This window comes from Mytilus trossulus, chromosome 8 (assembly GCF_036588685.1).
Source record: "Mytilus trossulus isolate FHL-02 chromosome 8, PNRI_Mtr1.1.1.hap1, whole genome shotgun sequence".
Taxonomy (NCBI): domain Eukaryota; kingdom Metazoa; phylum Mollusca; class Bivalvia; order Mytilida; family Mytilidae; genus Mytilus; species Mytilus trossulus.
In genome coordinates this window covers 64,810,625-64,882,713 of record NC_086380.1, presented here as the reverse complement: position 1 = coordinate 64,882,713, position 72,089 = coordinate 64,810,625, and the positions used below count along the sequence as shown (strand labels likewise).

At 32.3% G+C, this 72,089-nt stretch overlaps 2 protein-coding genes across 2 annotated transcripts; one reads left to right on the top strand and one right to left on the bottom strand.

Annotated features, from left to right (window-relative positions):
* The first annotated feature begins 21,659 nt into the window (after positions 1-21,659).
* LOC134682048 (uncharacterized) lies at positions 21,660-40,818 on the top strand. The gene is made up of 7 exons (XM_063541646.1): positions 21,660-21,728; positions 32,694-32,874; positions 33,860-34,177; positions 35,175-35,284; positions 36,939-37,119; positions 38,536-38,676; positions 39,306-40,818. Exons 2-7 carry the CDS (start codon positions 32,802-32,804, stop codon positions 39,410-39,412), a joined length of 930 nt encoding a protein of 309 aa, XP_063397716.1. The 5' UTR covers positions 21,660-21,728; positions 32,694-32,801; the 3' UTR covers positions 39,413-40,818.
* Positions 40,819-43,233: 2,415 nt separating this feature from the next.
* Positions 43,234-54,443, bottom strand: LOC134681261 (uncharacterized). The gene is made up of 6 exons (XM_063540804.1): positions 53,778-54,443; positions 52,881-52,967; positions 51,758-51,823; positions 46,512-48,261; positions 45,429-45,702; positions 43,234-44,063 (listed from the first exon to the last, which is right to left on the bottom strand). Exons 1-6 carry the CDS (start codon positions 54,208-54,210, stop codon positions 43,308-43,310), a joined length of 3,366 nt encoding a protein of 1,121 aa, XP_063396874.1. The 5' UTR covers positions 54,211-54,443; the 3' UTR covers positions 43,234-43,307.
* Between the last annotated feature and the right edge of the window lie 17,646 nt (positions 54,444-72,089).

Here is a 72,089-nt window from a genome sequence, read left to right as displayed (position 1 = left end):
TGAATGTGGTAGATAAGAGGATATCACATTTTGAAAATAATTTAGAAGTTAATAATAAAGTACATAATACACCTATTTCCAGAATAAGAAATAAACTTCAAATACTTTCAAAGCGGTTTGTGTTTATACCGGCCGACAAAGCAGCCAACAATGTGGTTGTGGTATTACGTAAATACTACACGGACGTTCTCAAAAATGAAATTTTAAATTCATCTACATTCAAGTCCATCCGCTTCACAGAGAGCCAACAAGCATATCACAGCCACATCAAAGCTTAATGCTTCTTCTGAGCATTTGAGGGTCCCTACTATGTATTGGCTACCTAAACTACACAAAAAACCATAGACATATCGTTTCATCTCGGCCTCTAGTAAGTGTTTTACAACTAAGCTCTAAACTAATTCATTATCTACTATTAAAGAGCTTATCATAAACTATTGTAATAAAATATATGAACACAGTGATATAGGGGGGGGGATCCACTTACATGTTAAACCCCGCCACATTATGTATGTATGTGCCTGTCCCAAGTCAGGAGCCTGTAATTCAGTGGTTGTTCTTTGTTTACGTGTTACATATTTGTTTTTCGTTCATTTTTTTACATAAATAAGGCCGTTAGTTTTCTCGTTTGAATTGTTTTACATTGTCTTATCGGGGCCTTTTATAGCTGACTATGCGGTATAGGCTTTGTTCATTGTTGAAGGCCGTACGGTGACCTATAATTGTTAATGTTTGTGTCATTTTGGTCTTTTGTGGATAGTTGTCTCATTGGCAATCATACCACAACTTCTTTTTTATATACTATGCAGCAATATTGCTTTACATAAAAAGAAAAGCAAATATGGTAAGTTTTGGTTGATGTGATCAATTGATTGTATTACACGACTCAGTCTGAGGTATGAAAACTACTGATATTTGTTGATGATTCAATATTTTGAATAAAAAAATGAACATGCATATTTGCGGATCCAGGGGTTGGAACCCCCCTTTTTTTGGACGATCAATTCATTTGAATGGGAGCATTCAGTTGAATCCCCTTTACTCTGGGTTTGGATCCCCCTTTTCTCTAATTTGAGAACCCCCTTTTTAAAATGACTGGATCCGCCCCTGCATGCTGGCACTATAAATTGATGCGAACAAAATTGTTTTCCAATATTGCTGTAACTTGTATAGTACAGTCCCTCTTCATCTAAAATTAAACTGAAGTACTGTGCAGCTATATAGATTCGCAGAAAGAAAGAGCAAATAATGTGCAGTTTAGATTGATGCAGTCAAAAGATTTACAGGTCCGTCCGAGGTATGAAAACTACTTGTAAACAGATATCACATTTGTGGATTGGGAAACAAGTTATTACATTTGGTTAATGAGGTCAGATAATTTTGTTATTTGATAACGAGCCATCTTGACTGCCGGAATGACAAATGTAAACCAATTCGAATAAAAATGCCCCCCGCCTAAATACTAACGGCCTAATTTATGTACAAAAAATGAAAGAAAAACGAATAATTTATGTAACTCATCAACAAAAGAAAATCACTAAAGAGATTTTACCCCAATTTCACGGTCTACTAAACATAGAAAATGATAGTGCGAGTGGGGCATTCGTGTACTATGGACACATTCTTTTTTTAATTATAGTTCATTTATATATTTCGGAGTTAAGTATAACGTCCATTATCACTGAACTAGTACACATTTTTATTTAGGAGCCAGCTGATGCATGCCTCCGGGTGGGATTTTCTCGCTCTGTTGAAGACCAATTGGTGGCCTTCGGCTATTGTCTGCTCTTTCGCCGGGTTGTTGTCTTTTTGACACATTCCCCATTTCGTTCTAAATGCTAGAATAAACATGTTGTGTGATTTTGTTTTTTAATTTGAACAAAATATATTGCATCATGCGTAGGCTTTTTTGTCTAAATCAATACGCCATGGAACACTACGAAACTATTTATGTAGACTTGCTATGTTCTTTCTGTTTGTGCCAGTGCACAAAATATACATATGATCAAGCTAAACATTGACACTAAAGGTCTATTATTCAACCAGACGATCAGATGATATCAATAAATTGTAACGTGTAACCAGGCGTTTATATCTCAAACGTCTGTTTCAGTAAATACTTGGATCCAAGTTGTCCACAAACAATATGGTAATACTAAAAACTACAACTATCTATATTATGCACAATGAACTAAAATATACACATTGACTCTTTGTCGACATAAAGTAAGAACTGACAATTATATATATACAAATATAATTATACAATAAACCAGCATGTACTCATGATGGGACGATGTGTCACTTAGAGACAGTAAAGCTGGACAGCTTGTCCTCCTAATAGGACAGTCTGTCAATACAAGACAGAGCGGTCTGGTACAACTTGTCCCCTCCGGATGGGACAACCTGTCACTACCAGACAGTGCGGGCTGGAACAACTTGTCCTCTGAGTGGGACAACCTGTCACTACCAGACAGTGCGGACTGATGCAGCCTGTCCTCCGAGTGGGACAGTCTGCCTTGTCAATCCGTTCAACTTGTACGTTTACTTTGTACCCGGTACAAAGTGTCCTTTGAATATTAAGGCTCTTACTAGCGCTTAATGTATCCAACGTACGCTCTGTTGACTTGCGACGGCTCATCGACAGCCAACCGACAGCCTCAAGTGCCGTTTCTCACTCTCTTATGTACCCCCAGGGCGACTTAGTAGGGTGCCCAATCAACAAATTTTATCGATTTGCCTTAACGGAATAACATACGGCTATATTTTATATCCTTGTAAAGAGGAGAACAAGCCTCATCGAAATAGCATTGTCGTCGTTGTCTGTCGTTGTCACGATTTTTTTTAATCAGGGTCAAAGGTCAAAGCAAAAAATCAAGAAAAATGCACATAGCTAGTTTCGCCTACATATATGCGTTTGGAGGAAAATAAATACAACTAATTTAGAGAAAAATATCTTATGTATCTATATTTAGAACTAATTTTATATTTTTATCGCCAAAAATGACTTTAAATTGACTTTTTTGCATAAAGGGTGCAAATTTGAAATTTTCGAATAGCTGTTCAATAACAGTGACCTTGACCTATTTCAATTTCTAAATTTGATTTTTTTGTATTAAATTCGCTACAAGTACGATCTAAAGATATTTTTTAGATCTTAACTTTAATCATTTGTCGAAAAAAAAATGTGATTTTAACGTCTTTTGATAGTAAGGTGTTCGTCAATTTCAAGGTAAAAATCAAATTTCTGTTATTGTGTGTTAAAGAGTATATATAAATGATTTGTTTCAAAATTAACATCACATTTGGTTGAATATAAAGCTCTGTGTATAGTTTTGCTTAACAGAAGTAAAAATTACTGCAAACAGAGAAAAAGGGGGAGGGAAAAAAGTTTTGAAAACAAAATAGGTATTAGAAACCCTATCCTACATATACAAATGACTAAATAAGCAACAATTGGCTATAATGTTTACAAGTATTCCAAAAATATAATGAGGGAGAGGGTTATGTTCAGTATTTATGTTTTTTACAAACAATTGCAAACAAAATAGGCGTGAGAAACCAAAGGAACATTAAAAACTTATAAACTGAAGATAGGCAGACTTCAGCATGGCAAAACACGAAAAAGAAAAACATATGCAAATAGAAAATTATGATCGAGGATAGTATTACCTACACTACATCCGATGGTCTCCTGTAGTTCTCGGGCCAACGTCAAAGAACATATAGCAGTTTTTTTATCATTTTTTTTTACATATCGTTCCCCACTAGATAGATTATTACTATATTTCCCACGATTTCAAAATTGAGAAGATGTTCTATGTATTGTTTAGAAAATATAATGGACTGCGTTATCTTCATTCAATTGCTAACAATGATTTATAAGACACATACAGAAAAATGAAATCTTACACATCGTCATCTTCGTCATCATCAATTTGTCTTACTACAACCACACGAGTATTTACATTTTGACATATGTCATTTGCCTGACATGGGCATACATCTATACATGATACATTTTGATCAATGCAAATGCAACCCTTTGAAAACACAGAATTCCCCTTACAAGTAGAAACTAAATCTTGCAGACATTTGGATGACATATGACCTCCGAGATAGAAAGGAACAAGTCATTGCCCATTTTGAAGAGGGGAATGCTAAGGTGTAGTTCTGCTACACGGGAAGACATAAAATTTACGTCTGGAGTGAAACTCTTATTACATATTGTTTAAAAGTAGATTCACAAGGTGGAAGTTTGACAAGGGAGAAATTTTAAATTGTAGCCAATTTTACGCTCAAATGGTTTAGGTCGCAGTGATCTATTTTTAGTTTGACTTGAGATCATTCAACCTGACAACAAGATCATCGATCTGCATCTAAAGGTTCACCGATGTCACAATAAGAAAGGTTTGACAAATGGGTAAAATCATCTGGGCTGTCCTTCAAGACTAAAACAACACAGTGCGCTTACTGATCCTAAACAGGGTCCAATACGTTGTATTGCATCATGTAACAGCACATGTGCTAGAAAGTTACAGATGGCAAACCCGAGACTTTTACATATTTCGTGGACAGGTTTACAGTAGTTGTTATTAATAGAATAAATTATTGTTTATGTAATTTATACGTGTTTCTCGTTTCTCGGTTTTATATCGATTAGACCGTTGTTTTTTTCCGTTTGAATGGTTTTACACTAGTAATGTTTGGGCTCTTTATAGCTTGTTGTTCGGTGTGAGCCAAGCTCCATGTTGAAGGCCGTACATTGACCTATAATGGTTTACTTTTTTAAATTGTTATGCACGGAGAGCTGTCTCATTGGCACTCGCAACACATCTTCCTATATTTATATAGATGCGAAAATCTTGTATTCAAGTAAAAGTGTCTGTTTGAAACCATAGCTCATGTGTATGCTGCGTGGAGTGGATGTAAAGAACGCATAAGATTATAACATCTGTATCTAGTAATTTGTTATTATCCTACCCTTGATTCCTTTCACACCTATATCTTTGTCTACATGAATAGCATGCATATGTAAAATCATGCGAGTATCTACTTCATCGGGCGTACAAAATAATTCTTAAAAACTAAATACTATTTCTGAGCTGATTTAGGGTCTAGGTCTGAAGCATCAGGCAATAAACTCAAATATTTCCGTGCTCCCATAGCCTCGATAAAGCTTTTGTTTGTGCTTATTACTCTATTATTAATAAGCAATTCAGTAAAAGAACCTTGACGTATAACACACTTATCCCATTGTATTTCAGAGGCGGATTTAGGGTGGGGGGCAGGAGGCCCGGCCCCCTCTTTTTGTGAAAAAAAATTAGTTGCTTATATATGGAATCACTGAAGCGTGACTGGAGCGGGCCCCCTCTTAGGTCAGTCAGTGGGCCCTCACTTATGAAAATTTCTGGATCCGCCACTGTATTTCATTCTTACTTCGCTTATGGTTTGAATAGCTTATAGTTTAACAGGACTGTAAATGTGTGTCATATTCCGGGTCTGAAACGTGATCGAAGGATTTGATTTTATATATTACAATAATATCAAAACTATCAATTAAAAAAAAACAATTAATGTCATGAAAACCAACAAAAAATATTTCCAATTACAAAACAACGATCTTCAAACTAACTGGACTATTCCAAATATACAATTGGACCATACGACAAGCAAAAAATGGAAATTAAATTAGTGAAAATTGTCCTAGTTAATGACCTGGTAGTGTAAGCTACAAAACGATTAACGGCACGAGGAAAGGCGTGTTTGAAACAAGGCAGAATTATCACTAAATTTGTGTTTTAAATTGCTATTTTCTTCTCACCGATTAACATTACACAAAAGATATTTGGCACACATATGAACCATGTGTTATTGATGTAATCAGAGTAAAAATTCCGTGAAAGTAACACGTAATAAATTTTCTTTTGTTCAAAATGTGGTAAATTTCAGCTAAAAAAATAGCCATACTAAAATCATGAAATACTTATTTTTAAATTATATAAATCTTTTCATCTTTAATTATATGATAAATTTCATGTTTAAGCTAAATGATGAGTATCATTTGAACAAATAAAATAGAAAGCAATAATTTTATTTTTCGTGTTGAAGATGGTCTGTATGATGAGGTATCTGTGGGTACCCTAAGAAACCACAAAATTTTGAAAAACGTGACCACGGGAGCATACGACGACATTCATGATTAAAAAATATAATTATTTTCCAATCGTTTGCATATAAATATCTATAGCCGTATGTTATCTGTTAACTTAAACTCGTTAACTAGACGTCTTTTTCGATACTGGGCACCCTACTAACTATACTATTTACTTGATAGGGGTGTTCTCTAAATGTTCCCGATATCGAACACAAGAATACCTCTCAAACACCCCCATACCGATGGACCGAACCACTGACTCTCCCGCCAAACGTCTAAATCTGTTTAACTCTTTCGCAAGCGTAAACCATGCATTAATACACCAAGATTCTACTTGATTATAACCTTAACGACCAATAAACATTACATAACCCACGCCTCCATCTACATGCGTCCCGCATGATACATTTAAAATTACAAAATTTAATACAACAATATTTATACATAATCCGAAATTTTATTAATTTACATTATGAGCCATACAAGTTGGTCTCTTACTATCGTGACGACCATTATCCTCTAATCTCCCGAGACACGTTTCCTTTTCATTTGGCGTTTTCCAGGGGCGGATCCTGGATTTTTGAAAGGGGGCGGAAATTTTGAATTTCGCCGAGCGGAGCGAGGCGAAAAATTTTGGTACCTTTTTATTCCTAAAAACATAAAATAAGGGTAATATGCACTATTTAAACGGTTCCTGGCTTGGGGCATGTATATTTTATAGTTGCTGTAAAGTGTAAGGGTTTGCCTTTTTTATGCTGTATCCTCCCTATTAATTCTCTATCATAAAATGATAGTATTGATCCAAAGCTATGTACTGATATATTTGATATAGGTAGGACTTGTCAGTAAAAAATAGACAAGGAAATTCGATTAAATTTACAATACGACCGACACGAGTTAAAAAAGACAAACAAGCAGTTTTTATCCAAATGTTTGATTGATATGTTTCACCCAACATAACTTAGAGAACCGTAGTGAGGGGTTCCAAATTCACCAAAGATTACGAAAGTGTATGAAATGACAACGAAGTTAGAATGAAGGTCGACAAATGGAGACCTAAAGGTTACACCCAACAGGCAGGTTACAGTCAGGTCTTGAAAAAGTATTCAATATATATAAGTCTGGCGAAACAGACATTCCAGTCAGACATGCAAACCCCGGCCACAAAAAAACTACGCCCGTTTTTATTCATCATGTTCATTTTATGCTAAATAATTTTGTTGCAAATTTTCGTTTTTAATAGCAAAAAAGTGGACAAGACTATTGTTTTCAATCCAGATACGGCCAGAATTTTTGTTTAAGGCAAGAATCAGAGTCAATATTTTCTTTCTCAAATATCTCAGACTGCCTCCTCAAATAAAATGGTTCGTACATGAGACTTGAAATTTTTCTAGAGCTTATTCTAAAATTGAGAAAGGAAATGGGGAATGGGGAATGTGTCAAAGAGACAACAACCCGACCATAGAAAAAACAACAGCAGAAGGTCACGAACAGGTCTTCATTGTAGCGAGAAATTCCCGCACCCGGAGGCGTCCTGCAGCTGGCCCCTAAACAAATATATACTAGTTCAGTGATAATGAACGCCATACTAATTTCCAAATAATTTATTGTACACAAGAAACAAAAAATAAAATAATACAAAACTAACAAAGGCCAGAGGCTCCTGACTTGGAACAGGCGCAAAAATGCGGCGAGATGACTGGGGATCATTATTTAACTTTGTTATTTATAAAATAAGCTTGGGCATTTGGGGTTAAACATGTTTTCGTAGGTAAATAATATTATGGAACTTTTTTTTTCATGAGAGTGTATTAATCTATAGAGTATAATATTTACTATTACTTTCTGTTTGGTGGAATAGTGACATAGAAGTCAATACTTTCTTGCTCAATCCTATGTCGCTTTGAAGGTTTCCTGATTGTTATGACATCCTCAGCCTAAGCAATGTGTATTACTGTAATTTGAATTTCAAAATGACCGTGTGCCGTTTTTTCAACGCACTGGTCAACTCAACCATAGCAAATCATATGACTTTGACAATCAGTAAATACCAGCGAAAAATATCTTTATAAGAAAAGAATTGTCGTATAAAAATTAAATACTCGGGAAATGGCAAAGTTCACGAAGTCTAGTCTGATTAACTTAATTTTACAAAAGCAAAAAAAAACCAAAAAAAAGTCCGAGCAAAGGGGGGGGGGGCGTACGCCCTCTACGCCCCCCCTGAATCCGCCACTGTTTTCTCCTAGTACACTGATTGCAACCAGCAACATACATCCTAACGTCGAATTGCAAACCAGGCCAATAGAAAGACTGACGTATTTTATCTATAGTTTTATGTATACCTACAGTGGAGATCACTTCTAACCTCTCATTAGAACTGTCAGAATAATCTGTCATAGAACTGTTCTAACCTGTCCTAGAACAGTTCTAGCTAGAACTGTTCTACCCTAGAACTGTTCTAGGTAGAACTGTCAGGATCAGTTCTAGGTAGAACTGACTAAATCAGTTCTAGGTAGAACTGTCAGGATCAGTTCTAGGGTAGAACTGTCTAAAACTGTTCTAGGTAGAACTGTCCAAATCAGTTCTAACCGTAGAACTGTCAGCAGAACTGACTAAATCAGTCAGGAATGTAGAACAGTTCTAAATGACGTCACTGCAGTAAGGGCACTTTAGAATTTAGAAGAAATAAATCACTTCCAATTACTTTGCTATTTAATAGCAGATTTTCTATATTTTTTTACTAATCAAACGTTACATGTACAAATATCGAAGTGAATTGAAGGTTATCCAACTCATCGGAGAAACATTTTTATAAGATTGCGTAATAGTTATACACCGAGGGAAAGGTATGTCTGGATAAGAAACCCCGTCGGCCGGAGGCCGTAGGGGTTTCTTATTTAGACATGCCGTATCCCGAGGTGCATAACTAACTTACACCACATTCTAAACTCTATATTGTTAACATTGATTATAAAATGAAAAAAAAACGATAGCACATATTTTATTGACAATATCAAACCATTATTTATAAGATTTTTTTGTTATTACATGAAAACCCATTAGTAACCTTTTTTGGTTATCTTCGTTCACACTTTGACAAGTGAGTATGTTTTACCAATGTCAAGGTTGTTTTGCATATTCCAAATAAATCCTTAGGGTGATATGGATCAGCAGGTCAAGGTTGACCGTATCGTGTATTCATATTAAAAACAAAAAATACGTCATGCTCCTTGTATGCAGTTGTCAATATGGAAGGGTATGAGACGGACGACATTTCTTAGCAAGCGTTGGATTTGGCAGATGAGACTAATTTAAAAGATGAAGGCAATATTATAACCCAAAGTACTTACCTGTATCAGTTTAATAAAGGTAATCATAACTATATTTTCTATCTTACGGTTTTATGGGGGGGAAAGCCCCCCTCCTCTTCTCGAGAAAGAATAAACATTTATATTCAGACCTACAAAGGGATGAGTGTGTCAGCAATAGAAACCCGACTTCCAGGCACGCTCAGCATACAAAGATACAGATTAAATATTTCGTAACTCTCTCTTTTGCGGAAGAGGGGCTGATCCAGCTGGGGTTCCCAACTGAAAAGAAAGGGGCGGGGGTTCAAATAAGTCAAATACATTGATCTTTTAAATCTGGTCCAACCCGCAGAGCCCCTTCCCCGGATCGGCCACTGGATAACAGGGGGGCGAGAGTTAGAATCCCCCCTTTTTATAATAGAAACATAATTATGACTGGGATAAAAAAAAAATACTTTCAGCAAAGGAGTAATTGAAGGATTTTTTTAATTTAAAATAAATGCTTAATTTTTTTTTCGCTATTGGAATTTCCTTAAATGTTTTTTTTATTTCTTGAAACAATTTGTAGTGAACATTGTACGTTATTTCTTGTGGTCATGCTATTTAAAGAATACTCAATTTCTATTGTTACGAATCACAATGGATTTTGTTTGCGGGATGTAGAAGCAGGGGTTTCCAGAAACCCCGCTTGTCACAGCCTGTGGTCAAAATCCATTGTTATTCGTAACAATAGATCTATTCAATTTACTCGTGTTTCAAAAATAGAAACTTTGAAGTATAACAATAGAGCTGGGGTGTAAATATATAGAAAACATCATTGTTTACGTTTCTTCGTTCCCCGTCTTTAACAGTCTCTTCATAAAACTATGCATTTGATTCATGGAAGTTTAATCTTAATTTACCTTGTTTACCTTGGATTTACATTCATGATTTAAGATTCTGTTTTGACAAATGTTCAAACGAAAATTGTACAGTGGATGAATAATGGGATATTTTAACGAAAAAAGTGTTGTTAAACGTAAAAAAACTATGTAGGCTACATTTGCATTATATCGTAAATAATCTGGGAGTGTGGAAGTTGGAACGTCAGAAAAATATGTACTCAATGTGAACATGAATGAAACATTTGCCACTGGACATAAGGCTACAAACAAAACCAATCATTTTCCTCCTTCAAATTATTCCAAGAAGAGAACTTCTCATAAAAATGTACATGTTATGTACTTTTCATTTTAAAATAAAGTATATGAATCAGTCTGAGTCATGTAGTGTTGAATGATGCCGTTAAATATTTTTGTTTAAAAAAAACCCATCATGAACTACACTGACTTAAAAAGTCACTTTTGTGACGATTCATTATTTAATAATTTAATTTTGGATGTAAAAGGAAAAAACAATTTAAGAGAAAAAGGGATTGGACCCCAGAAATGACTGAAATTGTTAAGGAGGGTAAATTCACTATTGGAAATGGAAAAATGAAGGTAATAAAGATAATAAATCTAGCATTAACTATATTCGAATGAAAGTGCAAAAGAAAAAACTTCGTTCTGCCCAAAGACGATTGGCTGCTGAGAAAAGAGAAAATACGTATACCAAAATTATGGAATTAAATGAGAGTAATGATAAACAATTTTTCGCATTAGTAAATAAGCAGAGAAACTCGAGGCCATCCAATACTTCAATTTTGAAGGTTAATAATAGACTGTATAATAATTCAGCCTCCATTCTGGGAGCTTGGGCTGAATACTTTGAAGATTTGGCCTCACCATCTGTGCAAGATAGATTCGATAGTAAATTTTTTAATTTGGTTAATAATGACATTGAAATATTAACTGATATTTTCTTAAGTACAAGAGAACCGATTCAGGAAGTGACTGAGTACGAATTGAATAAATGTATTTTATCTTTTAAAAATGGAAAAGCTCCAGATGTTGATAAATTCACCATAGAACACTTGAAATATGGAGGACAGACAGTTATAAATATACTAACCAAATTGATAAACTTAATTTTTAAAACTGTTGCTGTCCCAAAAAATTTAAAAATTGGGATAGGATGCCCTCTGTTTAAAAATGGAGGAAAACCAAAAGAAGATCCAAATTCATATAGACGTATAACTATAACTAGTGCTATTGGAAAAACTATAGAAAAGCTACATTTATCCCGTAACAAAAGCTCCATTAAAAATCAGCAAAGTAGATTACAAAAAGGGTTCACTGAAGGGGAATCCCCTACTGTAGCGGGGCTGGTTGTAACTGAACTAAGAATAGAAGCTAAAGAAAAACGTTTACCCATATATATTGGATTAACTGATGCTAAAAAAGCTTTTGATATAGTATGGCATGCAGGCCTTTTTAGAGAAATGCATAAAATGAACATATCTGGAGATAATTGGTTATTATTTAGGGCTTGGTATGAAGACTTAACTACAAAAGTAAAATGGGAAGGAAATTATTCAAGTGGGTTTAAAGAAAAACAAGGCGTTCGTCAAGGAGGAGTTTGGTCTCCAACTGCGTATAAAGTTTTTATCAACTCTTTGCTGAAAATTTATGAGGAAAACAAAATTGGATCGTACATAGGTTCAATATACTGTGGTGCTCCAACTGTAGCAGACGATGTTACATTGATAGCTAATGATCCATATGATCTACAAACTATGATTAATATTCAAATGGACCATGCAAATAAATTTAGATATACGATTAGTGAACAGAAATCTTGTGTATTGAAAATAGGAGACAAGTCAGAACATTCCTGGTATATGAATGACCAAAAGTTAAATACACCAATTAATGCTACCCACTTAGGAATAAAAAGGGACATAAATTCAAAATTTGGAGTTAAAGAAGTTGTACCAGATAGAATACAAACTGCTCGTAAAACAGTGTATGCATTGATGGGCGCTGGGCTCTATGGCCTGAATGGGATAAATCCGAAGGTCTCAGTTCATATGATAAAGTGCTTTGTCACTCCGAGACTACTGTACGGCCTGGATATTATTCGATTAACAAAAACTGATATAGCAAAACTATCTGTTTATTATATACAATTGTTGAAACAAATCCAGCATCTGCCGTCACGCACTGCGAATTCTGCTGTTTAAGTCTTGACTGGTCAGCTTCCTATAGAATCTGAAATTCACAAAAAAATGCTTTCCCTATTTCGTAACATTGCAGATAATCACGGGTCAGTTGAACGCAGTATCGCTCAAAGACAGCATGCTTTGAAAACAAGAGACTCTGAAAGCTGGTTTATTCAAATTATAAAATTAACAGAAATGTATGAATTACCATCCCCTATAGAGGTAATGGATTTAGTCCCAGAAAAGCATATTTGGAAAAAATTGGTTTATAACGCAGTGAATGACTATTGGAAAAACATTTTAATTCTTGAAGCTAGGACAAAAGTATCTATGAAAATGTTAAATGTTGATAACTTTAAAGTTGGTGTAGTTCATAATATCTGGGAGAGTTGTGGTTCAGAACTTTTATCCGTTAAAAGAGCATGTGTCAAAGCCAAAATAATAACTGGGACTTACACTCTTCAAGCTGATCGAGCAAAATTTAATGGAAATAGAACAAGTTCTTTATGCCCTCTGTGTTTTAAACAATCTGAAGACTTAATGCACTTTCTTATAAAATGTAACTCTTTGGAAGGAGTGAGAAGGAAATTCATTATGCTACTAAGAAATCTACTAAATGATAAGATAAATGCTCTTCTTGTGGATGACTTATTTAACTTTGAAGATAATCTATTACAATTAATAGTGGACTGTACAAAATTCCAGTTTTTAAAACAATTATGGACAACTATTGGAACCTGTCAAGCAGCTTATGTTTTGGTCTACATCAGAAGAGAACTAGTTTGTTACTATAAAGACTGTTCATATAGTTTTCCAAGTTAAAGAGACATATATAGTGAAATTTATTTTTTGAGTGTGGTATAGATGAATATGATAAGTTAAGATTTAAACTGATTGTTAAAGTTAAGTGGTCTTTTTAACGCTTTATGATCAGTAATAACTTTACATATTATTTTTAGATTTTAAATGTTTATTTGGCGCTAAGTCTTAAGTACAAATAACAATGTAATGGTTCATTACCTTAAGTCTATGAATAATCTTATTCTGTAATAAGGCTCTCTGATTAGGGTTATATACTATGTGTAAGTGTAAGGGTTAGGACTTACAGTTTGCATTTGATGAGTATGTTTAAGTATAAGGATTGTGAATTAGACATTTGCTGAGCTGAGCAAGTTTCACAGTCTATGTGAATGGTGGATAGATGTGATGTATATATATTCTATCGATGAGGAGAGAGACTCGAGTGAGATAAAGGACAAAATAACAATGGACGAATCTATCAAGTTTTAGATTTTAAAATATGACTGTATATACAGTTTGAATACTTTTAAATAAGTGTGGTGGCGGTGTATATAAGTGTATAAAGAAGATGTTTTAATCCAATAGTGAAAATAAGGGATTCTACACTTCAAGAGGATATTCCGACTGAAGTGGTTCATCTGATAAAGGTGGAAAGTACAGAATAGGTAACAGGTAAGGTAAATGTAACGGGTCTCTGATTGGCTGACATTATTTTGTTATCAGCCCATAGATAAAAGTTAGTCATGTGACTGTATCGTCATCAACGTTTTTTCATGGTTTGCCAAGGTTTAAATTGGAAGTTATAATTAAATTATAAGAAATGACTAATATTTTTTTCTGTCTATTTGCAATAACATAAAAAAATGTGGTGCATGCACACTGTTAAAAAAACCTGCTACCTGCGTTATTCAGTATGCACCAAATTTTTTATGTTATTTCTTCATAGACAGAAAAAATATTACAGTCATTTCTTTAATAAATAATAATATTATCGATACAGAGAGGAAATAAGGGCGCGCTTAAAATCTATTTTGAAATTTGGTATCGTCTTTATCATGCAGTATCTATCCTGACATAGAAATATTATTGGTTTACAATGAGGCCATACATGTATATATTTACATGATAAAGTATATATGTTCAGTTTTGGTTGATGCGGTCAAATAATGTTGTTATTAAAACAACTCAGTCTGATATATCGAAACTACTGAAATTTGTTAGCAATTCAATATCTTGAATATAAAGAGGACAAACTGTCATTTGAATTATACTATCCATCGTGATTGGTTGTTGTCTGCTCTTTGGTCGGGTTGTTGTCGCTTTGACACCTTTCGCCATTTCCTTTCTCAATTTTATAAGTGATTTACAATGCAGCTATATAATTATCTATATATTAAGATTTACATAATCATGATAATAAAGTGTAAATATGGTCAGTTTTGGTTGCTGCAGACACACAATTGTGTTATACCAGTCTGTCTTCGGTATGAAAACTACTGAAATTTGTTTATGATGCAATATTTTTATTAAAAAGAGGACACGCTGACACTGTTAATTAATGCAAAAGAAATAAGTGTTCCAATATTTCTATCATTTGTATTATACAATCAATTCTTATATAACAATATAACAGATTTACTATGCAACTAAAAGAGTTAACAGTACATAAAAAAGAGCAAATATGGTCAGTTTTGGCTGATGTAGTCATATATGGTCAGTTTTGGTTGATGCTGTCAAATATGGTCAGGTTTGATTGATGCAGACAAATAATTTCAGATATGAAATCTAACGATGTTTGTTTCTGATGCTATATTTTGAATAAAAGTAGGAAATACTGGCACTCTCAATCGATGAATTTTTTTTTTTGTGGTCTTTAATTTCCAATATTGCAGCTATTTATATACTACAGTCCCTCTTGACCTAAAATTATAACTGAAGTACTGTGCAGCTATATAGACTTGCATAAAAAAAGCAGATATGGTCAGTTTTAGTTGATGCGGTCAGTAGATTTTATTACACAACTCAGTCTAAAGTATGAAAACTACTGATATTTGTTTACGATTAAATACTTTGAATAAAAAGAGGACATGCTGGCACTATAAATTCATGCGAACAAAGTTTTGAGGTCATTGTTTTCCAATATTGCTGTAACTTGTATATTCCAGTCCCTCTTCATGCTCTTGACCTAAAATTATATCTGAATTACTGTGCAGCTATATAGATTTGCAGAAAAAAAGAGCAAATAAGGTCAGTTTAGATTGATGTGGTCAAAAGATTTTATTACATGACTCAGTCTGAAGTATGAAAACTACTGATATTTGTTTACGATTCAATACTTTGAATAAAAAGAGGACATGCTGGCACTTTAAATTCATGCGAACAAAATTTTGAGGTCATTGTTTTCCAATATTGCTGTAACTTGTATATTACAGTTCCTCTTGACCTAAAATTATAACTGAATTACTGTGCAGCTATATAGCTTTGCAGAAAGAAAGAGCAAATAAGGTCAGTTTATATATAAAAAAGAAGATGTGGTATGATTGCCAATGAGACAACTATCCACAAAAGACCAAAATGACACAAACATTAACAACTATAGGTCACTGTACGGCCTTCAACAATGAGCAGAGCCCATACCGCATAGTCAGCTTAGATTGATGCGGTCAAAAGATTTTATAACCCGATTCAGTCTGAAGTATGAAAACTACTGATATTTGTTTACGATTCAATACTTTGAATAAAAAGAGGACATGCTGGCACTTTAAATTCATGCGAACAAAATTTTGAGGTCATTGTTTTCCAATATTGCTGTAACTTGTATATTACAGTCCCTCTTGACCTAAAATTATAACTGAATTACTGTGCAGCTATATAGCTTTGCAGAAAGAAAGAGCAAATAAGGTCAGTTTATATATAAAAAAGAAGATGTGGTATGATTGCCAATGAGACAACTATCCACAAAAGACCAAAATGACACAAACATTAACAACTATAGGTCACTGTACGGCCTTCAACAATGAGCAGAGCCCATACCGCATAGTCAGCTTAGATTGATGCGGTCAAAAGATTTTATAACCCGATTCAGTCTGAAGTATGAAAACTACTGATATTTGTTAACGATTCAATACTTTGAATAAAAAGAGGACATGCTGGCACTTTAAATTCATGCGAACAAAATTTTGAGGTCATTTTTTTCCAATATTGCTGTAACTTGTATATAACAGTCCCTCTTGACCTAAAATTATAACTGAATTACTGTGCAGCTATGTAGATTTGCAGATAGAAAGAGCAAATAAGGTCAGTTTAGATTGATGCGGTCAAAAGATTTTTGTATAACAGGTCCGTCCGAGGTATGAAAACTACTCGTAAACAGATATCACATTTGTTTAAGATTCATTATTTTAAATTAAAAGATGACATGCTAGTATTATAAATTGATTGCAAATAAAATTTTGAAATCATTTAATGTTTGCCAATATAATTAGTATCCTTGCCTAAAAATAAACTGGATTCCTGCAGTGTGCAGCTAAATGTATATAGATTTATATGAAGAAATCAAATATGGTCAGTTTAAGTTTATAGTGGATCGATGGCAGATCCAGAGGGGGCGACCCCTTTTTTTGACGATCAATGCATTTGAATGAGGACATATAGTTGGACCCCCCTTTTTTCCTGGGTTGGGACCCCCAACCCCCACCCCCTTTTAAAACTGCTGGATCCGCCGGACCAACGTATTACATTATAGATGGTCAGATAATTTTGTTATTAAAAACGAGCCATCCTGACTCCCGGAATGACAAATGTAAAACAATTGAAATAACAATGCGCCCCCCCCTCCATATTAACGGCCTAATTTATCTTCAAAAAAATGAAAGAAAAACAAATAATTTATGTAATACATCAACAAAAGAAAATCACTGAATAACAGGCTCCTGACTTGGAACAGTCACATACATGCAGAATATGGCGGCTTAAACATGTTCTCTTGCCGACGAAAAATTTGAAATAAAACTGGCAAAATAGCAAAACTTTTTATAATATTAATCGCTATTTTGTCGAAGCCTTTATATTTAGTCAAAGATTTCTTAAAAATTATAAATCAATTCTAGCCGTAGAATTTATAAATCAATTTTAGCAGTAGGATTTATAAATCAATTCTAGACGTAGAATTTATAAATCAATTCTAGCCGTAGAATTTTTAAATCAATTCTAGCCGTAGAATTTATAAATCAATTCTAGCCGTAGAATTTGTAATCAATTCTAACCGCAGAACTGTTCTAGAAGTAGAACTGACCAATTATATTTGGTCAGTTCTAGGTAGAACTGTCAGGATCAGTTCTAGGGTAGAACTGTCAGGATCAGTTCTAGGTAGAACTGTCCAAATCAGTTCTAGCTAGAACTGACCAAGTCAGTTCTAGCTAGAACAGTTCTAACATAGAACTGACTAAAAGGTGTCAGGCTGACAGTTCTACGTACTGTTCTAGAACAGTTCTCCTGACAGATTCTGACAGATTTAATGAGAGGTTAGAACTGATCTCCACTATAGGTGACCTGCAAACTTTGTCTCATGACAGCATAGTAAAACTTGCTTACGCTCAGACATTGGAATTACCGCTTGTAATTTCACAACGTTCAGTTCACGGTCCATGTGGCGTCTAACTTCTACATCACGATGGACTTCTAAACAACCAAACTGACATCATAATGACCTTAGAGAATACCCCTTACTTGATACCTCATTATACTGTGGCCTTTGACCCTCTGTCAACCACCGCTTAACAAGTTTAAGGTCCGAGTCATTTGATTGTAACTCTATTAAAGTCAAGTCTTTACCTATGTCTGGCATCTTACTCGTAACTATATTCACCTGACTTTGTTCTCTCCTAGAACAATCACCGACCGTTTTTGACTGTGTGTCTGATGTTAACCGACATTGTGTTCTCTGAACATCAGCATTTCTAATTTGGATACCTTGAGAAAGTAAAGGGACCTTGAAAATATCGATGTGTAAAATGCTAGCTGACACGTCAATCAGACACTTATTTTTCTTCATAAAGTCCAAACCGAGAATACCATCGACTAGTAAGTCAGTTACAACAGCCTCTGAAATAAACTTCTGTTTACCAAAATCAATTTTAAAACTACCTTTACCTAGTTGACTTAGATACTTGTCACTGACGGACTTTATCTGTGACCTAGTTTCACTTAAATGTGGTCTACACAAGTCCGGAATTAAATCATACACTCTTGTAGAAACTAACGTTAGTGTAGCTCCAGTATCCACCACAAACTTGGCTGGTACATCTTGAATGTTTAACTCGACAAATATTCCTGCATCCGCTGATGCTGAAAAAACAGCGCCTTTGTCATTATTTGAAGACGTAAGTACAGACTTTAGTGTTTTAACCGTACCGTCCGTAATAAAATCATTCGTATTTGTTCCCTCCGTACTTGGTATCTGAATATTATGGAGACAATCTGTCGCGAAATGTCCTATTTCTCCACAATTAAAACAAGGGCCACCCCTTTTCCCTTTACTGTGTGTGTTATCTATCTTCCCCCGTTGGAACTTTCTTTGGGACTTTAAATTTTTAATATCATTTGTTATGGCCAGTAAACTATTCTCAATCGTCTGCATTCACATGGCAATTTGTCCCATAGAAACAGCCGTGTCAGGACTATCAGGTGTTTCTGTCCGTTCGTCACTAGTAGTCTGTCGTAAATGACCCATACTGTTCAGTGTTTTGCTTTCAGCCGTGTTATAAGCTTCAAGCTCAACTGCCAACCGTATAGCATCGTTAACACCTTTTGGACGGGACTGTTTAATTCTCAGTCTCATTTCGGAGTCTACAAGTGCATCTATAAACTGTTCTTTGACGTGCGTGTCCCTTAAATCTAACGGAGCAGTCGGGTAGGCCAGATTAGACAGTCTACGAACTGACTGACCTAAACCCGGCAAAGTCTCGTTTACTTTTTGTCGGCATTCCTTGAATCGAACACGGTATAGTTCCGTTTGACAAGATGGAGCAAATCGTTCATCTAGTGCGTTTACTAGGTGTGAAAATATATGTCTCTTTTCCTTTGGTAAATCACCAAGGACTGCTTGAGACTGTCCAATCAGTGACACGGCCAATAACAAACCTTTCTGGTGTTCAGACCACATATTAACTAGGGTATATCTCAAAATGTGCTAAGTAATCCATCCAAGAAGTATTGCCATCATATTTTGATGGTTTGATTTTCACAACATTCGAACCAGGGCAAACAGTATGAGCAGTACTTTGATTTATTGTTAATTCCGGCTTAGGATGAAAATATCGATCTTTATCTTCAACAACCATCGCACGTACACGCTTATCTTTAGGTGTAGATTATATGAAACCTTGTCCATGTTGTATTGTGCTTTCGCTAAGAGACTGTATTTTTCTACTTATTTCAGCAATCTGATCGTCAATATTTGACATATTTATTGCAGTACAGTGTAATCAAAATGAAAGTTATCAAATAATAAACTCTGTTAAAACTGAGCCGTGACTTACGACTTTACCTCACGGTTCATTCACTTAAATCTTATAAGTAAACTAAACATCGATGTTCACAATAAATTAAATAAGTTAACAATCAATCAATCAAATAGAATTTGATAGACAACTTGAATCCCAACCGCTAGCCACTAAATATGTAACGTGTAACCAGGCGTTTATATCTCAAACGTCCGTTCCAGTAAATACTTGGATCCAAGTTGTCCACAAACAATGTGGTAATACTAAAAACTAAAACTATCTATATTATGCACAATGTACTAAAATATACACATTGACTCTTTGTCGATATAAAGTAAGAACTGACAATTATATATATACAAATATAAGTTGCTTTCAGATGAACCCGTATTTCCAGGACAATATTCAAGTTGGCAATAGGCACGGTTAAAACATTTGAAATGAACTAGGTCTGGTTTAAAAACTTTACGTAGGGACTAAACAAGTAAGACCGAAAGAATGTATTCATTTGTAGATATACACAAAACATATTTGGACAACTTTGGAATCCTGTGGTGACCAGATAGGTCCAGATCCATGTACTCTAAGTGAACAACGGCAATGATCAATACATTTAAAATAAGATAGGTCTGGTTTAGAACTTTGCCTAAAATTACCTAATGTGTGGTTGAACTGGAAAAGACGTAAATGTGCAGCTTTGGACCACTGTGTTGTTCAGACTTGTCCGGTCACGTTTCAGTCTGCTCATTTATACATATGTAATTGTTCGAAAAAAAATGACATACAAAGTCATGAACTTAAGAAAACCACTGAATTACAGGCTCCAAACTTAGGACAGGCAAATACAGAATGTTGCGGAGTTACACATGTATGTGAGCGATCAACTCTCTAATTACTAAGACCATGAAGACAGCAAATATACGGTATGATTTATTTATTTATTTTGTGTTTGATAAGAAAGCAGTTTAGGTTAAATAAAAGTAGAAGAATGCAGTTTAGGTTAAATAAAAGTAGAAGAATGCAGTTTTGATTAAAAAAATAAATAAATAGGTTTTGTGGGACAAGCATAGACATCATATATATTATGACACATTATAAACAACAGATCAAATATTGTGGGAAAGGGTTTAACTTGCATGAATTCGGAAAGTAATGTTTATACCTTCTTACATGTACATGTTATTCCCTGCATACTGTGTTGGATAATCATTTACTAGTCAATTTTAACACATTTGCCTGACTTAGTCTATATTTGTTTGTGTAATGTGAATGAGTACGAATATAAATAACTTCTGTGGTGTTTTGTTCGTTTATATATAGATCTAGGTTTCTCCGTATTTAATAAAATCAGTACATGTATAGGGCATCTCAAAATACATTTAATACTTAATTTTACTAGCGAAAGAGAAATACCATTGTTGAGTTTCCTTTGTAATGTAGTAAAAAAAACATTCAACTTTTCGCGTCCCTTTGAATCGTTATCGAAGTTATGAATCATGTATATCTAATAATATAGCGACCTCGAGATAGCGACCGAGATACCGGCAACATGCAAATTTAAATCGAAATATAAATTAGACAACGTATCAAATGCAATTGAGTTGGGCCCTTCATTTTTACTGTAATATCATATTTCATTTGTTTGATACACTATGCCGCAAAGACTGCGTTCATGTATATTTTCGCCACTGTGATATTTTTTAAAAGTCAGTATTCTGAGATGTTCCCCTTTCAAAAAGTAGGTCAAGAAGCAATAATCGATGTTCTGTGATATAAATAGACTCGGTAGTTCCATTTATTTTTAAAATCCTTAAGTGAGAACATTAAAACTAGTTATTCTCGTTCATGATGTCTATCGATAACGTACTGGTGTTATGGTAGGTAAAATACTTTTTCATCGATTATTTTACTTTATATGCTATATATATGTAATGGTAGTGTAAGAGAATGCTAATTCCTTTCTTCATGATTTTAAGTACTGTACGTACGGTGTTCGGTCAAACGACTATTTTTGACTTCGACTTGTCGAATAATGCTCACCCGGGATGCGTTCAATATCGTAGCGACTACGTTGTGCGACGTATATTTTGACTATTGGCCTATTTAAAATCTAAAGCATCATGGGTAATTTCATTGTTCGTACCCCAAAGTGAAAACAGCGTTACGTCATTGGTTGAATTTCCATTGTTTATAACGTTTTAAACCAATCAAAACGCTTTGGTGAACGCTTTCGAAAATATTACCCAGGATGCATTAGATTCTGAATCGGCCAATTGAACGTGTAGCTATAGATAAGCTGCTACATATATATTGATAGCAGCTATATATGTAGCTGCTACGATATTGAACTAAGCCCAGGTCTCTGTTTGTCACATGAACTTTCAATATAGAAATATTGTTTTTGCTAATAAGTTTACATTTTAATAGTTGTGTCTACGTATGTGAAATAAATCAATTAAAAGATAATGTTTTACTCTGTAGTTTAGCTGATCTTAACTGTTAAAAGATTTTTTACTACTTTATTTGTGAAATGCTTTTAAAAAAAGGGTCATCTCAATTTCTGTACATGTATTTGCGATCTTTACGATCTATTTACATTCGAAGTTTATGTTGGGGTATAGCGTTCGAATTTGCTCAAATCATGAATAAATTTCAAAAGATATTGATCTTTGCTGCTTATCAATCGATTCATTTGAATTATCTAACTGCACTTTTCTAATCTAACTCCACACAATAATTGGCATGTTACAAAGATGTATTATACATGTATACATTTGTAGCAAGCAAACGAGTAATTTGAAGTTGTTACTGAAGGAATCTATTATCTTTGCAAAATTTAAACCAATCGAGAATCCTATAACATGCTAATCTTTTTTTGAAGGGACCAAATAATAACATTAAATAAAAGTTTTATTTTGATGATGGATCGAAACTAAGGTAAGGCCAAATAAAAATATATGTGTGGTTCCAGTTACCCTACCTACCCTACTTTTTAGTCATAATAATAGCCTACCCTAAAGATTCTTTTTTCATTTTCCATTAAAGCACTGTTAAAGTCAGAATGTTGCTCCCATAGAATCAATGTAAAAAAATAACATAAAATAAAAAAGTATCCCTACCTTCCTACCCTAATTTTATTTTATATGTAACTGGAACCACACATACTATTTTATTTGGCCTAATAAAAGAGATGAAAGTTGAATGCACAATAATTTACTTTTTAGAATTAAACACTAATGAAGGTCATGGAAGAAATTAAGTTCGAATCTTGAGTGCTTGTTGACCAGCTCATGTGAATGGCCCAAAAATGCCGCAAAACTATACGATTTACGATTACTTTGTATTTAGTCCTATATGTAATATTTCCCGCTGGATTATCCGATAAATAGTTGGATGAATGATATATGAAAACTTATCTGATTTCTTGATATATTGGTAAACAAGTAAAAATCTGGTTAAAATTGCCAATTTTGAAATAATTTAATATTAAGGAGTGGTAAGATTGCCGAAAAAGACAATCATCCATCAGAGAGCAAATTAAGTTCAAGTAGACATTATCTATGTTATCATATACGGCCTTAAACAATAAGCAAACACATATGACAAAAAAGCAACGACCACCAATGAATCACAGGCTCTTGAATCGGGACATATCGAATGAGGCGGAGTGAAACATGTTAATTAAAAAACAATCCAATACTCCCTAACCTGAGACAATGCTGACAAACTGTTAAAAACAGTTGGATAATAAGAACCGGAACTGAGCAGTGCCTCAACAATCAACGAATAGGTAAACAAACCGACAAAAGACATAAAGTACCGATCTGAGAATACTCTACGTTGCTGAAAACTGTTTAAAAACAAATTACTTTTTATAAATAAATCATGTTTCTAAACTAAAAAGTCAATCGATACACGAAAACCATGACATTAAATTAAAGATAGACGGTTAATTAAATTAACAAATTCAGACATACAAACACCGAACAAGTAATAAAATGACGTTTGCTTTTACTACCTGAAAAGAAACCTTAAACGATATCGAGAAAGAACATTGGGTGACTGTCTTAAGTCTGGAGTCCGTGTTTATTTTTCTTGGGACTACTCGCGGACATCCCACGGACCTAGAACACACACCCCTTCCTAACAAAAACAACCCAAAAAGACCGCAGATGTCAGAATAATAATTATTGACATATATGTACTTAATGTAAATGTAAATGTCTTATAAGATGCTTTGCTACTCAAACGTAACTTAGACGTATAATACTATATATATTCTCCGAATTTTTATTTGTTTCTTGTTTTGATAGCTTTAATTATAGGCAAAATTCCAGCTAAAATAAATACGATCTCAATACGTAGGATGGGAAACGGTAAGAAGTTCCCCTTGTACAGATGTAGAATATAATTTGCCAGTATTAAAAGGTCTAATCTGAAATTACAAACTTTAATCGGCAATTACAAACTACAAATTTCTGACACTTGACCTTGACACGAATGGGAAATTCCAATATGTGTATTTTTACATTAACCTTGATATCTGATATCTTAGACTAGTTTGATATATAAGAAATATGACATTTTGATTACATTCTACACTGACATTTAAATTCTAACTTTATGATAATTGTATGTTATAAAATACCACCAATGGTTTGAATAAAAGCATGGTAAATAAGTCTATGGTAGTAAATAGTACAGTTACAATAAGTCAGATCCACTAGGATGACATCCTCAAAATGACAAAATGACGATTATTTCAGACCAATGTTTAGTAGACATCTATCAACAAATCACAATTTGGGGTGCATTGTTATGTGTGTCTAATAATACACAGTGTACTTCTTTTGTCACGCACAGGAACAAATTTTTTGCAATTTTCACTTACTTATTGGTCAAATTCTTAATGGTAGGAGACTTCACTTGTATTTCAAATGACCATATACATGATATATATGACAACTGTATGTCCCATCTTCCCCAAACAAGATTATTTTTCAGTGAGTACCATACCTTACATGTACATAAATCTCTATTAAAGTCAAGGATGGTGTTTAAAAAAAAGAAGTGGGGTATAATTGATGATATTTAATAGAACAAAACGACGCAAACAAAATATATCTTGAATTAAAATACAGTTTTAAACTGTTACATGCATGATGGATAGACATATTCAAAATTGTAAATCGAGCATAGTTTTAAACGAATTTAATAATAATAAAAAAAACCAGCAATGAGCCTGTAATCAGTGGTTATCGTTTGCTTATGTGTTACACATTTGTATTTCGTTATTTTTTTTTATACAAATGAGCTCGAGGTCGTTAGTTTTCTCGTTTGAATTGTTTTACATTGTCATTTCGGGACATTTTTTAGCTGACCATGCTGTATGGGCTTGGTTCATTGTTGAAGGCCGTAAGGTGAACTATAGTTGTTTATTTCTGTGTCATTTTGGTCTCTTGTGGAGAGTTGTTTCATTGGCAATCATACCACATCTTCTTTTTTTATAATGACCAAATAAACTCTACATTATTTTGTTATAGCCTTACCGTTTTTGCTAGATTTTTAACACATTTTGCCGTCCTTGTGCCTACAAGGCTACTTTTACGCATTTTATATTGTAAAAATGTAACATTTTCCTATGATAAGTATATATTGGTTGGGTTTCGTGTGGTGTGTTGGAACAGTGAAACACTTAAATGCCAATATTTTTAAGAGAAAACATTTGGGGTTGGAAACACAAATCGGCGTCACGAGAATTTTGGCTGTGAAAAAATACAAGACCCCTTTTCAAATGACAACAAGTAAGGGAACCTGTTTTGACCTTATAACATATTTCTCAAATTTTTTCCGACCCACATATTAAATGTAATTTCAAATCGGAAATTATGACCTATTCCAACGGAATGTCTAATCACTTGGTGTAAAACCTTTTTGCACTTCCCTTTGACACGAGATAATAGATATAATTATTATTGAATATGAATTGGACAATAATATATATTTAACTACAAATTTCGTAAAACGTTTTGATACACTGGTTATGTCAGTTATTGAATATGGTTCCTCAATATGGGGAGCTAGGGAATTTACATGTATTAATGCAATTAAAAATAGAGCCATGAGATTTTTTATGGGTGTTGGAAAATATACCCCAAATTTATCATTATATGGAGATACGGGCTGGATGCCATGTATAATTAAACAATGGTCATGTATTTTTAGAAATTGGTCAAGATTTTTGAAAATGAATGATACCAGACTTAATAAAAAAAGTGTTTTTTTGGGCAAATAGAATATGTAACAGTAAAATAAAAAACTGGAATTTTAGAGTTCATAGTAAATTTAGAGAACTTAATATTGAAAATTTTTGTAATACTAGAACACACCCGTGATATCACGGGTCCGTGACTGAATTAAAGTATATAACTATATGCGTAAGCCTTATTTTAGTATTGGTATTATCATCTGATAAAAGTCGTGCCGATTATAAGATACATTCTCTCTGCTTTCAAATCTTTCTGTTTGAACCCGTCGACCTAGAACTCTTCAATTATTGGTAATATTCAGGTCCTTGAATTGAGTATTTTTAATCAACAGCATTGTCCAATAAAGTTCAATTCTTTGATTCGCTGTTTTACGTCATGCCCGCTAACAAATTGAAAACTGTACCTATACGCCTTATTTCAAGTTAAGTCCAAATTTTAAGTATTCGTATTGTTATCTTAGAAAGTCTTACTAATTAAAAAACTACAATAGGGAACAATTTGACAATGATTGAATTTAGTTGTGTCGACTCTGTGATTATGACCCGTGTTTAAAGCAAAATCAAATACACCATTTGGTGGTGCGCCTGTCAGATGTGGAACGTACATATAAGGTTAAAGTAACAGGTGAATATACTAAATTGGTATCGGTATCGGATTCGACCCGGAACTTGTTAATTATTGGCAATATTAATAAAGGGTCTGGAGTGGTGTAATTTTTAATCTACACCATTGTACTTTATTAGTTATAAATAAAGTTGAATTCTTTGATTCATCGTTTTAACGTGATGCCGGCTGATAAATTGGACCTCGTAATTTTAGTATTATAGATAAACTGTACTTTTAGTAAAAATGATGTTAAGAATATTGAAAGTAATGTTTTTGATATGTACAAGAGAAAATGGTGTAATGATTAAACACAAATGATCGCAGTAAACTGCGTACATATAGATTATTTAAACAAGAATATTATAAAGAACATTATTTAAGTGTTCATATGCCAGTAAAATATAAAAGCGCCTTTGCTAAATTTCGATGTGGTGAGGCGCCGATTAGAATTGAAACAGGCAGATATGAAGGGGTTTTAAGTGAAAAAAAGATTTTGTTTTAATGATTCCAGTATACAACAGAAACTCATTGAAGATGAGAAACATGTTTTACTCAACTGCACTTTATATTCACAGGCAAGACAAGAGGTTTTTACTAGAGCAGTTTCTTTTAATATTGATTTTTTAGACTTAAATGATGATGAAAAATTTATATTTTTATTTACAAATGAAAATTTGTGCTTTTATTCTGCCAAAATCTGCCATGATATTTTAATTCAAAGAAAGAATGTTTTATATAGATAAAAGATGTTTTGTATTTTTATCGAGCTGTCCTTTTTGTCGAGCCTTCGACTTTAGTCGAAAAAGCGAGACATAGCGATCCTACATTCCGTCGGCGTCGTCGTCGTCGGCGGCGTCCACAAATATTCACTCTGTGGTTAAAGTTTTTGAAAATTTAATAACTTTCTTAAACTATCATTGAATTGTACGAAACTTGGACAGAAGCTTGTTTATGTTCATAAGATAGTATCCAGAAGTAAATTTTGTAAAAATAAATTTCCTTTTTTTCGTATTTTACTTATAAATGGACTTAGTTTTTTCTGCCAGGAAACATTACATTCACTCTGTAGTTAAAGTTTTTAAATTTTAATAACTTTCTTAAACTATCCTGGAAATGTACAAAACTTGGCCAGAAGCATGTTTATGATCAGGAGATAGTATCCAGAAGTAAATTTTGTAAAAATAAAATTCCATTTTTTCCGTATTTTACTTATAAATGGACTTAGTTTTTTCTGCCAGGAAAGATTACATTTACTCTGTGGTTAAAGTTTTTATAATTTTAATAACTTTCTTAAACTATCCTGGAATTGTAAGAAGCTTGTTTATGATCAGAAGATAGTATCCAGAAGTAAATTTTGTAAAAATAAAATTCCATTTTCCCCGTATTTTACTTATAAATGGACTTAGTTTTTCTTCCAGTTAACATTACATACAGTCTGCAGTTAAAGTATTTAAAACATTTTTAAGATTCTTAAACTAGCCTGGATTTTTACCAAACTTGGACAGAAGCTTCTGACAATCAAAAGATAGTATTGAGAGGAATAATTTTATTGATTTTTTTCATCATTTTTGACGAGTGTGTGATAACCAGCAAAAGTAGGCGAGACACTGGGTTCCGCGGAACCCTTACAAATTTTTTATGTAAAAGTCTCTCATAACTCTTTTGAGAGTGGCTCTCGAATGTTTTTAAGATTGTTTTGTACTTTTAATTAAAACATGTTGTAGATATTGTGTTCATGTTTGTATTGTACATGTATAGAGGTGAGACTATAATAAAATATTTGATTTGATTTGATTTGATTTGATACAATTCTTGTCAGATTTAAAAATAAAAATGGGGTCTTTCCCAATTGTGAAAATCCCAAATGTGAATTTCCTAATTGTGAACTTTCCATTTCTATGTAACAACATTTCAGCAGCACCAGAAGAAATAATTATCATCAGCAGATTATAATAAATAAATCGGCATTACAGTTAATGATTAATCTGGACACATCGACACATCCACATATCGACAAATTGACACATTAGACTCATTGGCATATCAACATATCGACACACTGGCACTGGTTTATGATCGGAATCTTTCGCCATAGCTATGCCTTGGTAAAGAACAACATAACGCCAAGTGTGTCATGACAAGTTGTCATCTAGGTTCTCTGGTTCCATGGTAAGTGCAGGGAAAATTACCGCTAGAGGCTGTGTAAAATAGGAATCTTCTGAAGTATGCTGTGTCAAATAGAAATTTTACGCCGTACGCTTTCTCCAGAGGTAATCTAGCGACCTAGGCTAGGGTTAGGGTTTAGTGTCACATTTAGGGTTAATATTAGGGTTTATGGTTAGGTTAAGAGTTAGCGTTGGTTTTGGATTAGAGTTTAGGATAAGGGTTAGGCTCAAAATGTAATATAACGCTGTGTGCTGTGACAAACGGCAATCTAGCGCCGTAGGTTGTGTCAAAGAGCAATCTTGCGCCAAAGGCTGTATCAAAGAGAAATATAGCACCAATGTGCCGATGTGTCAATGCGTGGATGTGTCTATCATAAGTCGCTCTGTCGATTTGTCTATGTGTTGATGTGTCTATATGTCGATGTGTCAATGTGTCTATGTGTAAATGATTGGAGAATACGTTAACAGTCCTATATTATATATTTGATACAGTTTTCATACATATCCTTGCCGCTGTATGAATATGTAATAGGATAAAAACTACTTGTATTAAACGTATATTACAGTTGATGAGCCATTGTGTACAGTTATTTGTCTATTTGTTCTGTCAGTGTATTTTCGACGTATGAGTTTGAATGTCCATTTTCATATCTTTCGCCTATCTTTTATATGACAGGTTTTTATTAGTATAAAAGGTAAAATTTCATTTTATTTCGAACATGCTTCAGGAGCCTGCAATTCAGTGGTTTCCGTTTGTTTATGTGTTACATATTTGTTTTCCATTCATATTTTTATATAAATTTCGGGGCCGTTAGTTTTCTCGATTGAATTGTTTTACAATGTCATTTTTTCGGGGCCGTTTATAGCTGACTACGCGGTATGGGCTTTGCTCATTGTTGAATGCCGTACGGTAACCTATAATTGTTAATTTCTGTGTTATTTTGGTCTCTTGTGGAGAGTTGTGTCATTGGCAATCATACCACATTTTCTTTTTTATATTGACGTATATAAATAATGTATGTTTAACGTAAAAAATGAAATTCAAAACAGTGTGGACGTGGCCATTGATTGACACATTAATTTCATCCATTGACTAGGAAAATTTAGGTGAACATTTGTATGTAACGACCACTGCTCACTATGCACTTTTAAAAGAATATTAAACTATGGGGTCACCAAAGGTTTTCAACACCTAAATAAAGTAATTCGAAAAAAATTAATCAGAAATAACACGACGTTTTGATTTATATCAATTATATAAATCAAAACATAAAGATTATTCCTGATTAATTTTTCGAATTATTTTATAATTAAAGGCGTTAAGAAACAGTAGGTGACCCCACAGTTTAAATGTCTATCGTAGGTACGTCGTGAACAGTGGTCGTTACAGACAAACGTTCACGTAAATTGTCCCAGTCAATGGATGAATTTAATCTGTCAATCAATAGCCACAGCCACACTGTTTTGAATTTCATTCTAAGAACAACCATCCTTAGTCTTGAAATGGTAGAATATTTCAGGAAATTGCATTTGCAGAAATGTTTTAACTCCTTTATAATAAAATACTAAATAATAACACAAAATACCATATGCCTTGATAGGTGTCTATTTCGCAAAGTCTACACAGAAACTAGTATTTTGCACCCACAAAGTCTCATTGTAGTGAAGGGTTATTTCTTATGAATATTGTTTACATTTCGTTTAAAAATAATACCACGTATGGATGTTTCATTCACTTAAAGTGTATGAATCGAGATTATTTTAGGAAATGAGTAGTGGTAGTGTGTATTTTAATAAAATGAACATAGATTGAGAAATTACCTGTACATTTTATTTTTTAAAAATAACTACTGCCGGTAATAAATTTTGAAATACCTGGAAGATGGGTTTAAATAGACTAGGATAAAATTCGTCTAATGTCAAACAATAAATCATTTGCGAATAAGAACCTTCATTTAATTATGGTTAACTAAAATACATGTTTTTACAAATGACCATCTTATTTAAAATTCGTCTTTTGAAAAGCTCTGTTTTTTCACAATTTTTCTTCTTCTTCTAGTGTTGTTCACATTTCATAGACATAATATCTACAAAAACAATGATGTACAATCTATGATATTTACAGCTCACCGTAGAAGTTGTTAATACCCCCAAATCATGGGTTATAATGTAAAATGCTTAACGCTTGTCTACATATGTTGTAAAAGTGCTAATTTCAAGGGGAAATATCTGGCAAAATCATGTTGAACTTTCTGATTTAAAACAAAATAAAAACAAATAATTAATTTTACTGAAAGATAAACCCAAAATGTAAAAAAAATCTTAAATAAACAATTACACAATGCATGGGCCAGATAACATATCGGTAAGCATTTCGTGTTTGTTTTAATCTAGACGCCAGCTGATCAATAATCTAGAAACCCTCAAAACGTATCATTGGTATCTTTCAAACCTCTTTTGTATAAACCGATATAAACATAAATATATATATAAGTAGATAGAGAACTCGTGCAATTGGATTTTTCTTGGTTTGTTTAATTTTATGATGAAGGTTAACATATACGTTAATCATCGTGTTTATCTACATAAGAACGAGTGTGTGTTGCTCAAATAACTCAATCAAATGGCTAAACTCTGGTTTCACTTTCAAGTAAAATGAATGTGCACGCCACATTATTCCACGGGGTTAAATTGAAGGTCTTATGAATAGGGATCCACAGAGGTCGAATGAATCCCTTTCAAGTGAATAATTCGTCAGCGATGCTTTTAGATACGGGAGTGCTTAAGCAAAATAAAGATGTGGTGTAGCGCTCATCAGAATTGAAATTGTTCGTTATAAAAACATTGCTATTGAAAATAAGGGTATATTTTAACTGTACTAATGTTTTTATGTTCGTGTTGATAATATGATTTTTTTTGCATAATGAAAAATTAATAATTCATATTTCAAATATGTTTGTTTTGATACCAAACTCTGCAATGGAATCTTACTGAAGCGAAAACCTATTTTATACCCATGATAGCAGGCCAATATTTGTATTATAGCTAAAAATGCAGATTTCTGGACTCCTATTAGCATCAATACATGTGTAGAATGGGAATAGGTCATTTGGTCAATTTAAGAAGGCATACATTTTTTGTCAGTCACTAGATTAACGATATGCATAATAAATCCAAAGCAAGTGAAGGGAAAATGTAAAGATATCTGCACCTTAAAAAAAATCAAATGTTCAAAAGTCTCTCATTAAGTTGCTGTTGTTGTTTTCTTATTTTGTACTCAGTTGTATATTTTATAGTAAGAAATATTGATACATTAGTCTAGTCTTGTCTAAGTTAAATTCATCAGTATTGCCCAAATCAATCACAGAGTTGTAGATCATTCAAAACCAAAACAATAAAAAATCATTCAAACTTTAAAGTCGAGACTAAACTAACAGTAACACCATGACTATTTATAAAAATGGTAAATGAAAAGGACGCAAACAACAGTACAAAAACAACAATGAAAATTAAATAGCAACAAATTTGAGTAGATCTAATTGAGACATATATTTGATAAAACCAGGCATGGGTCCCAAAACCTGGTACCTTTGATTTTCAAAAAAGGTATAATTAAGGATTGTAGCTATCTGTACAATTTATTGTATTTCAATTTTTTAAACGAGTAGTAGATTATCCTGCAAGTTGAGAGGACACCACATTTGCATCTTCACATGAACCATCAGAAGGTGATCAATACTAAAACAAGGTTTACAGCCGTTTTATTTAGCTAATTGAATATATTTATTGTTTATATTTACAGAATGTTGATTTGTTGTGAATTGAAGCTCATTTGAAGTATAATTATTGATTTAAAGCTGGAAACAGACAGTCGACAATCATCTTGAACTTGTACATCAATGATTAAAGAATGGATTTTGAAAGTGTTGCAGTTCATGTATTAATTCTATTAAATACTCAAATAAGTTATACACATAGTTCAGGTGAGACATAAGTATTATGTCACCATCAAAATCCAATGCGTGACATACGCATATATTATATACACTTTTCATCCAAATTATACTTACTTTATTGCATGTCCTTTTTAAAAATTATATGAAGCGAGGACTGGTGAAAAACAGTTTTAATCCAATTGGTTTACAAATGCATTTACATAAAAACTTTGTCTTCTGGAGACGATTTAACATTTTTCACGTATCCATATCATATTATCGTCAACAAATATTTCACTTGGTCCGTGTTGTGAAATATGGCAGCTGATCAATAGTCGTTTTTAAAACCGAAATTTACCGATTGTCACCTTTGTAAACAATCACTAAGAAGCATGAATATTCCGGTAAGCACGTGTATAACATATACAGCAAGATATATAAAGTTTATTTGGATGACTGAGCAATGTTACATTTGTTGACTTTTTCTGCCAATTTGGGTTTCCTGTTTGCGATCTCCTAATTTTAACAATAAGGGTAACGCTGAGGTTACTGCATACATAAACATGTCGGCGAATTAATGGCTTAAATCAAACAATAAAAAAGTAATTTGGACAAATTGAAAAATTTTCTTCAGATAGTAAAAACTAGCCATTTAGTAATAAAAAAAATATATGCATCATTATTTTTTTTAATCTGAAGTTGCAAATTACTTTTTCATACATTTTCTTGTAAAAATGATAGTGTTTAAACGAGACATATTGGTCAGACTGAAAGAATTCAGCTTTAAAAACTCAACTTTGAGTAACATAAACATGGACATCGCCAGCCAGTTTCCATTTCTTGTAGCCGAAACAGCCCAACTGAATATGCTACACACAGAAATACGTTTCGTTTCATTTCGTTTTGGCTTTAAAGTTCAATATGATGAGCGCAACAAGTAAGGTTGATAACATTTAGTTCTATTTACTGTAATTGTGAACAAATTTAAATACATTGTTAATGAAGTCTATACATCTCGCTCTTTCCATTTTAGTCTCTTGGAATATGACCACGTATCCTGCTATATTTGGACGGGATGTTATGCTAACATGTTATACATTTCACCCATTGCAAAACTCCAAAGATTGTCCTGTTCGGCAATGGTCAGGAGGAACTTATGGTCGAGGACTAATGTACAATGGGTTTTCTTCGAATGAGGAGAAATACGAAGAGAATGTTAACCTGTTGTCAACTCAGTTTTCACTGATTATTAAAAACTTTTCCATCACAGACATAAATGTTAACTATACATGCTCGTGTGGATTTTACGCCAACACACGCACATTACAACTTGACGAAAAGCGGTTTCAATGTAAGTAATACATTTTCAAGTTTTGCATTTAAAGGAAAAATTTTAACCGCAAATTAGGTTTTGTTGCATGGTTCTACGGATTGGATTTTTTTAATTCTTCTAGCCTAAATTGACAATGCTTAAGTCAGGTAGGCCAGCATACTGCTTTTAGATGCATCTTTTTTATTGTCTTAATTATTCCTTTTCAAATAAGTGCAGATCAACACACGACTAAAGTAATACTATAGCTCTTATTTCTGTTGTTTATTTACCATTATATAGTTTTACATGTATCACTATTAAATTAGGAATAAGCTTTATGGATTAAAATATGAAACATTAAAAAATGAGAAGACATAAAAAAAAAGGGACAAAAGATACCAGAGGGACATTCAAACTCATAAATCGAATATAAACTGAAAACGCCATGGCCATAAATGAAAAGGACAAACAAACAAACAATAGTACACATGACACAACATAGAAAACAAAAGAATAAACAACACAAACCCAACAAAAACTAGGGTTGATCTCAGGTGCTCCGGAAGGGCAAGCAGATCCTGCTCCACATGTGGCACCCGTAATGTCGTCCGTAAAATTTACGAAGAGATAATTTCAACTTCACCATTTGGAACTCTTGATTTAATGGCTTCCTTGTGAGCAACAGCCCTCTATCAAGAAGAGTCGATCAAAATTAAGAAGTCGAAAGGTAATTAACTACACCACGACAATAAAAGAAAAACGACTTAAAGACAAAGGTTAGTTTGCACAATACTATAAAGAAAACTAATTTTCACGAAAAAAAGCGATGATCTCATTTTTTTCCGGATCTTGTAACAAATCTGGCATTTGTCGTGTTTTTCATGGTATTTAAGCATGCTATGTACACATTCGGAGGAAAGTCTAAGTATATGAATGCTTTATTACTCTTTAAACATCTTCCCAAAGTTTAGTGATAATTGAAATCGAATTTTGAATTTCTATCAAATATATCTATCAGAAAAACATTTTATTTCAGATTTACCAGATGCAGCTAATGCTTCTATAACATCATATAACGATACATTGAAAATCAAGATACAAATAAGAAAAGTATATCCATTGCCTAATTGCTCAGTTTACATTGGGGTAAATATCATGTAGTTCACAAGCAAAATTAAGAACAATTATTTCTTGCTGATACAATGTGTATAGAGGTGTCTTGAGTATTTTGCACATTTATTATATACCCCCAAAAAAATTGTCTTTTAAAGATGATTGTTTTTAAATGACTTTTTGTGTTTAAAACAAGGACTATTAAAAATTCTGAAGTAGTCATATTAAGCTGCAAGATTGTGACTTGAGAGTAAACAAAGGCACCAATAGTATACCGCTGTTCACAATTAATTAATTGATAGAGAAAAACAAAACAAATCTGGGTTACAAACTAAAACTGAGGGTAACTCATCAAATATAAGAGAACTACGACACAACAGAAATACAACGTTAAAATGTAACCCACACAGAACTATAATATAACAATATCCATTTTCCTATCTTCGTACAGGGCATTTTAAGAAAAAACAAAAATGGTTGGTTGAACCTGGTTTTGTGGCATGCCAAACCTCCCTATTTAATGAAAATGATAGTTATAACATTGAAATGACAACATTGAATTACAGGACTAAAATACAAATAAATGAGAGAAAATAAATGACAGAAAAACACACGAATAATATTCAACAAAAGGTACCAGGTTAAATATTTAACACGCCCGACGCGCGCTCTGTCCACACAAGACTATTCGGTGATGATCAGATAAAAAAAATGTAAAAGCCGAAACAAGTACAATACGGTCAGGGTAATTTGTCGCGGAAAAGAACATCCTTATTATTTTGAATAAATCATACTTTTACAGACAGAAAATTTATTTTATAAAATGACTATATAAAAAGATGAACATGATAAAAACTAAAGTGATGACAAATTACAGAATACAAACGAATACATTATATAAAACAACCTAATTACCAGCACTTAGTAATACACAGCTGAGTTATCCAAAGCCAGGGTAACGCACAAAGTGAAGTCACATTTGAAATTGTAAAACGAGTTCCCAAAAATTAAGGAGAATTTTTATAAAACTGAAGATTAGATTTCTATGACTTATATTACATTTATTAACAACAGTGAAAATTTCAATACTAATTAATACCAAATTGTGGTAGTTATTTAGCTAATTAATTGTATTATTTAGCTATGCCATTATCACTGAACTAGTAAACATATTTGTTTAGAGGCCAGCTAAAGGACTCCTCCTGGTGCGGGAGTTTCTCGCTGCATTGAATACCCATTAGTGGACTTCGGCTGTTGTCTCCTCTATGTTCGGGTTGTTGTCGCTTTGACACTTTCCCTATTTACATTCTCAATTTTGTGTTCACAATTAGGAATATAAATCCGAAGCCTCGTGTAATCAGAGTGCCACGCTCCATGAACGTTAAGAGCCCATGCAATTATTATCTAGGGATCCCTAGGAAATCTCGCGTAACGCACAATTTCTGTCCCTCTTCAATAAACTACAATTTTGCAGTGGCATCACATATTTTTCAATCCTCCTTCCCGGACGATTGATGTTACATGACTTACCTCCTGTATTTATTGTTAAATTTACATTCGTTCTGAACATGCCAAAATTATGTGCCACTAAAGAATCAATAAATAATTTGGTGTTGTCGTCATTCTTTTATGTTACTTAGTTTCAGGCTCATTCATTGATTAATAAATTGATTCTTATTGATCTTAGAATCGTGTGGTGGAAAATAAAGTTCGATTGAATTCCACAAAAACTGGACTTTTCTACCGTGTGAGCTTTGTGGCAGAATATAAGCTGCGGAATGAAGATTGCAATAAGCAACCAAGACTACAATGTGGCTTTTTAAAAGAACAGATTACATTTGAAGGAAACGTTACACCTAGATGTCCAGGTTTGTCTTTATTCAAATAGTTATTGAAATATTTTGTTTTCTAGATTGAGGATTAAACAGCCATTTTGGTTATTTACATCTTTAAAAATTTTGTGTCTTTGTGTTGAATATGCAACGCAAATCTATTTCAGAACATTACGGAAACACAAATAATCATCTGCAATTATAATTCACAAAAGGTCAATTAAAGCGTAATTTGATCCTCGAAGGGTTTTCCTTTTTCTCTTTAATTATGTAATCTCCAATGTTTTATTTTATGTTTGTCCATTTTTTCTATAAACCGATTTTTTAAAGATAACAATGATAAATACATTTAGACAGGTTTTATTAGGAAATTAATAACCTAATACTTAATTTTGAAATGTAGTTTTTTTTCCAACAAATCAAAAGTCTAATTTTGCGAGATTTAAACCAATTATTGGTTTCAAACAGTGTTTAACACTCTACACAACCCAAAACCCATACCGTATTGTTTGCTTTAAAAGTCACTGACATGGCAAAATGATTAACATAGTAAACAAGAACACAAATGACAGGACAGAAAACAAGAGAATAAGTTAAAACAAACCTGGAAGACCGCAACAAATGAAAATTCCTGAACATGAGTCTCCAGATTTGTGAGAAGACACATACAGAGTAAATTTGAACAGTGATGTAGCAGGAAGAAATGACTAAATATATCAGATTGGTAAAAGCATAAAAACAGAAAAAAACATAAAGATAAAATACACAAAGTACCGACCTAAGTACTGAAAGTCCAAAGCCAACCAAAACAAAAATAATTATTAGATTGATAACCTTTAAAAACGAAATGTATTCAATGGATCAATGTGTTCTTTTGGTCGTATCGAAGTTAATGTGCTGTATAAACAACACCTATGTAATAGTTAGAATGTAATATCGCGGGTTTAAAAAAACAAATTCACCCAACAAAAAATTGTGTATCTATGTGAAACTTTATTCGGGTTTAATTAATTTGTGGTAATAAAATCCTTGACTTGATAATTCACCAATTAAACAAATATAACGTTTATAAAAATTTCAAATATCACTGCAGAAACATGAATAGCTAACGAGTTTTGAAATTTACGCACCGAAAAGATTGGGACAAAGAAAATTTACGTTCAAAGTTTGTAATTGTAAATGACCCCAAGTCTGGTTCAAACTTATGAAAATTTACAATAGGAAACCAACCAATTTCTGGAATATTCCCATGCAAAATTTGAAATATAATTTCTAGTTTATTAAAGTATATAACGATTACATACTAAAGTTAATGTTACTGCAGTAATGGTCAAAGATGACCTATGACTATTCATTTGGGTTTTAATTTTTAGCTTTCCAAATATTTGGTTTAGAAACTTACTGATGTCGATGCAAATAGTTTGTTTTGAATATTTTCATTGTTTATTTTAGATTTTTCAACGGAAAGAAGTGTTGATGAGAATACTTCGCATACAGTAGAACGTGTTAACAAAAAGTCCTCTGCAAATTATGAAATACCTCTCGTAATAGCTGGATGTTTATTATTAGTAGTTTTGGGCATTTTAGTAGTTCGTAAGTAAATTGTTAATCTTAACTGTCATTAACAGTTGTTGTGGTTAAACATTTTGAGTAAGTATTATAAGGATCGAAGTTACATCTATTTCGTTTGAGTATATGCATATTGAATTGAATAGTTGTATTAAACAAAACAGTGTTGTATTTGTTTGAACGAGCACACTTTTAAATGAGAAAAGACTGACTTAATCGGTTTTTAAAACATAACATACGATATGTGTGACTGGTAAACTTTTGCTTATGATATTTAATACTCTGAAATTATCGTTTTTTTAATTTCAGTTTTAGAATAAAAAATAGAACTGTTTAATGAATATGGCATTCTCTGATTTTTCTGTTTGATCAGTCATTTGTTTACCCTGAGACATGTCTTAATCTAAGATAGCATGGTCACAGACATACAGTCTTTTGTAGACAAAACGTGCGTTTGGCGTAAATATTAAATTTCATACCTGGTATCTATGATAAGTTTATTTGGCACTGGTTTGATTCACACTTCTGTCTTAAACAGAACGGCCATGACTTTGATTGCAATACACATTCAATTTATTTGTGTTTACTACATCATTTGTAGATGAAAGTAACTTTATAATAGAATAATTAATACTTGTTATGGTATTTTACAGGTGCACGGAAACATATAAAGACAATAATTGGGAAAATGTGTAAAACGTCAAAAGAATTTGAAAATCCAGACCACGAGACGAACGTATCTTTAGTCAACAAAATATAAAATATAAAGCTTTAACAGTATCTATCTTTTGTTAATCATGTATTCGAAAGTGCATATATAAATACTTACTAAGAGCGTACAATGCAAACAATTATACATCCCATCATTGTGTAAATGTGCTATCAATTTTTTGTATTCCTGTCTTTCATTTTTGATAATGTGCTGTCCTAAGTCAGGAATCTGATGTACAGTATTTGTCGTTTGTTTATGTAATATATACGTGTTTCTCGTTTCTCGTTTTGTTTATATAGATAAGACCGTTGGTTTTCGCGTTTGAATGGTTTTACACTAGTAATTTTGGTGCCCTTTATAGCTTCTTGTTCGGTGTGAGCCAAGGCTCCGTGTTGAAGGCCGTACTTTAACCTATAATGATTTTAAATTGTTACTTGGATGGAGAGTTGTCTCATTGGCACTCACACCACATCTTCCTATTTCTATTTGTATATTATATATGCCTTTTTGTACACCTGAGTTACACATTTGTATTTTTTGCAGTGATTAGGATTATAACACAATGTTGTCTGTTGTACCCCTATTTTGAAAATTGACCTAGTATGTGTTTTTTTTTCTTCACATCTCGTTGTCAATATAAAGGAATTGGATGCGGTTGTCATACAAGGAAGATGTTTAGTTAGCTATTAAACAAGTTCACCATTATCTACATAAACAAATGCTGTATATGTGAACTAAAAATCGCAGATGTTTTGTTGAAGAATTATAAGGATTAAACACATTTTTCCTTTGGACTTTTGTTTGGGAGTTAATCGCACCGGTTTACACATGAATAACCTTTAGAAAAGAATGTGTTTAATTCTATAATAAACCATTAAAATACAAAAAGAATCTTCATGTTTTCAAACCAGTTGGCCTTATTCGTTTCCATTCATGATAGTTTATAGTCTTTCTTTTATCTACTTTTTGAAAAACGTTCCTTTGATAACGGATGAACTTTACTTTTTATCATTTCATTTTATAAGTCTACAAAACAGCTTGAAAATAAATACACATATTACTTATTTTGATTTCTTAAATGTTTTGTTGATTTTGATATGGAGGTGTCTTACTGACTTAAAAAAAGTTAAAGCTTGTGTTCACTATTGCAAATGAAAATGATTTTATTGGTTTTAGAAAAAGAAAATGTGTAGGGCAGGTGTGCGTTATTTTGAAAATTGTACGATATATATTGGCGTGTCACAGATATATAGATGGGTTTCTACTGTAGATATTTTGAGCCTTCTTATATTCTTTGTAATTGTTTTATCTGTTACGTACGCGAATTCATGTTACCATGTTTAGTTCTAGGAGCAATATTCAGTATATTTAGATAAATTTCACGCGTTTGGTTTTTGTTTCTGTAATGTTTTTTTTTACAATTAAAGACTGATAGAAAATAACTTATTACCAGTATGTCCGTAATCAATAAATATCAATACAAATATCAAGTGTATTGACATTGTTGACATTTTCCTCTAAATAAATAAAAAAAAATGCTAATTGTTCTTTGATTTATTTTTATTTTTTGTTAACTTAAGAGCCAATCTGCCAGAAAACCATGCAAAACCGTCCGAATGCCAATTTTGCCAAATGAGTTCATATTTGGCACATTGGTGCACCTTAGTAATGTAAATAACCTCACAAATTTTTTTTGGAAAATTTTGAACCGATCTGAATTTTTTGGACCACCATCTTTAAATAGATGAAATTGCTCGAAAACAGCAAAAATAAGCCTTTTTTGGCATATTTTGCAGGTAAAATAAAAAAAAATAGCAACAATAATTATTTTTTGATAGTTGTTCCTAGTAAAACATCACATTAGGTGTAAGAATGCATAAAAATAACAATGCTGTCTATTACGTGTATGTATAATCTATCCGTTTCAATATGTCTCGTTTAGCCTCATGTCCAAAATGGCTGATTTTGGTCATCTTTCAGAGCCAAAATACTCCAAGACCCGTTTATTATTGTAAAACAACATATTTGCTTGCAAAGTATAACTATATATACCCAATCAAAAAAAATATTAAGCTCGGCAAATAATGTTGGTATCTGGTATATGCCAAATCAAAATGGGGTAACCTGCATATTCAAATTTTCTCAATTTTGCCATCTAGTTTGTAACTACTGACATAATATTGGAGCTGGACTTATAAATAAGTATAACAACAAATTGAAAAGAATAATTCATGTTTAATTTAATGCTTTAAGCAAATAATCAAACAAAAGAACAATATAATTCATCATAAATGAAGAGGCTCATAGGAGCAGAATACCTTTAATTAACAAATTATGCACTAAAAGCAGATAAAAACACACATTTTCAGAGCAACAACTTTAAAAGAGATTTAATATTTAAACAATTAAGTAAAAGTTCAGACTGTAAAAGAACAGTTCCTACTAACCATTAATGCAATTTATTCTAGTATATATTGATATAGTTGTTCAAAAGCAATGGTAGATTCAATCATATCAGGGACAATTAATGGAAGATAAAATTACCAATTTTTCAAAAATTTATTGATGTGTTTATACCATGTTATGTTGATAGTTTATATTTAAATATATATGAAGAACGCTTCTTCTTTTGTTATCAAGATAATGATAAAAAAAGACTAACAACAGCAACATTATAATAGAGAGATAATTTTGACAGACACTTAGTAAGCTAACAATGTTTCTTGGCAATGATGTCAATACACACTTAGGATGAAAATGTATGTTTGAAAACATCCCCAAAAAATACATAAAAGACAAGTAAAACACTTTATATGTTGTAACATTACACATATTGCATACAACATTTATATTCACAGACACTGCATATTTCCATCACATAAAACATGCTTTATAACACCTTATTATAATTCTTATCCTATATTTTCTTTTCACTGAAAATCATCCTTATACTCTATTTTAAAGCAGCCATGGCTCAAATAAGTAAAATACCCTAACTCAATGCCTTTTTATTTCATGACATATACAAAACATTCTCCTATTAAAATCATACATTAACAAATTTCTAAGTCTACAATACTGGTGCAAAATTTATAAAGAATTTTGAATGAAAAGTTTAAATTGTTATGATAACTGTACTTCAAAATAAAAAAAAAAATGTTTTTTATGCTTCAATGGTTAATTTTTACTATACAATAACATCAAGAGTAGGTTTACATTCTAGTAAAAGAACATTCTTTATAATATCAATTAAAATCTTCATAGTTGAACTTCTATTAAAATATTGTCTTTCTATATGCATTGACCTTAACAATGACCTCTTGTTAGACCTTTGTCGCCTACACAGTGAAAGTGCAAGGGGAAAAACATGATGTAAACAAATGTGCATAATGAGGAAGGTTAAAAAGTAATTACTTGTTCTTAAAAGCACAATTCAAAACATTTAAATTATTCAACAACTGTGAGGGAAAACTTTAATTCATAACTTGGAATCCATGGAAAATTAAAAGAAAAAAAATGATTGTGGCTTTATCTATTCACATTTGTCAATTTATCTGTTAAATTTATTCGTAATCAACATAAAGAAAAACATGGAAAAAGAACTTAGTTCAGTATATATCTGCATGCATTGCTTCAAAAGTTATGATAGTAAAATGGATATTTCATATCACTTTTTAAAAAAAAATCTTGGAGAACATCAAGAGCAAAACATTTTTCTCCACATAAATGTACCACTTACATGACTTACATATTAAGGCAGTCATTTTGAAATTTGTTAAAAGGAATGTCTTTTTTTTATGAAATCAAGCATACCAAATCGTATGTCAGAACAGGCAAACAGTTGCAATATCAGTACATGTATCTTTGAAATGAAATATTACATAGTTATTCAACAAAATACAATACACCAAATAGAGCATTATGAACATGCACACATGAACATCTACAGAAACTGCTGCACAACATCGGTTGCCAATTCTGTCATATTGTTGTGATATTCAAGTGAATCGATTTCCTCTAAAACATTTTCTATCACAGCAGTATCTTCTGATTTTAAAGAAGTTTCAGCACCAAGCCTGACAAAATTAGCAAAAAGACTGCGTATTTGTGATGATGATAGCCATTCTTCCCGTGTGAACATTTTGGTGCCATCATTCTCATGTCTTGTTGTCTTGAGTTCAGTTGCTAATGTATCAAAATTTGGTCTTCTCCCTGAACTTTCACACTTTACATATATATCAAAGAGAAAGTCTTTTACCTTTTTGGTGAATCTTTTAAAAGGTTTGTTCAGTTTCAGAGCCCATCCTTCATTGACATTCATATTGATTGAAGAAACCGATTGTATGAGAACTTTGTGTTCTCTGTCAACTGCCTCACATTGTTGTGCCCAAATCAATTTGACAGAATCGTAACTATTCTCACTAGTTGAATACACATGATTTCCAATTACTATATGTGCTTCTAGGAAATGAGGTTTTGTAAACACCTTGGTGCAACTTTGATCTGGACACGCAAATAAACCATCATTACTCACATCTTCTTCCATCTCATTCTCCACAGTTTCAGTGACATTCTCATTACCATTATTTTCAGTGTCATTATCATTGCCCATATTTTCATGTTCAACATCAATATTATTCCTTGCAAGTACAACTCTCCCATGATGGTCCGCAACAAAATTTGAAAATGGAATAATTACCTACAAAAAAAGGTAAATTATGAAAAAACTATATTACCACTGAACTAGTATATATTTGTTGAGGGGCCAGCTGAAGGAAGCCTCCGGGTGCGGGAATTTCTCGCTACATTGAAGACCTGTTGGTGACCTTCTGCTGTTGTTTTTTTTATTTGGTCGGGTTGTTGTCTCTTTGACACATTCCCCATTTCCATTCTCAATTTTATTATTCTGCAGCAATATATATTCCACATGTGTGTTCACAATGGGACATAAAAATGATAAACGAAGAAGAGAAACAGTGCCTATCCAAATTGGTACTTATAAGCTACGAGCATAAGTTTCAAAACATTTGGTTTGGTTTTCCTGTTTGAATGGTTTTACACTAGTAATTTTGGGGCAAATTATAGCTTGTTGTTCGGTGTGAGCCAAGGCTCCGTGTTGAAGGCCGTACTTAAACCTATAATGGTTTAATTTTTAAATTGTTATTTGGATGGAGAGTGGTCTCATTGGCACTCACACCACATCTTCCTATATCTAATTAAGTTAGAGAACAGAAATGTAAACTCAGCAAATTTTACTTTTGTAAAGGTGCGTTACTCTAGAATGTTGAAAGTGATGTCACCAAAATTTATACTTGATCTGCGTTTTGTTGTAATAAACATTGTATATAAGCTTCAAAACATTAGGTTAACTCAAGTTAGAGAACAGAAAATGACATTTTTGGCCTACAGGTCTATGAAGGTATAGACAGACATTGCTGAAAAGTAATGACCCCTCCTCTACGACAGGCGCATAAACATCTATCTTTTTTGTATTCATATCATTTATATGATGAATATTTTTGTACGTAGTATTAACATGATTAAACACATTGTTTGTGTAATAGTTCAAAAATTAACTTATATTAACTCAGAGAACTATCAGATCTGTAACATGTGACTTTTGTTTTTTTGCTAGGGTTTAAATTTGCTTTGGATCAACATGATCAATTAGATGAGTATATTCCTTTTCTGTTAGCATAGTTTATTTTTATTAACTGGTCTAGCCACTGCCACATTCCATGTGTGCCTTTTTTGTATAAATAAAATTTGATTTTCATCTTTAGTTTTATACATACATAAGGCTGCTAATTTTAGATTTGTCAATTTGAGATTTTATTTCTCACTAATGTTGTATGGTCTTTACTCATTGTTGAAGATTGTATGATGAGCTATATGATGTAGTTACTAACTTTTAAATAACTTGGTATCTGGTTGAGTGTTGTATAATATAACTCAATCCTCTTATTTCTAAAGTTATCAGATCGATTTTTCAATTTAAAAATGTACTTGGTACTTATATCATGGACATTTATCACATGTTTCTTCATAAATTCACTAAGTTTACCTGAAAACCTTCCATGAGTTTGTTGTCCTTAAACTGAAGGTTTGGTATGAAATTGCCATTTCCTATTCCATAGGCACGCCTCACTTTAACACCTTCACTGTCGAACTCAAAATTGTTCATTGCACTAATGTTGGGTATTTTGGTTTTTGTCTTGGTCTGATGATTCTGATCAATTGCAACCACAGCATTGAAAACCCCTATAACACCTCCGTTTGAGTTTAAGGCAGTTGACATATCTTCTGCAGACAAAACATCATGTCCCTCACCAGAGTACCTAAAAAACAAAACAAAAATGCATTCATTGTATGAGCAAGGCTTTTTTTTAGTGAGCCAGAACTTTGTTGGTGAGGAAAATAAAAAGAAGTTTGTCCTATGGTCCTTGGTCATGTTGGCAGAACTGTAAAATATTAATAGGACCTTTAACAAATGTGTATTGAAAAATTGGAATATATATCTCCTAATACATGTAAGAGTGTTATAAATATTAACCTGATTATATAACTAATGTTTTTTCCAGAGATTAGCAAATGATTTAAGCGAGTACGGTAACTTCATATAACAAAAATAGTGCATATACATGTACATGTATATATATTCTGAATCAGCAGTTGTCATGTGTTGATGTAGTTCATAAGTGCTTCTTGTTTCTAATTATATACTAGATTAAATTGTTGGTTTCCCAGTTTGAATGGTTTTAAACTAGTAATTTTTAAGGCCCTTTATACATTGTTATAGCTTGCTGTTTGGTGTGAGCCAAGGCTCTGTGTTTAAGACCGTACTATGACATATGACTAATGTTTACTTTTACTAATTGTGACTTGGCTGGAGATTTATCTCATTGGCACTCATACCACATCTTCTTATATCTCTAATGAATGATTATTTCATGATTTTGACAGGATTGTCTTAAGTCATTTAATCATTATATTTAAAATGGGAAGTCTTTTTTCCATGTTTTCTAAAACAATTGCAGTATTCATAATCATATGATTACAAAATTGTTTTAAAAATGTCATCAAATTACAGTATTGCCATGATTATCATGATTATAGAAGATATTTTAACAAGATATTACAAACATACCTCAATATATGCATCTTGCAGTGAGATGTTTTGGCATCACATATATCTTTGCCAGACTGTGCTTCACTAAAGTTGTATTGCAGAATTTTAACTGGCAAGCCTCCATTTACATTGATATTTTGGATGTAAGAAATCAATGGCACACAATGGTAACATCCAGCGTTGTCGCTCTTTAGAAAGATTTCAGTTACCAAAGGTAATATAAGTGGTAATTTCTGTAGCAGGTCAGTTATTATGTGAGCTACAGAAAACCATCCTTGATTGCCCAACTCAAGAATGTGCACAAGAGTGTGTACATTAAAGTTCGTCTTAAATTCAGGTTCAGCCTCAATATCAAGTGTGACAACCGACGAAACATGCCAGCTTACTCCCTTTTTACCAAAAAAGTCACTTTGGGCTTCTCTGTGTCTCACAGGTAAAAACTTCATAGCCCAGTCCATTACTATAAGGGCCTGATGAGGTTTTAAATGACTAAGCACTGTTTGTTTAGCTTGATCTTGGTGAACTGTTCTGACACAATGTGCCTTCCATGTCAATATCTGCTCTTGTGCTCGTGATAAGTCATGATCTATTTCATCTACTATTTCTGCCGGGATGGAATTCATGTTTTGGAATGTATCTGATAATTCTAGTAGTGACTTATCTATAATACTGCACTTGGTACAACCTTCTGAATGTTCATGAGCACAAGTTGAACGAAATTGAGTGGATTTTGAGTCACTGAGGCTAAATGTGGTACAGTGATCTAAACAAGTTGAAGATGTGGCTAGATGACCCTTTATTTCAAATTTTAAATGTTGGTTGGCACATGCAAAGATATTTTTAAGTTTTTCCACTTTTTCCTCTTCTAGTCCAAACAACTGTAATTTCTTGATGATATCAGTCAATGTGTCCATTGCTTTCATACCATCAGCTGTGGTGTTGTCTAAGCCATGTAGATTTTTTTTCTGAGATGCAATACAGACATTAAGAATGTTATATAATGTTGATCTTGAAAATGTATCATAATCTTGGTCTTTACAGTAAGCCATGTATGCCTTTATGAGTCTTGATGAAATAATGCTTCGAACTACCTTCGGAATTTTCATTTCAACACCAGATGAAAGCTGAAGAGTTTTTGATCCATATCCAACTGCTTGATGGTAAGATGGGCTAGAAATAAACTCAATGAAATGCATGAGTTGAGGATGACTTAATCGCATTCTGTATATCCTAGGAGAATTTATCATTTGTCCAGGTTTTTCCAAATTAGCATGTTTCCTAGCTCTGTCAATTTTTGACATAGTAAGTCCTGGAATTAATTCAATTAGCTTCTGTTTGGTAAATTTTTGAACAAACAAGGAAAGAATTTGAATTTGAGTTTGACTGTTATTTTGGTCCAAATATGCTTGTATGAGTGCTTTGGTCATATCATCATGTGTTGTCTGATTGTCATCATTGAGATACATATATTTCTCACTTAAGTCTGCCATAATTTTGTTTTCTTGCCCAGGTGCAATATATTGAATGATCAAATTAACAACATCAGAGGTAAACTTCAAATACATTGCCTTTGTACTTTTTGAGACATCATCCCAAGGAAGCTTTAATTGGTGTTTTAAAGTTGGAAACTTTCCATTGCCGAGAATATTCATGGCCCTGTTGAATTTGTCTCTTCCAGAAGCATTATCAGCCTCCCAATCTGATGTCGACTGCTGTGAAAGCTCAGTTAACGTTGTTGTCGACAAAAAAGATAACTGTGAGTCTAGATCTGTAAAAAACAAAACATATTTATATAATTTAATTTTGAATGTAACGCTTCTTCTGATTGGCTGACGTTATTTTGTTATGAGCCCATACATGCCATACACATAATTAAGTCATGTGACCATGATGTCATCAACGTTTTTTCATGTTTTTCTACGGTTTAAAATGGAATTTAGAATTAAATCCTAAGAAATGACTGTAATAATTTTTCTGTCTATTCGAAATAACATAAACTAGAGGCTCTAAAGAGCCTGTGTCGCTCACCTTGGGACATGTGAATTTAACAAAGGAAGCAGGCAGTTCATGACAAAATTGTGTTTAGGTGATTGTGATGTGTTTGTACATCTTACTTTACTGAACAGTCTTGCTGCTTACAATTATCTCTATCTATAATGAACTTGTCCTGTAGTTTCAGTGGAAATGTTAGTAAAAATTTACAAATTTTATGAAAATTGTAAAAAAAATTATTATAAAGGACAATAACTTCTTAGGGGGTCAATTGTCCATTTTGGTCATTTTGACTTATTTTTTAGTCTTAAAATGCTGTACATTATTGCTGTTTACAGTTTATCTCTATCTATAATAATATTCAAGATAATAACCAAAAACAGCAAAATTTCCTTAAAATTACCATTTTAGGGGCAGCACCCTTACAACGAGTTGTCCGATTCATCTAAAAATTTCAGGGCAGATAGATCTTGACCAGATAAACAATTTTACCCCTTATCAGATTTGCTCTAAATGCTTTGGTTTTTGAGTTATAAACCAAAAACTGCATTTTACCCCTATGTTATATTTTTAGCCGTAGTGGCCATCTTGGTTGGTTTGCCCAGTCACAAAACACAATTTTTAGACTAAATAGCCTAATAATGATTCTGGCTATGTTTGGTTAAATTTGGCCTGGTAGTTTCAGAGGAGAAGATTTTTGTAAAAGTCAACTAAGATTTACAAAAAATGGTTAAAAATTGACTATAAAGGGCAATAACTTCTAAAGGGGTCAATTGACCATTTTGGCCCTGTTAAGTTATTTGTACATCTTACTTTGCTGACCATTTTTGCCGTTTACAGTTTATCTCTATCCATAATAATATTCAAGATAATATCCAAAAACAGCAAAATGTCCTTAAAACTACCAATTCAGGGGCAGCAATCCAACAACGGGTTGTCCCATTCATCTTAAAATTTCAGGGCAGATAGATCTTGACCAGATAAACAATTTTACCCCTTGTCAGATTTGCTCTTAATGCTTTGGTTTTTGAGTAATAACCAAAAACTGCATTTAACCTCCATGTTCTATTTTTAGCCGTGGCGGCCATCTTGGTTTGATGCTGGGTCACCGGACACATTATTTAAACTTCATACAGCAAAGATGATTGTGGCCAAGTTTGGATAATTTGAACAGGTAGTTTCAGAGGAGAAAATTTTTGTAAGAGATTTACGAAAAATGGTTAAAAATTGACTATAAAGGGCAATAACTCATAAAGGGGTCAACTGAACATTTTGGTCATGTTGACTTATTTGTAAATCTTACTTTGCTGAACATTATTGCTGTTTACAGTTTATCTCCATCTATAATAATATTCAAGATAATAACCAAAAACAGTAAAATTTCCTTAAAATTACCAATTTAGAGGCAGCAACTCATGTATACTAAGTTTCAAGATGATATGACTTCAATTTCATCAAAAACTACCTTGACCAAAAAATTTAACCTGAAACTCCTACTTTCATTTTCAATGTTCAATGGACTGTGAAATTGGGGTCAAAAGTCTACTTTGGCTTTGCAATTAGAAAGATCATATCATATGCAACAGGTGTACTAAGTCTCAAGTTGATTGGACTTCAGCTTCATCAAAAACTACCTTGACCAAAAACTTTCACCTGGAACTCCCACTTTCATTTTAGGCCAGGTCAGCTAAAAATGCGGTGCACACTGTTAAATAACCAACTACACATGTTATTCAGTGTGCACCAAATTTTTAATGTTATTTCTTCATATACAGAAAAAATATTACAGTCATTCCTTAAATAATATACACCAGACATGAGTTTAATTGTTTTAATTGTTTTAAATCTTTATATTAAAACCTTTTATAGCTGACTATGGGGTATAGTCTACCTCATTGTTGAAGACTGCATTGTAGCCACTAGCTTCACTACCATATCATTTGGTATCTGGTGGAGACTTGTCTTATTGACAATTATTCCATATTTTTTTTTTTATTATATTATATGTACAAGCAAACACGCATGACTGATATGAAATATTTTTTTTAGTGTAAGCTGATGCAGTAAATAAAGTTTCCTGACCAAAGCTAAAAAAGTGGGGAGGTCAAAATAAAGGTTGAAACGTTGTTAGGTTACATTTTCTTTTTTTTGGTAAAAATTGTTCCTAGACCAATACATACCTTATGACATATCAACTTGTATACCATTTCTTATTTCATGGAAGATTAACATGTACGTTATTTCATACCTATATGTTTGCCATTTTGTACCTCATGGAAATTAAACCAAGTTAGAACTTTGAAATACGGACCAATTTGAAAACAGGACCAATGTCAAAAAGATCAATAACTGAAATAATCCTTTATATTCTGTACATTATACATCAAGAATTAAATTTTTGTTGAAATCATACATCACAAAATTAAATTTTGGATCATTTTGCAACATGTCAAGATTGTGGACAAATTCAAGATGAGGACAATATCTAAATTTAAATTTTAATCTAAAATCTTAGATTTAGCAGATTAAAAAACAAGAATTTAAGACTTCAAATTAAACCTGATTAAAACTTGTTAAGAAATTGGCTGTTTCTAAAGTATAAGAAGATTTTTTTTGCCTTAGTTTTAAACTGTAGGGGCCATAACCCCAACCTTCTTTTTCTATTATAGAACCTTGTCATTCATGTGGTATTATTTCATAGCATTCCACTTATAATCAAATTTGGAAGGCTTAAAAAAAATCAATAACTGTTTCATAAGCCTGCCTTTCTTAAATGTCTTATTTATCTTTATTTTGAGTCATCAGTATTTCTTTTTTTGAGTTGTCATTATGTGTGTGTGACTTTGTTTCAGGATTCCTCTTGTTCTTAAACTTTTTGATTGTTTGTGCTTGTAATACTGCATACATTACTGTTCAATTTGTTAATTGAGAGAAATGTGATAAAAAGAGTGAAGAAATCTGTCATGCCATCATCATTTAGTGTTAGTAGTGACTTGGAAGCAGTGACAGTCATTTTGAAAAGATAGTTACTGTCCTTTTAACACTACAGCGGCGGATGAAGAAATTTTCATAAGTGGGGGCCCACTGGCTGCCTAAGATGGGGCCCACTTCTTTCATGCTTCAGTGATTCCCTATATAATCAACCAAATTTTTTCTCAAAAGGGGGGACCAGGGGCCTGCCCCCCCCCCCCTAAAATCTACCTCTGCACTTAGTTCAGTTTAACATGTAGAAGTCATTTTTAGAAAACACCCTTTCAACTTAAAAAAATTACCTAAATCTGTATCTTCCTTATCTTCATGGATACTTGAAATGCTCCCACACAATCTCTCAAACAATTCTGAAAAATTCAAATTTACACTAAAGTGTGAAAATATTCATCCCTATTTTTCCTAATATAAGTCTATAAGTAGCCATTTAAAATTTCTCATTGGCTGGGGAATAAAATATGATACTTTATATATATTTCCAGGAGGCAGTAAAACCTTTCAAATTTTGGGCATGTATTGGAGCAGCCAACTAAAGTACCACAAATTAGGTTTTAGCCTAAATTTGGTTTAATATTGGCTTTGTAATTTTGGCATTATCAATATTTTTGAATGGGGACATACAGTTGGACCCCTCCCCCTTTATCTTCGGATGGAACCTCTTTTAAAAATAGATGGATCTGCCCCTGGTATGTGCCCATAGGTGGTTTAGTTGATAGTTTACATGCATGAAATATTAGTTTAAATGCATGAAATATCTGTCACTGGTCATTAAGTAACCAAAATTCAATCAATTCATGACAAAATAGATCAAATTGCTTTAACTTCTTTTCACAAGGTTTCATGGTTCACTCTTTTTTTGGGTACACAGAAATTGCAAGGAAAATAAATGATTACAATTTTAGAAGGCATTGTTCTCTAATCAAGGTATAAAGTGCCATATTTATTACGCTTTATATAAATGAAAGAATTTTATAATCGTCAAAAATATTTTTAAATCCAAAGATTAAATAGAAGCCTGTTCAAAAAATAATTTGAAAACTAATTACAAACTATCTAGTTTAATTTGGAACACAACTTTTTCTACAAAATAGTCAGTAGCAATTTTTATTTCAATATCTTGATTACAATAAAATGAAATCTTACCCTTGTGGTCATTGATGCGTAGTTACTTAGTACACGGAAAAAGTATGTACTATGAAAATAAAAAGACAAATTCAAGCAATTTGATCGGAAGAAAATTGTAAGTATGCGCTAATGACATTTATTCCTTAGAATCCAATGTACATACATTTTTGTACATGTAATAAGGTAATTTAATGTAAGTTATTTCATTTACTTGTATGGTTATCATGGTTATCATATATATCTAACGAACCGTTAAATTAGAAAGTTTAAAGTATATCTTACCAACATCTTCTTCTATATTTAGTTTGACCTGTGTCTTGTCACTTTTAACAAAATTCTTCATCTTTATTGAGCATTGCTTGCAAAGTCCTACAAACAAAATATGTATAACTATGAAAGAAAAAAAATCTGTGTTCCTTGTTTATGAAATATACATGTATAAGACATAAGTCAAAGCAAAGTCAACAAAACAGGAAATGTAGGGTATTTTCTCGTTTCTTGTTTTTTTATATATAGATTAGACCATTGGTTTTCCTGTTTGAATGGTTTTACACTAGTAATTTTGGGGTCCTTTATAGCTTGTTGTTCGGTGTGAGCCAAGGCTCCATGTTGAAGGCCGTACATTGATCTATAATGGTTTACTTTTTTTAAATTGTTATTTGGATGTAGTTTGGAAGTTGTTTCATTGGCACTCACACCACATCTTCCTATATCTAGGATATCAGTACAGTACAGTACATGTATGTTGAAATGAGGTAATAGCTGACTATGCTGTATGGGATGTGCTCATTGTTGAAGGCTGTATGGTTTACAGTACTAGTTGTAACCTTGTTAAGCTTGAAAATGAGTATTCTGTGCTTACATGTAGCTGGTGTGGATATATATAACCATGATAAATATTTTGACTATTCTAATTCCCCTTCCCTTTTTCGGAATCAAAAGGTTGTCCCCTTTCTGCCTTTACTGACCAAGACAGATGAAATTATTTCAAAGTGATATTATTTGTTTACTCCTAACCATAGGAAATGAATAAAAAAGATGTTTTAGAAACAGGTGTAAAAAATATCAACATCACCCCCCCCCTTTTTTTTAAACTAGGTATAAAATATTGGTCCCCTAATTTCAGATTGACTTACAGACTATGAGAAAATAAATGAATATTGCCTGTCAGATTTTTACCTGTTCCTACGGGAATAATTTGTCGGGTATACAGCCAGTTCTGCTTGCACAACAAAGGTGAAGATCCTCGGTCAGCCTTGGCTTTGCTGGAAGAGGGGTGGTCTGGATGTTGACATCGGGCACTCTTATTTTTCCAATGGATACCATAGAAGTCCCTGTGCTTAGGACATATGCTAAGCTGAGTTGTTGTTGCATCTATTGTAAAAATACCAGTCCTATACAGGATAAGTAGCCCTTCTGGAAAATCACAGCTTTCACTACTATTCAGACGTTTGAGGTGAATAGTAGTAGGTTTGGTGCATTCATATACTTTAAAGAGTGTATTGGGTGAAGATGAATAGTGATGGGATATCCCACATCCTCCACCAAGATAGGAAAAGTCACAAACTTCACTGTAAATGTCGTCTGTCAAACCATCACTGGAAGCTGACATTTTGGAGTGGAGACTTTACCCAAGGGAGATAAGTCCACAGAAAAGCATAAAAGATGACTCACTAGTTCCAGACAATGTAGTGACTTTTGCACTTGCGGTACAAACACTTCTTATTTACATGTTTTAGTTACTTTATTTGACTTTTCCAAATGATTAAATGTGTCATTTTATTTCCAATTGTGTTTAGAATTCAATTAAAATGAAATCAAAATTTGTCAATAGGGGACTAAAATTACCAATCTTCCAAGGTAAAAATAAACATATAATAGTCATTTGCCAAGCTTAATATTTTGTTTTGTAATAAATCATACCCATAGTTCAAACTGATATAAGTTGCAAACATATCTGGAATAGGTCTTGCAAGTTACAAGCAAATGAAAACCATGTAAATTCAGGTATGAAAAAACCCGCCTTTGTGTCCGTGCTCCTGGCAAAGTGCCAAATCGTTTAAATTTTCATTTGTATTGACCATTACATAGGAAAATGAAAGGGTTCCACCTGACATTACTCTAAAAACTCAACTACCCCATTTAATATGCTTTTGGGTAGTTCTTAAAAGGCATTAAAAGTTGGATTTTTCATTGGTTTTATAATGAATTTACATAATTATGCAAATGAGGCTGTTACTAAAAATAGATGCGATTCTGGCGAAAATTAAGTGGCCAATTTTTTTTATTTTATGTCAAGGATTGATATGGTATATAAAAATTTGTCAAGTTGTGATTGTCGATTTGGACGATTTTCTGAATATTGCATGGTTTTCTGGCGGATTGGCTCTTAATTATGATAGTAATATTAGTTTTACCTAATAAGTCGTAAAAAATTTTATACGATTTTTTACTGAATCTAGTACAAATCAACAAAAAATACATATTATAATTCAAAACTATGGAATGTAATATGTAAACGATTGTTAATCGAGATGCTTTGCTGGAGTAATGTACATACTAGTTGTCAGTCAATATGTCTATCTGCTTGTCTGTCCAACCTTGTTAACGTTCTATCTTATATAAAATGTTTGACAGATCTTTATAAAACTCATATCAAACTAGGCTAATATCATCATTGTCGTGGAAAATGTCGACGATCAGTACCGATCAACAATGTATATATTTTTTAATATATAAGTAATTACATTGTTAGCGGTCTCATATGCACACTTCGTCTCAGATTGTCAATTTAAATTCACAAGTAGGTTTAAATCAACAAAATCTCGGAAAAGTTCAATAATCTTAGAATTTTATAAAGAGTTATTCCCCTTGGAAACATTTCATTAAAAGCCCTCTCGCATGCACAATATTTGTAAGATTTTTATCAAATTATTATCATAGGTTTATATCAGCAATGACTCGAACAATTTCGAAAATCAGTACCGCTTAAATATTTTTAAAAGAGTAATTAATGCCCCTCGATTTACGGGACACTGATGAGTTTTTTGTAGACTCAACGGGCGTTTGGTGCAAATACCAAATTTTGATCTTGTTACCTTTCAAATATAACCTTTTCACAGTTGCAATCAAAACTGTAAACCCTGTAATTTGTGGATTTAAACAAATATTTGAGTAATATATTGTTAAACTTAAACTTGTACTCAATATGTAAAGAAATATTCAACAGAATTTTTAACACTTATTCGAAGAAAGTAAATTTCTATCACAATATTCAATAAAAGTAATTGTTCACGCCCTACCTTACAAATAAACTAATTTGTAAAGTAATAATAAAGCCCGGGTTAGTAAGGAGGAGGATTGTGCAACGTCCAACCCTTTGTTACGTAAAACATGTATCCTTCGTTAACCCCTTGAGCATATACAAAAGTTGGACTTTATACACGAAAAGGACTGATATAGTAACTATACAATGTTAAATTAGTTGTCCCCCTAAACAATAGCACTAAATGTCAAAGTTATCAATATACTGCTTTTATAAAATTCTTGAAGATGAACTGTTTTATTGTTTCCTGAATTTTACTTTATATATTTTGAAATGTATGCATATGAATTTATTTTGAATGTTTCACAGAGTTTTATGCAATCCTTATGATGTAATTGTCTAAAATCAGATAAGATGTACGATCGATACTATTTCAATAATCATATTATGTACTTTTTGGTCCGTACTTTACTAAAATTACAAAAGCGGGGAACTCAGGACCAGACTGAATTATTTAATGTTTAGACTTTTATTTAGATCGTTTTAAGATCAAAATGAAAGCTTCAAAGTTGACTACATTTACTAGTAGAGCAGATGTTGATACACATGTATATGTTTTTTTGTTAATCTAATTTCCGTCCTCTACTTTTAAGATGCTAGCTGGTAGTGCTTTTTCTGAATTCTTGTTTGCCATACATATTTGCAGTAATTCATTTTTAGCGATTGATGTTTAGTCGATAACTTTTCCATTTATTGTTATTGTTTTATATTTGTTTTTAAGAATTGATGCTTCTTTTTGTAACTTCATTTGCACACACCTAATGTAATCATTTTAAAATGATGTATTGTATTAATTGTTTAACTTGTTGATTGTAAATGATGAAGACTACAAATGGCAATCGATAGTTTTCTGTTCCTTTTTTATAAAAAGTATTAGATATGTTTATTCATTGTATAATTTGTTTTACTTTACTTTTATATTTTATAATGAATAAATAATACAACGGGACAGTTGATTGATTTTAATTTTCAACTTTACCAGAACAAATCCAACAAAGTCCGTCTCATAAAATATCCTTTTCAAGTTCTGGTAGCTATGACTTCATGTGGAGAACCGGACTCAGCATACTTATAAACGCTATACATCTGTAGTTAGCATATGGTTCTTATGCCGTTATATTATTCCTTTTTGTAGCATAGTTGTATATAAGGTTCCTTCAATTTGTTCTTTATATTTCACCTGACTAGGCACAGTTAAACCAGATCGATCATTATAGACCAGTCCATCTGTTGATAGGTATTTTTGGATAAACTCAACAATGAAGTGTCAAGTTAAAGTCATTCGTCCGGTTAAAATATTTAAACGAAACATGTGTATTCGCTAAACAAATAATGAGATATAGTATTGTAAAGCGGAGTTTATTATCATGTTAACATTGTCTCATTCGGAATTTTTGTTTTTGAAAGTAAGGTTATGACGACTGAAATTGAAACATATGCATATGTTATGCATTTTCCCCCTTTTTTAGGGGTGGGTATTGACGGGGTCGGGGTGGGGGCTAGTCACGGGGATAAGTTGCAAAAAGGAAGGAAAAATAGGGTTGTAATATTTTATTTTTTATGTACGATTTTACAAATCGACGTTTAAAATTAATCTCACAATTGGAAAGGTTTCAAACAGAAATCTCAAAACAATCTGCTCAGTACATAATATATGCTTTATCACATATAAATGCTATGAATCTTTTAAATTGTTTCATTCGTCCCATATTGTACACTAATATGTACACTATGTTTTTATAAATCAGTAATAATAAATATAACAGCAATCATCTTATCACACACTTCTTCGAATAAAGTATCCTTATGCAGATTAAAACGATTCCCGATCAGTTGAAAACGCATTAATAGTAATTTGATTACTTTTCATTAATATGTATTAACATAGTTTGTATATATATTAAGTTTGGAGGTTTTGATTGAATGTCTTCAAAACGGTCTACAGAGTCATTTTTTCTATCCCCATATGTAACACTGAGAATAAAGTCATCTTGAAAAAATATATTATCGAAATAATTACAACACAAACCGATAAGGCAATTCAACTTCACAAAAAACAAATTATATAAAGAGATTAATAAACGTTCTTTAAGAATTGTTTAGAATAATCACAACATTGTCTAGCGCGAAATCAAAAATTTTAAAAAGAACTAATGAAATTTAAAACAAGGCTATCGAAGATTTGTAATGAACACACACAAATTTTCACGTTCAAATGAACACATTTCGGGCAAAGTTAGCGTTTTAAATCTGTATTATAGCTCTGTATATTTCAATACCTATAAATAGGTATAGAAAGATGTGGGGTGAGTGCCAATGAGACAACTCTCCATCCAAAAAAACAATTTATAAAAGTAAACTAATATAGGTCAATGTACGGCCTTCAGCACGGAGCATTTGCTCACACCGAATAACAAATTTCAAAGGACCCCAACATCACTAGTGTAAAACCATTCAAAAGCGAAAACCAAAGGCCTATTCTATAAAAAAAAACGAGAAACGAGAAACACGTATACACACCTTCTACCTTATTCTGAAACTATAGCATACCATAACAACATAGAAAAACACACGTAAAACATCAATTGGAAGACTTAACTTAATTTAAAAACGTAAATAAACAAACCTATATATACATTATCTCAATCAAACACAGGGAAATATTTCTAAAGAATCAACAATAACAATTTATGAGAAACATATTTGCCCTAGAATTTGAAAATTCTGAATCAAATCATAAATCTAATTAACATCATTTTTCATGCAATTCATAAGTCTGTAATATATATGACAGTTTCTATACTCCCATTTACGGACCGTTAAATTGTATACAATTGTTCCTCCGTCCGTTGCAAATATAAATAGGACAGTAACTCAATTTGATCAAACTTTGGTGACTTTTTCAAATCTATTAGAATAATCTTTTTTTTCTTTTTTTTTTTTATAAATTTCTAATATCACATTGAGAAGATAAATGGCTAATGAAAACAAGACGAGTGTATATTTTCTGAAATTATTTTAATTAACAACGATTTAGTTCACAACAGCAAACAAATTTTTTCTGATAATAATAAGTTCTATGCGCAAAAAACAGACAGTAAAAAAGAAGTTGAACAGCCAATAAATATTCATGCAAATATTGTGACGTAAAACTGTGCTTTATTTTGTTTTTGTTTAATATATAAATATGTGGTATAGATTATTGATTTTCTAAATTATATAAGAAGTTTTGACAAGACTTTTGGACAAACTATATGTAAACTATTCATCTAACTATTCCTGATATTATTATCGGTCGTCAGTTGGAATTTTCCAAAATTTCAAAATCAATTAAGGTTTATGAACTACATGTATTCTGTAGTTATTTTTGTCCGAATTTTTCAAACATCAATTGTTTGAAAACTACAGATATAATGAATAATTGAGACAGGCCATTTTGTACATATACTAGGGGGAAACTTGATGCAAAGCATTATTATTTACTGTATCATTGCATTTTCATAAAAGAAAAAGAAATAAACCAAGATTTTTATAGAAAATCCCCTACCTTTAATACAGAGATTTTTGTTATAAAATTTGAAACATAGATTACTCACTTGCCTATAAATGATGTGCTTGTGTTTATGTTTTACAAAAAGATCTAACCAACCCGTAAATTCCAAAATACCTAATGCACAGTCACTAAAGTCGAGCGCACCCTAATCGGCGTACTTGATTTGGTCCATATTTTTATTTGTTTTAACCAAAAAATACCTTCATAAACTTGTTTTAAGGAAAGCAATGCTAGCACTGCATGCAAAAATCCTATATTTATCAGTCATCAAATTGACAAATATTATATGTTATGCATTTCCTTCATCCAACTTGATAGATACCCATGTCGTTGACTTGATATCTAAGACAATAACAATCAAAACCAAGGAGTAAACAAAGACTCACAAAACATAGGACATTTAAATCAACAATTAAAAATAATAATTAAGAAACAACACGAACTCCACTAAAATCTTTGAGTGAAATCAGGTGCTCCGGAATGGTAAGTATTTCCTGCACCGTATACGACACCTCTCGTGTTATTTCTTTGTTCAGTTCGGTAATGATAATTGATTATTAGTATCAATATGCAGTTATTAAGAATGGAAATTGAGTTCCTCAATTTCAAAAAGACTGTTATATAATTTATTAGTCAGTACAAGTTAAGTTAAGTTAAAGATAAACAAATTTATGAAAGTTTATATCATAATGAAAATTTAATTATGTATTCCGGGAAAAATAGCAGTGTGGCTACTTAAGGGTCAAGTATTGTTCACACATAAGATTAATATTAAGGGGGTACCCAACACTATACCCCAAAAAATTCCTGTCGTTTAATTTTTCTTAATTTTTTTTCATTGATAAACTAGGCCAACCTTAACATCTTGTAAAAACTTTAAAAGATTTGAACCATAGGTTTAAAAGATTTGGCAATTCAAATATGGCATCTTTTACATACTAGTATCGGCCAAAATTGGAAGTTTCTGAAATATGGGTATAGGGTTGAATTTGTAAAAAAAAAATTAATTTAATCCTAAATTGACAATAGCATAGCTAATAATGATAGCTGAGGAGAATATTAGTTCACTGATACCCAATTCTTGTAAGTTTTTTATTCCGGTTAAAAAAAATTGTCAGAACTTTAATAGGGGGAATCAGAAGTAGCCCCGAAAAGTGAAGGCTGTGCTTCTAGTATTTGAAGAAGAATTTTTTTTTTGAAAAAAAATGTGTCGTTTAATTTTTTCATAAAACTAAGCATTTGGAGTGCTATACACGTCGGTTGTTCTTGCAAATTTTTTTTAAAATTTAACCGTTAAAATTTTTGGAATTTAAGTTTAAATTAGGCCCCACCCTCAAATTGGTTCATTAAATAAGAGCAAAATCTATTCAAAAAGTACATAATGGCCATAATTTTGTTTGTCTTTTGAACTAGGCCTTAGCTATTTGGCATGTGGATGTATCATCACAGGGTTAAGTGTCTTGTATCATGATGACCTTTGTGTGACCTTCAAATGTGACCTCAAGGTCAAATTTATAGGTGTTTTTCCGTGAAAAACACAACCATGTAGGCCATAACTTCTTTGCCTTTTGACCTAGGCCTTACATCTTTGGCATGTGGATGTATCACCATGAGGTGGTGTGCCTTCTTAAAATTTTGACCTTCATTTGACCTTGAACTTTGACCTCAAGAACGAAATATGTGTTTTTTTTTGGTAAGAAACACTTGTACAGGCCATGACTTTCATGAAGTTATGAATTCATATATATTTAAAAAAAATCATATAACAAAAGCTTTAATCGACCATACAACAATATAGACACATTTTGTGACATTTCAAGCCATTCAATGCACACGGAATACATAATGGACATAGAATTGTTTGAAAAGGGAATCGTTTCTATTGAAGCGCAGTGTACGTTCTTAAATACTCAACAGACAGCGAAGTGAAAACTTTCTAGGAATCAAACAATAGGAGGAGTTATGCCAAATAACTATATATATACCAATAAAGGGACAGACGGACAGGGGTAACAAAAATCACCCCCCCAAACCAACAATCAGTTGCAAGGGGAACAAAAGGATGTAATTGATTTTTGATTTGAGATACGAGCTGTTGAAATTAATAGCATGACACACCAAAAGTACACATGATACATACTTATTAGGCAAAAGCTTTAAAGTTGGCAGATGCTTTACATGATCAAGATTTCAATTTATTGGTCGTTTGGCCAGATTCAAAAATATACGATTCAAAACATAACGTCAAAACCATTGGTGCAAAGAATTACGGCTTATGAGAGATGAAACAGAGCTGACTGTGCAAAATCCTTATACTGTTAAATCAAGTTCGTTAAACATAGACCATTTTTTAGTATTTCTGCAGAGGTTTATAAATATGACAATTAGATACAACTGATTTTTAGTTAAAAGCACGGCAGTTACAAGTTTCACATTACTTTTGGGCCCCTTATTATGATAAAGAATGACTACTCTATTCGGTAATAATCTTGAATTGAGACTTGAAAATAAACATTTTCACTTGTCACTTGCAATAACATCACACTTTCTTTTTTATATTTATTTCAAGATTGCATTTGATAAAAAAAAATATCGGAAAGATACACAAACATGACAATGGAACAACAAAAGAAAATAGCAAATTTTGCTATCCCTTCAAAATTGAAGTTCGATAAAGCGAAAATAACATGTTCTATTTATATCATACATGTGTAGTTTCAGTTTCACTATGATTCTAAATATAGACTTTACTTTCCCTAAAATTGCGGACGGAATAGAAGACACCCGTTAATTTTCTACTCATGTCTAGTCCAAATAATTATGACGTCTTGAAAGGCTATTATATTTTTTTTCTTTGACGCCTTACTTCGAAAATTATAATAGCCTTTCAAGACGTCATAATTATTTGGACTAACTCATGTCAAGATAAAGGTTGGAAAAAGATACTAGAAAGATAAAGTTTTTTTAGATGAATTAAGAAAGCAAAAATATGTGTAGTGTTTTTTGGACTGAATGAGATGTTTTTTTCTTCTTTTTGCCTTGTTCCGTGACATTTTAATGATGCACTGGTGGTTGTGTATCCCTCTGGGTATCTTCAAACTTTTTACATGAATATACATCATTCAATAAAATATTCAATTGCACTTTAAATAATATGACAGCAATTATGAAATCATGAAGTATTCGTAATCTTTTTTATATTACTGTACTACATGTATTACTAAGGTCATAGTGTATTTTATTTAAAAATACTAGTTTTGTTTAACAAAAAAAAGTATGAGAAGTCAATTCAGTTTTGATTTAATCAAGTTGATAAGAAGATCTACGAACATAAGCATTGTGAAATTGTCCAGGGATTCTTATTTATTTGGTTAAAATTTTTGTTGTCGGAGGGAGCTACCATTTGAGAGGAGGGTAGGAGGGACCCTGATCCCGAAATCCCGGCTTAAAAACATGAAATCCCAAGGTCCCGAATTTAGATAAATTTAAATCCCGACATCCCGATATCCGAAAGTAAAATTTCAAATCTCTAAAGGGTCAATCCCTAAATCTTAACATTAGAAACACTCGATCCCGGAGTCCCGATAAAGGTCATATCCACCCTCATTTGAGGAGGGGGCTTGGATGAAATTAGAAAAAGGCAAGACAGGCTTTGGAACAAACAAAGGCAGGATCAGTAATTTAGCATAACAGGAAATGAAAATTACAGGTCCGCAAAGAATGAAAAATAAAAAATGCAGGACAATATAATGAGTTCAACTATAAAAAAAAATGCAGGACAAAGTTTTATAAGTCCTAGCCCTCCCCTCCCCCTAATATCAAATGGTAGCATTCTTAGACATTTTGCACTTTATTTCATTTTATTTAAGACCTACATGTAGACATTGCCAAGTAAAAAACGAAAACAGTTATGGTCCCTTCCCTTTCTGTTTCCCTCCTTTTCAAACGTCCTTGTTTTCTTTTGGTAATTTTTTTTCACTTTGAAATTTCCCTATTATGTCTCATTGACGGTTCATTTATTGAAAATGATTAACTTTAAATGATTTTTAAAGATTAAATGAATAACAAAGGGTGTACAGCTGGTCTTAGCAATAATGTAAACATTCTGATCATGATCTTTTAAAAGCTTGCATATTGCACATAATTTTAAAACGTAGCAATGAATCAGACTATGAGTCTTAGGTGTTCTGTACCCCCTTAATAACACTAACGGTACCAATTTCCTGCATCAAATGCGCATTTCGACAATACATGTCTCTTCGGTGATGCTCGTGGCCAAAATATTTAAAAAATCCAAAGCTTATATAAAAGATGAAAAGCTATAATCCAAAAGGTCCAAAAAGTATAACCAAATCCGTGAAAGGAATCAGAGCTTTGAATGAGGAAGATACATTCCTTAATTTATAATTATTTCTGACAGCAAATTTAAATTACACAACTAATCCGTATTTTTATGCCAATGACGAAGTACTGTCTTCTAGGCTGGTGATACCCTCGGTGACTAACAGTCCACCAGCATAGTCATCGACCTAGTGGTAGTAATAACATTAACGGTACCAATTTTCCTGCACCAGATACGCATTTCGAAAGTTCATGTCTCTTCAGTGATGCTCGATTAAGCAACTCAATTTCCATTCTTAATAAAGAATATTGATACTAATAATCTATAATAATATAAGGAATAGTTAGATGTATATAGTTTACAACATTGTTTGTCAAAAAGTCATGTCAAAACTTTTTATATAATTTAGAGCATCAATAATCTATACCATATATTTATAAATTACACAAAAACAAAATAAAGCATAATTTTACGTCACAATACAACCCTTCAATCATGGGAAGATGACAAATAAGGTAAACAGAACAAAAGTGTTCAGGTATGCATAATTTTGTATTCAGTGTTCTTGGTTAACAATCTTTTTCATTTAAATGGACACCACGATTTTAGAGATGTATTGGTCGTCCCTATCTCCTTATTAATATCGATAGTCGGGGTCAGGGATACAAGTGAGCTCTTAACCTTTGAAATGCATTAGTAATTTCAGTTCTTCTAACAATATTTTATGCATTGACTGGAGCGTCTCAATGAAATTAAACCATACTTCCTTAATTTCAGACATCCGGATCTAACCATATCTAGAACACTCTTGACGAGTGCCTGGAAGACAAGAACCAAAACATGCGCATGGCTATATGACTAAAAAGACATGAATATAAGACTAAGTACCAAAATCCATCTAAGGTCAACATGGCATGATGGAGTTATCCTTTGTTTCTTATCAATTTATAAATAAATAAACGGACACTTTAGAAAAGTTATTTTTAAAAATTATATCGTTACCGAAGAATTGACAACTGAGCCGACTTTTATCGCGGGAAATAATGGTACATTTGCAGCGTTCGTATTTCACTAAATAAATCGTTTAGTAGGAATGATAATAGAAGAAGTAGTTGCATTAAAAAAATGTTACCAACAACGCTACACTCAGGAATATTTGTACAATGAGTATTCCATTCAACATACTTTTATAGAATCATTATTTTCCTAGTTTATCAATCTAATTTTTGATTGATTTAACTGTTACTCTAGTGATTAGTTCTCTAATTGGGCACACATGTGCCTCTCTTCATAATTGTTCTGTCAAATGCAGAAGTTAATGTATTCCTTGGGTAGAAAATCCTCAGAATGTGCAAATTTAAATTTCAATTCAATAAACAGTTAATTTATATAATCAAGGCCATATCAGTTATACATCATGTCAACACGCATAATAACTGACAATAGGGGTTGTGATTCAAACCTTAGTTCATAAAAAAGACTATAATCTTGACCTTATAAATAAAAAAGCCGTACAGAGACCTACATTTATACATCCTTGTTCCTCGTTCCTTCTCCTATTTTAAGTGTACAGTTAGACATTTGACAATTGGCATCTGTAGAAGATATACTTCCCTTTTCGCCTATTAACAATCTTAGTTAAATTGTTTCTATTGTGGAATTTCGACTTCTTTAATTGTAGGTTGCACGCTTTGATTTGATTTCATTGAAATATGTTACTACATAACTACTTCATGATGAAAATAAAAGTACTTTGATATGTTTTACAGTGTATAACGAATATTTTGAATGTACAATGATGACTAAAGGTTTTGAATGTATGACTTTGTTAGATGAAATAAAACTAGATCTTACAATATTCAAAATAAGATGCTCCCCTCTTTGCAATTGAACTGGAAATGTACCATAGACGATCACTTTAACAGAAATTCTAATAGATTATTTCTTAAAAAAATGATAATGTTGAAGCTTATGATGATATGTAAAGGTGCAAGAAACAACCGCCAAAGTTAATAAATTATGTAAACATGTACATGTATTGTACAGTATTTACTATAGGAATAATAGGTCTTGTGTGGTCTAATATATCATGTGCAAGTTTTAATCTTAGATAGGTTCTGCTAAAACAATGAGCTTTAGTTAGCTTACTGGAAACCAAAAAAAAGGATATCCAGGGAAAGAGAAAATTCACGAAGAGAAAATTTTTCCTAAGAATTTGATCGGTTTTTAAAAAATCAGGCCATTATATTACACATTTCCATAGAAAAGTTGTGATATATCTATATAAATTCTGCTGTTGTTTTTTCTATGGTCGGGTTGTTGTCTCTTTGATACATTCCCCATTTCCATTCTGAATTTTACAAAATAACTTCTTCATGCATATCACATTAATAGCGAAGAAGGATTGAACCCTCCAGTATGCCTCATGTTAGTCGAAACGTCAGTTTGTGGTTAAGTTTTTTAATAATTATAACTGTTGTCAACTTAATTGTCTTTGCATGGCCGCTACATATGATCCAGCTTTTTTGTGTTCAGGAATTCAATATCACCATTTTCAACGTTTGGCTACAGACAAATATAGACTTTAAAGCTGAGACCGTACTCGAGTTAAGGGATTTGATAAACATAGTAGAAAGGGTTGTGGTATAGATTGATTAAAGAACCAAATTATGGCCATTTTGATTTTATGATACAAGTGAATTACAAGACCATAATGTGGTCTGAAGTAAGCCCTGTCTTTTATCATAGGGAAATTGTTAACAACGAAACAATCAATTGATACATAAAATTATCATTAATTACGATGTTTCCTATTAATCCTTCAACGGTACACAAAAAGGTCTCAAAACGTTGAAAGCTATAAGGAATATGACAACACCAGAAAGTGGAAATGAATTGTAGTCTCATAATTTCTGCATATGGCAATTCAAAGTGGCGTTTAAAATTAGACACAATTTTTCATGAAGCAAATATAGAATAATGAAATATCGGGTCTCCTAGTTCTTTATTGTTGGTGACTTTTAAACTCAATTCATAAAGATATTGCGTAAATGCCACTTTTATAGTTCATTGCATCAGAAAAAAAAATGTTGAAATATTTAAGAGATTTTAGTTAAATAAGCTTTAACATTGTTTGTTAGGAGTTGACAATAGAAAGATGTACCGAGTGAAAATTAAACTCAATTCATAAAGACATTGCGTAAATGCTACTTATATAGTTCATTGCATCAGAAAAAAATGTTAAATATATTAGTGATTTTAGTTTAAAAAAAAAGCTTTAATATTGTTTGTTAGGAGTTGACAATAAAGAGATGTACCGAGTGAAAAACAACAATGCTCATACAGAACTTTACAAAACAGGCAGCGATAACCATTGTGAACATTCAATTAGCTCTTAAACTGAAAAAAGGTAAGTTATCTGAAACAACTTCTCCTTATTCTGAAGGCCGACAAACTTTTTTTTATCAATTTCATACATTTTCATCGATTATGCAAATGGAACGGAACGTGTTCTTTCACTGTATTATAGTAAAAATGTATTTATAAAACATGTACTATTTACTTTTTTTTATGAGAATAAAACAAGATCCATACGTTTTATTTATATTCAAACGTTTAATTTCAGAGCTTCCATATAGATCAAATCAATTACAGGATAAATCTAAATGCCTTCGGCTGTTGTTTGCTCTATGGTCGGGACGTGGTTGTCGCTTTGACATATTCACCATTTCCTTTCTCAATTTTATTAGTAATACCGTCTTCCTTGAACTCCTTCGTACAAAATCTAAGTTGCCCCCTCCATAGTAGTCTTTATATTTTATTTCAAATGATTTGCCTTACATTATAACCTTATCTGTATAAGACCTATCTTCAAGTTAGGGGTAGTACAGTATATACGTTTAAGCTCAAAGACTTTGGGGCATTTTAACGTTACAAATATGCATCACAGCCCTATATAATGACTTTTGAAGTAATAGATATGAACTTAAAAAAAGATTTTTTTTTTCAAAACTACTTAAAAGTGGTACAGTTTAATTCGTTGCTATGGGAAATTGCTTTGTTAATATATATGCAACTTTTAGACTCTATTATATAAAAATATGAAGCTTTAACCAATAAAGCATACATAATCAAGGTTTTATCTCCCTCAGGCAAAGTTGACCTTAGATTAATTTGGCTATTTAGTTTAGTTATTGTTGTCATATAGCTCTTCAAATGTTTCGGTACTTATACATACCTCGGATTCCAAATGTTTAGCTTTGAACGTTCCTGAAGAAGGTTAATTCAGAAAAGCGCTTCGAACGGTAGAAACCATTAAACGTGTCCATTTTAAAAAGAAAACTTCTTTACATGACATTTGATTAGTCAAATTGAATCAATCAAACTTATTAAGTACAGCTATTTGTAAGATCAAGACAGGGGGTGATTCATCATATGTCTCAGAACTGCTTTATTCTTTTATATAATAGGCGGTTGAGATTGAAATAAAGTTTGCGATTTTTTTTTTTTAATTTTCTTGAACGGTTGCTATGGAAACATGCAGCCATTTTTTTGAGGAATTTATGATGAAATCAGGCATGAAAATTGGAAAATGTCTACTTTTTGGTTGCAGCAATTTCATGATAATGACAATTTCAAGAAAAAAAAAAATTCATCATATAATTAGGCATTATTTGAAGTTTATATTTTGATGTTGAGTTTGTGAATTTTTTTTTGGATATTAGGCTAAAATGGTATTTAAAAAGGTGCAAAAATCTGTATTTTGACATTTTCTGAAAATAGCTTAAATATCATACTTTAAATGAAGAAAAACTGACATTGAGCAGACAAGGTCATTATAAACTATGGTTGCATCTTAAAGTTTGTACATTGAATTATTAAAAACAGGAAAAAAACATCTGGTTTTTTTTGAAATTTTTTGTAACCATGGCAACAAAAATTGATAAAATTCATAAAAATGACAAAACAGAATACTTGTTCATTATCAAAATTTTTGCTATTTTGTTTACTAATGTACTTTAACAGACAATAAAACTTATGATTTGTTTAAAAATTATAAAAAAAATTATATAAGCTTAAATATAAGTGGCTGAAAGACGATAGCAACCAAAAGAAAGCCCTAGCACCCGGTTTAAAATTGCTAAATTAATTCAGAATCAGCATCAAATACATGGTTTTCTAGGTATTGGATACATATAAATAATGGAATTTGAATAATATACTCAACAGTTAGATAGTTAATTTACACTTGATCTGCTTTTGGTTACCATGGATTTGATGCAAACCATTATGAACCTTATAATATCTGTTTTGCAGCCCTGTAAATGGACTTCTTTCAACCATAATCAACAAAAATTATATTTCTCTATATTTACAACTCATATCTCTTGATTTCATGAAAGGGTCATTTGTTTATTGTAATAACAAAGTATGGCATAGAAATTTTAGATGGAGAGACAGAGTTAATAATGTCGGACTGCTGAATTTGGTACATGGTTTTCTAAAAAAAATGTATTCCTGGATTTTTCTCAATATCTCCATCTTGAATCGTAAAAGTAAACGGTGCGTCTTAACACTGCTAAGGACTCCTTCGTGCACTAAAGACCTACACAATGCCACTAAGGACTAGAAGGAGTGCTGTTGTGTATATTATTTTTACATATTATGGCAGAGATATAGATATTTAATGCAAACAATTCAAATTTAAAGAAAAATAATCTTAAATAAATAGATATTCAACATTATTTAAATGGTCCATTCCTTCTATTCCCACTTTTTTGTAAATCTGGTAAGAAAAGTGAAAATTTCATGTGGGAATAGGAGGAAAACTTATGCAAACAAAGGATTATACTTAAACAACTTTTAATTGGCCGATGTTTTTAAAAAAATGAAAGAAATAGAATGAAATTGAGAATGGAAATTCTGAATAAGTGAAAGAGACAAAAACGTGACCATATAGCATAAAACAATCGGAATAAAGAAATAAAGCAAATTATCTACTATTTCTTTTATAACACAAATTCAAAAGTAAAGTCACGCAAGCATTATAATATGAAACAAACAATACAAAAAACAGCACTACAGCAAATCACACATTGTAGCACACACAGAGAAATCCACAGTATATATTAGCCTATTAAAGTTTATTTATCTATTCAACGTGAATTAACATCATTTAAATGGTTCATTCCTTCTATTCCCACTTTTTTGTAAGTCTGGTAAGAAAAGTGAAAATTTCATGTGGGAATAGGAGGAAAACTTATGCAAACAAAGGATTATACTTAATCAACTTTTAATTGGCCAATGTTTTTTAAACTGTACTGTTGTTACTTCTTGGTGGGGCATTAATGCTGCATAGTTAATCATGGCTGAGGCCTAGATTCCTCATGTTTCAGTCGTTTTATTTGTTTAAATGTTAGGTCGCGAGTACTGGAATGTTTCGTTGACTTGCTTTGCCATTCCTTAAGATGATGTGTAGTCTCAGTCCCAGTATTATGTAATGATCCCATCAGTATTTTGTTTCATAGTCAGTGAAGAGCATGCAGTCTAATTAGTTGTGTAATTTTTTTATGTGTTGTTTTGGCTTTAAATTAGCTTTCAGTAACTGCAAGTACTCCAGATGTGTTCTTAGTGTCTTTTTGTTGTTGGTATGTACAAGTAGCAGGTCATTTCCACTTTGTGTTCATGTTTCACCTTGCCACATTCTGTATGTGTGTACATTTCCCAAGTCAGGAGCCTGTAATACAGTGGTTGTCATTTGTTGCTGTGTTACATTTAAACAATATATTTGTTCATTTGTGATTTTGGGGCCCTTTGTAGCTGACTATGCAGTATGTGATTTGCTCATTGTTGAAGGCAGTACAGTGACATATAGCTAAACCTAAATTCCTGTTCCTTTTGCTTTTCTCAAGATGCTTCGTGTGTATTGGAAACAACAGTGGTTTGTGTTGATAAATTATTATGTATGCTGCATTTCTAATTTTAGATTAACAAATTCAATGATTTTTTAATAATTTATTACGTATACCTCTGTCTATCTGACTTATTCTCTATTTTAAGATACGGTTTGAAGAAAAAAAAAACAGTTTGCAAATAAACAGTGTATCAAATTTTTATTAAATTAATACACTTAAACAGCAGTGGCTGTTCCAGCCATTTGAAAAAGGGGGGCCCAATCCAGAGTAAAAGGGGGGGTCCAAATATATGCTCTCATTCAAATGCATTGATCTTCCAAAAAAGGGGGGGTATTAAACTCCAGGAACCGCAACTCCCCACCAACACCACCCCTTTTCTTTCTGGATCCTCCACTGAACAGTGTATCAACTATATTTTCTTTTAAAAAATATAGGTAAATCTCAGGTGAATTTTCAATTAACCTTGATTGTTATAAAACCAATTTATAATTAATAAAACCTATTGAAGGGGGCGTATTGCATTTCCGCTAATTTTTCAAAGTCCCAATACTACGTTTCCGCAAATTTAAAGTTTACGTTTCCGCAATTTGTATTTATTACTTTTCCGCAAATTTACCTGGTAAATTATAAAGATTTGAATGTACATATATGATAATTATGTGTTATTGAAACTGAAGACAACATCTTACATAAAGATGAGAACTCTTAACTATAAAAGCACCCGTTCGGAAACATAAAAAGGAGAAGATAGACTTCCTTCCTGGACAAACTACAAAACTTGTAAACGGTGAATGTGCTACTATGCAAGGCTTCCAAAACGGTCATATATTCCGGTCATTTGTATAATGTCCTGTAAAAGACCGGCTGGGCAAAGCATGAAACGGTCATATACTTTTTAGTATCAAAGGCTTTTTCGGTCATTTTAACATATAAATTCACGATCTTTTTGACCCAACATTTTGCCTTTAACAGCCATACATTTCCGGTCATAAAAGTGACATGATGATTAATTACTATCAAAACAACCCCTACTTTAGTACTTTCTAATTTTAATCAAGGCTAATTAGTTGTTGGACAGCTAATAACTACCTGTTCAGGTGACAGGTAAACTATTTTCAGTACCGGACATTGTATAAATTAATCGGTCCATTCCCAATTATGTTCGTACATTTCAGCAGCTTGTATCTAATTGATTTAAAATATATAATAAATACATTTATAAACATGATTTGATAAATCATTTAAAAAGGTTTTAAATGAAAAATCGTCAGAACTACGTTGTATGAACAAGAACACGTGTGCGCATGTGCACAGGTGGGAAATTCAATTATGCATCCTACATTTCTTCAAAAATGCT

What these genes read in the sequence shown, in the direction of transcription:
- LOC134682048 (XM_063541646.1), top strand. Translation starts at nt 32,802, where the DNA reads ATGGATTTTGAAAGTGTTGCAGTTCATGTATTAATTCTATTAAATACT. An exon ending in AAGTTATACACATAGTTCAG is followed by an intron (nt 32,875 to 33,859) that starts GTGAGACATAAG and finishes TTTCCATTTTAG; the next exon opens with TCTCTTGGAATATGACCACG. An exon ending in CGTTACACCTAGATGTCCAG is followed by an intron (nt 37,120 to 38,535) that starts GTTTGTCTTTAT and finishes TGTTTATTTTAG; the next exon opens with ATTTTTCAACGGAAAGAAGT.
- LOC134681261 (XM_063540804.1), bottom strand. Translation starts at nt 54,210, where the DNA reads ATGTCAGCTTCCAGTGATGGTTTGACAGACGACATTTACAGTGAAGTT. An exon ending in AATTATTCCCGTAGGAACAG is followed by an intron (nt 52,968 to 53,777) that starts GTAAAAATCTGA and finishes TTTTGTTTGTAG; the next exon opens with GACTTTGCAAGCAATGCTCA. An exon ending in TGCAAGATGCATATATTGAG is followed by an intron (nt 45,703 to 46,511) that starts GTATGTTTGTAA and finishes TTTGTTTTTTAG; the next exon opens with GTACTCTGGTGAGGGACATG.